This window comes from Chaetodon auriga, chromosome 10 (assembly GCF_051107435.1).
Source record: "Chaetodon auriga isolate fChaAug3 chromosome 10, fChaAug3.hap1, whole genome shotgun sequence".
NCBI classification, from domain to species: domain Eukaryota; kingdom Metazoa; phylum Chordata; class Actinopteri; order Chaetodontiformes; family Chaetodontidae; genus Chaetodon; species Chaetodon auriga.
The window spans coordinates 9,444,059-9,507,371 of NC_135083.1; the positions used below are offsets into that span (position 1 = coordinate 9,444,059).

General features: G+C 40.9%; 8 protein-coding genes across 9 annotated transcripts; all 8 read left to right on the forward strand.

Annotated features, from left to right (window-relative positions):
• Positions 1–11,872: 11,872 nt before the first annotated feature.
• On the forward strand, positions 11,873–14,240 carry LOC143327269 (cytosolic sulfotransferase 3-like). The gene is made up of 8 exons (XM_076741531.1): positions 11,873–12,091; positions 12,320–12,458; positions 12,563–12,691; positions 12,800–12,900; positions 13,051–13,177; positions 13,277–13,374; positions 13,469–13,643; positions 13,742–14,240. The coding sequence occupies exons 1-8, from the start codon at positions 12,071–12,073 to the stop codon at positions 13,852–13,854; spliced, it is 903 nt and encodes a 300-aa protein (XP_076597646.1). The 5' UTR covers positions 11,873–12,070; the 3' UTR covers positions 13,855–14,240.
• A 1,610-nt stretch (positions 14,241–15,850) lies between these two features.
• LOC143327273 (cytosolic sulfotransferase 3-like) lies at positions 15,851–21,073 on the forward strand. 2 transcript variants are annotated; one of them, XM_076741536.1, is made up of 8 exons: positions 15,851–15,941; positions 18,096–18,234; positions 18,369–18,497; positions 18,913–19,013; positions 19,263–19,389; positions 20,054–20,151; positions 20,246–20,420; positions 20,519–21,073. In XM_076741536.1, exons 1-8 carry the CDS (start codon positions 15,921–15,923, stop codon positions 20,629–20,631), a joined length of 903 nt encoding a protein of 300 aa, XP_076597651.1. In that variant the 5' UTR covers positions 15,851–15,920; the 3' UTR covers positions 20,632–21,073. The 2 variants fall into 2 exon arrangements, with proteins under 2 accessions (XP_076597651.1, XP_076597652.1); XM_076741537.1 differs by having other exon boundaries at positions 18,099–18,234.
• A 2,873-nt stretch (positions 21,074–23,946) lies between these two features.
• Positions 23,947–26,247, forward strand: LOC143327271 (cytosolic sulfotransferase 3-like). Its single transcript, XM_076741534.1, has 8 exons — positions 23,947–24,080; positions 24,315–24,453; positions 24,556–24,684; positions 24,793–24,893; positions 25,044–25,170; positions 25,270–25,367; positions 25,462–25,636; positions 25,735–26,247. The coding sequence occupies exons 1-8, from the start codon at positions 24,060–24,062 to the stop codon at positions 25,845–25,847; spliced, it is 903 nt and encodes a 300-aa protein (XP_076597649.1). The 5' UTR covers positions 23,947–24,059; the 3' UTR covers positions 25,848–26,247.
• Positions 26,248–29,794: 3,547 nt separating this feature from the next.
• On the forward strand, positions 29,795–32,770 carry LOC143327270 (cytosolic sulfotransferase 3-like). Its single transcript, XM_076741533.1, has 8 exons — positions 29,795–31,114; positions 31,215–31,353; positions 31,452–31,580; positions 31,689–31,789; positions 31,946–32,072; positions 32,174–32,271; positions 32,366–32,540; positions 32,639–32,770. Exons 1-8 carry the CDS (start codon positions 31,094–31,096, stop codon positions 32,749–32,751), a joined length of 903 nt encoding a protein of 300 aa, XP_076597648.1. The 5' UTR covers positions 29,795–31,093; the 3' UTR covers positions 32,752–32,770.
• Positions 32,771–35,283: 2,513 nt separating this feature from the next.
• LOC143327272 (cytosolic sulfotransferase 1-like) lies at positions 35,284–39,530 on the forward strand. The gene is made up of 9 exons (XM_076741535.1): positions 35,284–35,411; positions 35,730–35,813; positions 36,994–37,132; positions 37,255–37,383; positions 38,271–38,371; positions 38,627–38,753; positions 38,853–38,950; positions 39,049–39,223; positions 39,322–39,530. Exons 2-9 carry the CDS (start codon positions 35,793–35,795, stop codon positions 39,432–39,434), a joined length of 903 nt encoding a protein of 300 aa, XP_076597650.1. The 5' UTR covers positions 35,284–35,411; positions 35,730–35,792; the 3' UTR covers positions 39,435–39,530.
• Positions 39,531–40,153: 623 nt separating this feature from the next.
• On the forward strand, positions 40,154–49,072 carry LOC143327274 (cytosolic sulfotransferase 3-like). Its single transcript, XM_076741538.1, has 8 exons — positions 40,154–40,263; positions 47,182–47,320; positions 47,433–47,561; positions 47,932–48,032; positions 48,270–48,396; positions 48,493–48,590; positions 48,685–48,859; positions 48,960–49,072. The coding sequence occupies exons 1-8, from the start codon at positions 40,243–40,245 to the stop codon at positions 49,070–49,072; spliced, it is 903 nt and encodes a 300-aa protein (XP_076597653.1). The 5' UTR covers positions 40,154–40,242.
• LOC143327275 (cytosolic sulfotransferase 3-like) lies at positions 40,171–45,288 on the forward strand. The gene is made up of 8 exons (XM_076741539.1): positions 40,171–40,263; positions 40,572–40,707; positions 40,813–40,941; positions 43,968–44,068; positions 44,275–44,401; positions 44,501–44,598; positions 44,697–44,871; positions 44,970–45,288. Exons 1-8 carry the CDS (start codon positions 40,243–40,245, stop codon positions 45,080–45,082), a joined length of 900 nt encoding a protein of 299 aa, XP_076597654.1. The 5' UTR covers positions 40,171–40,242; the 3' UTR covers positions 45,083–45,288.
• A 6,889-nt stretch (positions 49,073–55,961) lies between the features above and the next one.
• Positions 55,962–59,627, forward strand: LOC143327276 (cytosolic sulfotransferase 3-like). The gene is made up of 7 exons (XM_076741541.1): positions 55,962–56,100; positions 56,234–56,362; positions 56,933–57,033; positions 57,141–57,267; positions 57,358–57,455; positions 59,209–59,383; positions 59,494–59,627. Exons 1-7 carry the CDS (start codon positions 55,962–55,964, stop codon positions 59,604–59,606), a joined length of 882 nt encoding a protein of 293 aa, XP_076597656.1. The 3' UTR covers positions 59,607–59,627.
• The last annotated feature ends 3,686 nt before the right edge of the window (positions 59,628–63,313 follow it).

Genomic DNA, 63,313 nt, shown 5'->3' on the forward strand with positions numbered 1-63,313 from the left:
CCTCCCATTCATTTCTTATGGGAAATTTATCGCAGTTTTTCGCGACGTAAGTCGCGAAAAACTGCGATAAATTTCCCAAAAATAATAGCACGCCGATCCCGATCGAGACGCACGTTTTGATATAACATTTGCGTGGGTGCTCCCAAAACTGTAGGAGGAGTAGCGGTCCAAAATTTGACACGGAAGAGGAAGAATAATAATAATAACTAGACAATTTCCCTGCGGGAAATTTTGAAAGGGCCACGGGGTCTACTGCCCGACCGCGTACATATACATTACATTATATGCCCATATGTCTGTTTATTTGTGTGTGGGAGCATGAGAGAGAAGTGCTCACAGAGGTACTGAGCCTCAGAGGTTGCCACAGCAACTTCAGAGCCCCTCCCAATCATGCTCTATGAGACACAGCTGCGCACGCACACACACGCCCCCTGTCAGCACTCAGGCACACATGCACTCAGAGAGAGAAAAAGAGACAGAGACAGAAGTGGCCGGGCTTAGAGGCTGCTAATTCAAATTCTGTAAGTCTCACACATTTTTCCAGCACATTGTGAGAGAGAGGACAAGTTTGTCTGCAACTGTGGAAAAAATCATGCCTGTAGTGTGTAAACTGTGGCCGGGAGGAGCCTGGAAAGACAGAAAATCTGGAGGTTTTTTTAGGCTCTCTGCCACTGAGGCTCAGTGGTTGTCACGGCAATTTGGCTTGGTTGCCCATGACGATAGGGGCAGACAGAGAGGGGCGACAGAAAAGCGGAGAAAACGAGCGATTTTCTGCCTCTGCACTCCTCTCACATTTGGGCTTCTCCTGAGAGAACGGAAGCTCCTATCAGAAAAACAAAGACACCGTGAGCGCCTTGAGGACTTCCTGAACGTTTTGGTGTAATTTTGTGTTTCTACAGAATATTTTGTGGACACAGTCGCGAGTTGAAAACAGGGCTCCTTTCTGCTTCTCTCCGAAAATCTTTGTATTGGAGTGCATGGAGAGCAGAGACAGACGTGGCCGCGCTTAGAGGCTGCTAATTCAAATTCTGTTTGTCTCACAGATTTTTCGAGCACATTGTGAGAGAGAGGACAAGTTTGTCTACAACTTTGGAAAAAATCATGCCTGTAGAGTGTAAACTGTGGCCGGGAGGAGCGTGGAAAGAGCAAAAACCTAGTCGTTTTTAATCGGCTCTCTCCCACTCTAGCGATGATGTCACCCACTCTAGCCTCTAACTGTCTGCGCAATACACACCCATTGAAATCTGAGAATTTCTCCAAAAACGCTCATGGTCATTGATGAGGGATTATTCAAAAACTACATGAGTTATCAAAACGTGACTTAATACACTAATAGACAAGACTTGTGTCTACAATTTAAAGTTTAAATGGAGTCTCTAGGTGAAAGTATGCCGGAGCAGTAGCCAGTAGAAAAAGTGGAATGATTTTTACCTCCTCCCATTCATTTCTTATGGGAAATTTATCGCAGTTTTTCGCGACTTACGTCGCGAAAAACTGCGATAAATTTCCCAAAAATAATAGCACGCCGATCCCGATCGAGACGCACGTTTTGATATAACTTTTGCGTGGGTGCTCCCAAAACTGTAGGAGGAGTAGCGAATCGAAATTTGACACGGAAGAGGAAGAATAATAATAATAACTAGACAATTTCCCTGCGGGAAATTTTGAAAGGGCCACGGGGTCTACTGCCCGACCGCGTACATATACATTACATTATATGCCCATATGTCTGTTTATTTCCATGTGGGAGCATGAGAGAGAAGTGCTCACAGAGGTACTGAGCCTCAGAGGTTGCCACAGCAACTTCAGAGCCCCTCCCAATCATGCTCTATGAGACCCAGCTGCGCACGCACACACACGCCCCCTCTCAGCACTCAGGCACACATGCACTCAGAGAGAGAAAAAGAGACAAAGACAGACATGGCCGGGCTTAGAGGCCTCTAATTCAAATTCTGTAAGTCTCACACATTTTTCCAGCACATTGTGAGAGAGAGGACAAGTTTGTCTGCAACTGTGGAAAAAATCATGCCTGTAGTGTGTAAACTGTGGCCGGGAGGAGCGTGGAAAGACAGAAAATCTGGAGTTAAAAAAAGGCTCTCTGCCACTGAGGCTCAGTGGTTGTCATGGCAATTTGGCTTGGTTGCCCATGACGATAGGGGCAGACAGAGAGGGGCGACAGAAAAGCGGAGAAAACGAGCGATTTTCTGCCTCTGCACTCCTCTCACGTTTGGGCTTCTCCTGAGAGAACGGTAGCTCCTATCAGAAAAACAAAAACACCGTGGGCGCCTTGAGGACTTCCTGAACGATTTGGTGTAATTTTGTGTTTCTACAGCAAATATTGTGGACACAGTCGCGAGTTGAAAACGGGGCTCCTTTCTGCTTCTCTCAGAAAATCTTTGTATTGGAGTGCATGGGGAGCAGAGACAGACGTGGCCGCGCTTAGAGGCTGCTAACTCAAATTCTGTAAGTCTCACAGATTTTTCCAGCACATTGTGAGAGAGAGGACAAGTTTGTCTACAACTGTGGAAAAAATCACGCCTGTAGAGCGTAAACTGTGGCCAGGAGGAGCGTGGAAAGAGCAAAAATCTAGGCGTTTTTTTCGGCTCTCTCCCACTCTAGCGATGATGTCACCCACTCTAGCCTCTAACTGTCCGCGCAATACACACCCATTGAAATCTGAGAATTTCTCCAAAAACGCTCATGGTCATTGATGAGGGATTATTCAAAAACTACACGAGTTATCAAAACGTGGCTTAATACAGCAATAGACAAGACTTGTGTCTACAATTTAAAGTTTAAATGGAGTCTCTAGGTGAAAGTATGCCGGAGCAGTAGCCAGTAGAAAAAGTGCGACAATTTTTACCGCCTCCCATTCATTTCTTATGGGAAACGAATACGCGTTTTTCGCGACTTACGTCGCGAAAAACGCGTATTCTATAGAGAAAAATAATAGCACGCCGATCCCGATCGAGACGCACGTTTTGATATAACTTTTGCGTGGGTGCTCCCAAAACTGTAGGAGGAGTAGCGAATCGAAATTTGACACGGAAGAGGAAGAATAACTAGACAATTTCCCTGCGGGAAATTTTGAAAGGGCCACGGGGTCTACTGCCCGACCGCGTACATATACATTACATTATATGCCCATATGTCTGTTTATTTGTGTAAGGGAGCATGAGAGAGAAGTGCTCACAGAGGTACTGAGCCTCAGAGGTTGCCACAGCAACTCCAGAGCCCCTCCCAATCATGCTCTATGAGACACAGCTGCGCACGCACACACACGCCCCCTCTCAGCACTCAGGCACACATGCACTCAGAGAGAGAAAAAGAGACAGTGGCCGGGCTTAGAGGCGTCTAATTCAAATTCTGTAAGTCTCACACATTTTTCCAGCACATTGTGAGAGAGAGGACAAGTTTGTCTACAACTGTGGAAAAAATCATGCCTGTAGTGTGTAAACTGTGGCCGGGAGGAGCCTGGAAAGACAAAAAATCTAGACTTTTTTTCAGGCTCTCTGCCACTGAGGCTCAGTGGTTGTCACGGCAATTTGGCTTGGTTGCCCATGACGATAGGGGCAGACAGAGAGGGGCGACAGAAAAGCGGAGAAAACGAGCGATTTTCTGCCTCTGCACTCCTCTCACATTTGGGCTTCTCCTGAGAGAACGGTAGCTCCTATCAGAAAAACAAAGACACCGTGAGCGCCTTGAGGACTTCCTGAACGATTTGGTGTAATTTTGTGTTTCTACAGAATATTTTGTGGACACAGTCGCGAGTTGAAAACGGGGCTCCTTTCTGCTCTCTCCGAAAATCTTTGTATTGGAGTGCATGGAGAGCAGAGACAGACGTGGCCGCGCTTAGAGGCTGCTAATTCAAATTCTGTTTGTCTCACAGATTTTTCGAGCACATTGTGAGAGAGAGGACAAGTTTGTCTACAACTGTGGAAAAAATCATGCCTGTAGAGTGTAAACTGTGGCCGGGAGGAGCGTGGAAAGAGCAAAAACCTAGTCGTTTTTAATCGGCTCTCTCCCACTCTAGCGATGATGTCACCCACTCTAGCCTCTAACTGTCCGCGCAATACACACCCATTGAAATCTGAGAATTTCTCCAAAAACGCTCATGGTCATTGATGAGGGATTACTCAAAAACTACACGAGTTATTAAAACGTGGCTTAATACACCAATAGACAAGACTTGTGTCTACAATTCAAAGTTTAAATGGAGTCTCTAGGTGAAAGTATGCCGGAGCAGTAGCCAGTAGAAAAAGTGCGACAATTTTTACCACCTCCCATTCATTTCTTATGGGAAATTTATCGCAGTTTTTCGCGACTTACGTCGCGAAAAACTGCGATAAATTTAAGAAAAATAATAGCATAGCGATCCCGATCAAGACGCACGTTTTGATATAACATTTGCGTGGGTGCTCCCAAAACTGTAGGAGGAGTAGCGAATCGAAAAAAGCACGGAAGAGGAAGAATAATAATAATAATAATAAGAAAAAACCCGCAGGATAACAATAGTGCTCGGGGCTTCGCCCCGAGCACTACTGTCTACAGCTTTGCTGTAGGCAGTAGTGCTCGTGGCTTGCCCCGTGGCCCTAATAATAACTAGACAATTTCCCTGCGGGAAATTTTGAAAGGGCCACGGGGTCTACTGCCCGACCGCGTACATATACATTACATTATATGCCCATATGTCTGTTTATTTGTGTGTGGGAGCATGAGAGAGAAGTGCTCACAGAGGTACTGAGCCTCAGAGGTTGCCACAGCAACTTCAGAGCCCCTCCCAATCATGCTCTATGAGACACAGCTGCGCACGCACACACACGCCCCCTGTCAGCACTCAGGCACACATGCACTCAGAGAGAGAAAAAGAGACAGAGACAGAAGTGGCCGGGCTTAGAGGCTGCTAATTCAAATTCTGTAAGTCTCACACATTTTTCCAGCACATTGTGAGAGAGAGGACAAGTTTGTCTGCAACTGTGGAAAAAATCATGCCTGTAGTGTGTAAACTGTGGCCGGGAGGAGCCTGGAAAGACAGAAAATCTGGAGGTTTTTTTAGGCTCTCTGCCACTGAGGCTCAGTGGTTGTCACGGCAATTTGGCTTGGTTGCCCATGACGATAGGGGCAGACAGAGAGGGGCGACAGAAAAGCGGAGAAAACGAGCGATTTTCTGCCTCTGCACTCCTCTCACATTTGGGCTTCTCCTGAGAGAACGGAAGCTCCTATCAGAAAAACAAAGACACCGTGAGCGCCTTGAGGACTTCCTGAACGTTTTGGTGTAATTTTGTGTTTCTACAGAATATTTTGTGGACACAGTCGCGAGTTGAAAACAGGGCTCCTTTCTGCTTCTCTCCGAAAATCTTTGTATTGGAGTGCATGGAGAGCAGAGACAGACGTGGCCGCGCTTAGAGGCTGCTAATTCAAATTCTGTTTGTCTCACAGATTTTTCGAGCACATTGTGAGAGAGAGGACAAGTTTGTCTACAACTTTGGAAAAAATCATGCCTGTAGAGTGTAAACTGTGGCCGGGAGGAGCGTGGAAAGAGCAAAAACCTAGTCGTTTTTAATCGGCTCTCTCCCACTCTAGCGATGATGTCACCCACTCTAGCCTCTAACTGTCTGCGCAATACACACCCATTGAAATCTGAGAATTTCTCCAAAAACGCTCATGGTCATTGATGAGGGATTATTCAAAAACTACATGAGTTATCAAAACGTGACTTAATACACTAATAGACAAGACTTGTGTCTACAATTTAAAGTTTAAATGGAGTCTCTAGGTGAAAGTATGCCGGAGCAGTAGCCAGTAGAAAAAGTGGAATGATTTTTACCTCCTCCCATTCATTTCTTATGGGAAATTTATCGCAGTTTTTCGCGACTTACGTCGCGAAAAACTGCGATAAATTTCCCAAAAATAATAGCACGCCGATCCCGATCGAGACGCACGTTTTGATATAACTTTTGCGTGGGTGCTCCCAAAACTGTAGGAGGAGTAGCGAATCGAAATTTGACACGGAAGAGGAAGAATAATAATAATAATAATAATAATAAGAAGAAAAAACACGCAGGATAACAATAGTGCTCGGGGCTTCGCCCCGAGCACTACTGTCTACAGCTTTGCTGTAGGCAGTAGTGCTCGTGGCTGCCCCGTGGCCCTAATAATAATAATAAGAAGAAGAAAAAACACGCAGGATAACAATAGTGCTCGGGGCTTCGCCCCGAGCACTACTGTCTACAGCTTTGCTGTAGGCAGTAGTGCTCGTGGCTGCCCCGTGGCCCTAATAATAATAATAAGAAGAAAAAACACGCAGGATAACAATAGTGCTCGGGGCTTCGCCCCGAGCACTACTGTCTACAGCTTTGCTGTAGGCAGTAGTGCTCGTGGCTGCCCCGTGGCCCTAATAAGAAAAAACACGCAGGATAACAATAGTGCTCGGGGCTTCGCCCCGAGCACTACTGTCTACAGCTTTGCTGTAGGCAGTAGTGCTCGTGGCTGCCCCGTGGCCCTAATAATAAGAAGAAAAAACACGCAGGATAACAATAGTGCTCGGGGCTTCGCCCCGAGCACTACTGTCTACAGCTTTGCTGTAGGCAGTAGTGCTCGTGGCTTGCCCCGTGGCCCTAATAATAAGAAGAAGAAAAAACACGCAGGATAACAATAGTGCTCGGGGCTTGCCCCGTGGCCCTAATAATAATAATAATAAGAAGAAGAAAAAACACGCAGGATAACAATAGTGCTCGGGGCTTGCCCCGTGGCCCTAATAATAATAATAATAAGAAGAAGAAAAAACACGCAGGATAACAATAGTGCTCGGGGCTTCGCCCCGAGCACTACTGTCTACAGCTTTGCTGTAGGCAGTAGTGCTCGTGGCTTGCCCCGTGGCCCTAATAATCTGGCACAGGAGTCAAACTGGAGCTGGCTTAAGAAGCCGGTTGATTAGCCGATGAAGCGCAGGTGTGTCTAATGAACTCGCACCTGGGGAGATCAGACCCGTCTCTCTCTCGAGCTCCGCCTGCTGACAGAGAGGGAGGAAAGAAAAACACTGTTAGCCCTGGGAGAACAGAGACACCGGAGCCGAATCATGACATGCGGTGTCCTATCTCAGTGGCAGTTTGTCTTTCTACCCTTTGCCAATTATTCCAGCCTTTTTCCTAAGGTCTAGTTTTCCAGGTGCATTTGATCTGTGCTTAGTTTTCCTAGACTTTTGTCTTCTTTGTCAGCCTGATCTGCTGACTGACTCCCTGTGTACCAAACTTTTGCAAGTCAAGATGTTTTTTTTGATCAACAATTCATCTGAGTTGTGCAACTGAGTCCTGTTAGTTATTTGTCTAGTTGTTACAAGGAGACGAGAAAATTACAGCAGCACGCTGTTAGGCTTAGCCTTCAAGGTATTTTCTTTAGGGCTCATAGATGCAGACCAGAGACGAGAGGGACTCAAATTAAAGCGATTTATTTTCACAAGAAATGGGAAATAAAAAGCGCACTCAAAAGGAGTGGAGAAAAAATGAAACATATCTCACTCAAACAGAGTGGAAATGAAATAAACTAAGGGAGCTCTGAAGCATGGGTTGAGGCAACGCACAAACGCAGACGAGGCAGGAAGGCACTGAAACAAAACGCACACGTTCAGTGGCAGTCCAAGCAAAAGAAGTCCAACATTAACAAACAAAAGCACTAGAGGAGGAATGATGGAGGAACGCTCTACTCACACTGGAAATGATCTCGGAAGCACGAAGAAACAACAGTCGTCACAGAGAGCCTTCCTTTTATACTCTGCCCTAATCAGGCTGATGCGTGCCAGGTGCCCTGCTGAATAGGTGGAGTCAGCTGAGTGCAGGGACACTCACAGCTAAGACAGACGACGGAACAGACAGACGGCCAGATAACACGAGGGAAGAGGGAAAAGGAAAACACCAGGACAAGACAGGTAACAGGATCATAACACAAGCAGAATGTCTGTTGATCCGGACAAGGTATGTCTCTAAATTTATCTCCATTTAAACCTGCAGTGTGCTTTACTTTCATATGGGTTTCATTACTTAATAAATATGACATTTTAGTTAATCAGAATGGACAGAGGTATTTTACAAAGCAAGTAAAGGATCTGAATTTGTTCTTGCTTTTCCCTCCTTTAAGATGACTTGAAACTTTTTGAAACAATCTGACAATCTGCCAGACATTATCTGTGCTTTAAAATGTGTAATGCAGCACAATAAATCTTTCTTAAAATAATGTGCAGGTGTCACTCCAAGGTTGTGACATATCCACAGCTCCACAATGCCCTTAGGTCAGTGCCCAGTGGGGGTTTTTGAAAATGGGCCAAGACTCTTGCTTTACACATATCCTCCTGAGACCCAGCCTATTCATTTGTGTCATGTGTAGTGGACATTTGGTTTTGGTCTATATCTTTTGACTCATTTGAGCTACCCTACTAAGTCCTGGTGTGCTCAGTAGAGGACATCCTGGCCTTTCCAATGATATCTCATGTGTTTGGGTGGGATGAGGGGAACTTGTTTGTTTTTTTTTAAAACTATGGTAATCTTATATTTTCTTGTTTATGAACATGTCAGGCTTCATAAATTGGAGAACTTTTTGTTAGGAAAAATAATGGCAATGTTATAAATGTTTAAAAATGTCAATTTTGCTTAGCAGTTCAACAAAAGAAAGTGAACATGTCTGCCATAACAAGAGAATGTATGTGAAGAAAATATTTGACAATGAGCATTTCATTAACCAGAAATCCTTCAATACACGTAGGCTTAGAGTATTATGTCCACTGTATTACTCAAATATTTGTTCATTAATGTGTAATGAAAGAGCAGCTGTACATCATTTATACTGATACTATTAAATGAGACCAAGAGATTAATGTGATCAACAAAATGAATCCAAAGGTTTTCATAGCCATATTTTATATTTTCAATTAAACAATAAGAATTCACTCATATTCATTGTATTCTTGTCTTCCGTGTTTAAGACATTTAAAAACAAATTGATCAGAAAATAGGTAAAAAGTATGAATGGTACATAAAAATATTTTCATACTTTATGAAACCCCTCTCACCACCACTGAGGGGAGGCTGGTCATGGACACAGTCCCCTCCAAAAGTATTGGAATGGCAAGGCCAATTTCTTTGTTTTTGTTGTTCACTAAAGACATTTGTGTTTAAGATCAAAAGATGAGTATGAGACAAGAGTTCAGAATTTCAGCTTTTATTTTCTGGAATTTACATCTAGATGCGTTAAAGAACTCAAGACATACCACCCTTTGTTTGAACCCAACCATTTTTCAAATGAGTAAAACTATTGGAACATGTGACTGACAGGTGTTTCTTGTTGCCCAGGTGTTGCCTTTTAGGTTGATTCATCAAACATTAAATAGCTCTGCATGACTAGTCCAAGTTTTTAGTCTTGGTTTAAACCTATAAAAAGTCCATTTCTTGTTAAAGAGGGTAAACCAACATGAAGACCAGAGAGCTGTCTATTGGAGAAAAGGAAGCAATTTTTAGAAAATTGAAAAGAACCATTGGACAAGCATTAGGCAAAGCAACCACAACAATTTGGAATGTCCTGAAAAAGAAAGAAACCACTGGTGTACTGAGCAACAGACATCAAACAGGTTGGCCAAGGAAAACAACTGCAGTTGATGACAGAAAAATTGTGAGAGCTGTGAAGAAAACACCAAAAACATCAGTAAGTGACAACACCAACAACCTCCAGAGTTCAGGGGTGAAGGTATCCCAATCCACTGTTGGAAGAAGACTCCATGAGAATAAATATAGAGGCCACACCACAAGATGCAAACCACTCATCAGCAGTAAGAATCGGAAGGCCAGATTGGAATTTGCCAAGAAGTACAGAGATGAGCCAAAAAACTTCTGGAACACAATCTTATGGACTGATGAGACCAAGATTAATCTCTACCGAAATGATGGGAAGGCCAAAGGGTGGAGAAAGAAAGCAACTGCTCTTGACCCGAAGCATACAAGCTCATCTGTGAAGCATGGAGGAGGTAATGTCATGGCTTGGGTGTGCATGGCTGCTTCTGGAACAGGCTGATTAATATTTATTGATGATGTAACTGATGATGGTAGCAGCAGAATGAATTCCGAAGTGTACAGAAACATTTTGTCTGCCAATTTACAGAGAAATGCATCCAACCTAATCGGGAGGAGGTTTATCATGCAGCAGGACAATGACCCAAAGCAAACTGCAAACAAAACAAAGGACTACAGGGGCAAAAAGTGGAAAGTTTTAGACTGGCCAAGTCAGTCAGCTGACTTAACCCAAGTGAACATGTATTTCACCTCCTAAAGAGAAGACTGAAGGGAGAAACCCCCCGAAACAAACAAGAACTGAAAGAAGCTGTGGTAAAAGCCTGGAATAGCATCACAAGTGAAGAATGCAACCATTTGGTGATGTCGATGGGTCGCAGGCTTGAGGCAGTTATTGCAAGCAAGGGTTATGCTAACAAATATTAATGTTGTTGTTCCTTTACTTTTGCTCATCTAAAAATGCTGTGGTCTAATACAAACGGTGATGTATCCTGAGTTGTTTAATACATCTACGTGTAAATACCAGCAAATAAAAGCTGAAAGTCTGAACTCTTGTCTCATATTCATCTCTTGACCTTAAATCCAAATGTCTTTAGTGAACTACAGAAACAAAGAAATTGGCCTTGCCGTTCCAATACTTTGGAGGGGACTGTATATGGGGGGACTTTAGTCTACAATTTTCCTCTCTTCCACCAATGTAGACCTCCACTATGCCAGCCGTCTCGTCCACATCAGAGATGTCAGAGTTGCCACTTTCTACCAGCGTTTCAACTGCAGCTACATTCGATTGGCATCACCTCACTGCTCTCACCTCCACCTCAGCTCCATTCCACTGGATCCCTGAGGCAGAATCAGCATTCCTGAATCTCAAGAGTCGCTTCCCCTCTTCCCAGGCCCTCACTCAACTATATTGTGTTGGTCAGTAGGATGTAGAAGGAGGTTTCGAACACAGCCATTGTGTATTCTGCCCAGTTAGTTTCACCTGTGTCACATTGGCCTTCCCTCCCTACTGTATTTAGTGTGTGCGGTGCCCTATCTCAGTGCCAGTTTGTCTTTCTACCCTGTGCCAATTGTTCCAGCCTTTTTCCGAGTGTCTATTTTTCCTGGTGTATTTGATCTGTGCTTAGTTTTCCTGGACCTCAGCTTTTGTCTTCTCTTTGTTGGGTCCTGTTAGTTATTTCTCCAGTTGTTACGAGGAGACGAGAGATGTACAGTAAAGAAACCAGCAGCACTCAGAATGTCTGTTGATCAGGACAAGATATGTCTCTAAATTTATCTCCATTTAAACCTGTAGTGTGCTTTACTTTCAAATGGGTTTCATTACTTAATCAATATGTCATGTTTAGCTCATGAGAATGGACAGAGGTGTTTTACAAAGCAAGTAAAGGATATGAATTTGTCAGTGCCCGGTGAGGGTTTTTGAAAATGTGCCAAGACTCTTTATCAATATATATGGGGGAAACGGGAATTTAGGACACTGCAGAAATACTGCTCTTTAATTTGGCAGAACACAGCTGTTTTTCTTCCCACACAACCTCAAATGAACCTTAAAGAGAAAGAATGCCATATGTTTTGAGTTGAAGCCTTTCACTGTATAGTCAGTTCACAAGTGGCTGACACTGTTTGAAAGTGCTTTCATTATATCCAAGTCCAAAGCTTTTTACACCGTTTAAAGACTACTTTCACTTTTCATTGGTTTAAAATTAAAAAAATCTTCTTAAGGATTATATGAGATTGCATATGGTGAGCCTTGTCTAGATATCATTCTGTTGAAATTCTTGAAAAACATTTTACTCTAAACATGACCATGGTGAATAAAGGGTAAAAATCCAGGATTTTTGTATGGACAGGAAGGGGCTGGACTTTCAACTATCACATCTGTAACTGTGCCTATAATAAGCAGAGAGACAGTGTTATGTAATGAGAGGAGAGAGATATTACTATTGTCTGCGTGCCTGGACAAAAATTACAGCAGGACGAGAGAGCAGAAACACAGCGAGAAACCAGCAGCCATCAGAATGTCAGTTGATCCAGACAAGGTACAGTGCTGTTTGCATTCTTTTCCAGATCCAGTAGCTTCAGTGTGAAGCTACAGTGTGCTTTATTTTGTATTGGGGTTCATTACTTGCAAAACATGCTTTACCGTCTGCAACTGAGAGTGGACTACATTGTTTGTATTCCTTTACGTACAATCACATTGCTGCAGTTTGATCACTCTCACAAAATGATCATGTGTTTTGTATATTTTGACTTTTCTTTTTGAAAAGACGGATATTCCCCCTCGACCAGAACTGCTTGATTTCCATGGAGTCTCAATGACCCACTATTTCACCGACAACTGGGAGAACGTTCAAAACTTTCAGGCCAGGCCAGATGACATACTTATCGCAACATTCCCCAAAGCTGGTCAGTCCACATAAACAGTCAGTGTAAATGCTTTATTGCTCATAAAAGGTGCGTGTATAGAGGAGAGGGGCTGGGATCATTTTATTTTCCTCTCTCTCTTTTAGGAACCACATGGGTCTCCTACATCCTTGACCTGCTGCATTTTGGCCAGATATCCCCAGAGCGTCAGACATCCATCCCAATATATGAAAGAGTGCCTTTCTTGGAGATGATGTTGCCGTCTGTGTATATAGGTTCAACAGATGATCAAACATAACATATTTCACAAACACTGTAAGAGTCAAAAAACTACTGAAGCACTTGACAGGATGTGATTACTCCATCTCTATCTCTTCATATAGGAGTTGACCTGGCGAACAACCTTCCCACTTCTCCACGACTCATTAAAACTCACCTTCAGGTCCAGCTTGTGCCAAAGTCCTTTTGGGAGCAAAACTGCAAGGTCAGTAGTTTGTGTTTTATTTGTATGAAATCAATGTATGGATCAGAAGCCGTAGAATTTGAGGTATTTCTACCTCCTGTTACAACATAAACAATAAGGTACATCATGTCTCATGTAATGTTATAATTTAAGTATTTTCTTCCTCTGTAGGTAGTCTATGTGGCCCGCAATGCCAAAGACAACATGGTCTCTTATTTTCACTTTGAGCGCATGACCCAGGTTCAGCCAGAGCCTGGAGACTGGAGCAGCTACCTCCAAAGATTTATGAAGGGAAAGAGTACGAAATGCATTAATAATATTATTTTTATTGGAACAGACATGCACAGATTTCTACTGAACACTACTGATGTTTTCATGCATTGTTCTGTTGCTTTAGTGGCGTTTGGACCCTGGTATGACCATGTGAACGGCTGGTGGAAGAAGAAACAGGCTTATTCTAACCTCCATTACATGTTCTATGAAGACATGGTTGAGGTACGTCAGAAGTTTTTGTTCTTTCGATGACTTTGCTAAAGGTCTCCTCCAGCTGTAATAATAGAATGACGATATATGGCCATTGCTCTTCCAGGATACTGGACGGGAAATTGACAAACTCTGCTCCTTTCTCGGTTTGTCTCCTTCAGTGGAGGAGAAGAAACAAATTACAGGTGGAGTGCAGTTTGATAATATGAAAAAGAACGACATGACCAACTATTCTACTATCCCACTTATGGATTTCAAAATTTCTCCTTTCATGAGAAAAGGTAATGTGATTGATTCATAACTAAATGTGTGTGACAAGAAAAATATCAGATCTCCACCTTTGGCTGAAATACCTGACTGATTGTTGGTGGTTCTGCAGGGAAGGTCGGTGACTGGAAGAACCATTTCACTGTGGCCCAGAATGAAGAGTTTGATGAAGACTACAAGAAGAAGATGAAGGATCCTTCACTTCAGTTTCGCACTGTAATCTGAACGGGACTGGACTGACTGTATGTGGAGACTGGTCCATTATATTTACCTCTAATGTGACAGCAGAGGTGTGGAGTGTGTCTTCTTGTGATTTTTATCTGAATCAAGGCTGTGAACTACATATCATGAAGCACAATACAAATCAAATGACGAGTCATGTCTGAAGGTGAACACGTCTGTCATAACAAGAGAATGTATGTGAAAAAAAAAAGTGAATATTTTTCAACATGTAGGCTTAGAGTATCAAGTCCACTGTATTACCCATATATTTGTTTGATAATGTGTAATGAAAGAGCAGCTGTACACCATTTCTACTGATACTGATTGTGAGCAATAAAATGAATCCAAAGGTTTTCATTTTATATTTACAATAAAACAGAAAGCACTCATTTTCTTTGTATTCTTGTTTTCCGTTTTTTGAGACATGATATCAACCACTATGTTTGTGGTGCGTTCAGGGACCACTTGGAAGAATGTTTTAGTCTACAATTTTATGTAACTTTCTATGTGGAAGAAAAGCTTGCTTTTTTGCATTTATGAATAACCTTGCAGAGCAGATCAAACAGTCTTGTGGGCCATCTGTGGCCTCTTACATGGACTTTATATTACTGTGAAAATGCTCTCCATGATTTCAGTCTTCACCTATGTATTTCGTCTGTACGGTGTCACGTGTGAGCAGGGAGAGCCTGGACCCAGATGCAGAGTCGTAACAAAAAGAGTTTATTGTAGAACTCAGAATCACCTTTACAGGGAAAAGGACCGACAAGGAAAAAGAAAACTCAAAAACACCACTGCGGGAAAAGTAGCAACTCAGTAAAAAACACAAAAACATCACAAGGGCGAAAAACTCACTCAGGAGGTAGAATAATTAAGGGTGTCTAGGAGCAAACTCACTAGAGAAGATGCACAGCAAAACCACAATCACTGGAGGCACGAAAGAGAGAGAGACAAGAGATAGCAACAGGTGCAGAACTCGTATGGCAAGAGCATAGAGAATAATCTGGCACAGGAGTCAAACTGGAGCTGGCTTAAGAAGTCGGTTGATTAGCCGATGGAGCGCAGGTGTGTCTAATGAACTCACACCTGGGGAGATCAGACCCGTCTCTCTCTCTTTCGAGCTCCGCCTGCTGACAGAGAGGGAGGAAAGAAAAACACTGTTAGCCCTGGGAGAACAGAGACACCGGAGCTGAATCATGACATGCGGTGTCCTATCTCAGTGGCAGTTTGTCTTTCTACCCTTTGCCAATTATGCCAGCCTTTTTCCTAAGGTCTAGTTTTCCAGGTGCATTTGATCTGTGCTTAGTTTTCATGGACTTTTGTCTTCTTTGTCAGCCTGATCTGCTGACTGACTCCGTGTACCAAACTTTTGCAAGTCAAGACGGTTTTTTGATCAACAATTCATCTCAGTTGTGCAATTGAGTCCTGTTATTTCTCTAGTTGTTACAAGGAGACGAGAAAAGTACAGTGAAGAAGCCAGCAGCACGCTGTTAGGCTTAGCCTTCAAGGTATTTTCTTTAGGGCTCATAGATGCAGACCAGAGACGAGAGGGACTCAAATTAAAGCGATTTATTTTCACAAGAAATGGGAAACAAAAAGCGCACTCAAAAGGAGTGAAGAAAAAATGAAACATATCTCACTCAAACAGAGTGGAAATGAAATAAACTAAGGGAGCTCTGAAGCATGGGTTGAGGCAACGCACAAACGCAGACGAAGCAGGAAGGCACTGAAACAAAACGCACACATTCAGTGGCAGTCCAAGCAAACGAAGTCCAACATTAACAAACAAAAGCACTAGAAGAGGAATGATGGAGGAACGCTCTACTCACACTGGAAATGATCTCGGATGCACGAAGAAACAACAGGTGTCACAGAGAGCCTTCCTTTTATACTCTGCTCTAATCAGGCTGATGCGTGCCAGGTGCCCTGCTGAATAGGTGGAGTCAGCTGAGTGCAGGGACACTCACAGCTAAGACAGACGACGGAACAGACAGACGGCCAGATAACACGAGGGAAGAGGGAAAAGGAAAACACTAGGACAAGACAGGTAACAGGATCATAACACAAGCAGAATGTCTGTTGATCCGGACAAGGTATGTCTCTAAATTTATCTCCATTTAAACCTGCAGTGTGCTTTACTTTCATATGGGTTTCATTACTTAGTAAATATGACATTTTAGTTAATCAGAATGGACAGAGGTATTTTACAAAGCAAGTAAAGGATCTGAATTTGTTGTTGCTTTTCCCTCCTTTAAGATGACTTGAAACTTTTTGAAACAATCTGACAATCTGCCAGACATTATCTGTGCTTTAAAATGTGTAATGCAGCACAATAAATCTTTCTTAAAATAATGTGCAGGTGTCACTCCAAGGTTATGACGTATCCACAGCTCCACAATGCCCTTAGGTCAGTACCTAGTGGGGGTTTTTGAAAATGGGCCAAGACTCTTGCTTTACACATATCCTCCTGAGACCCAGCCTATTCATTTGTGTCATGTGTAGTGGACATTTGGTTTTGGTCTATATCTTTTGACTCATTTGAGCTACCCTACTAAGTCCTGGTGTGCTCAGTAGAGGACATCCTGGCCTTTCCAATGATATCTCATGTGTTTGGGTGGGATGAGGGGAACTCTGTTTTCATGCTCAGACAAAATGGAGACTGCAGCAAAATGCAAATGCCAGGAAAAGAGAAAAGATAAGCCAAATATTAAGATATTGTTTTTTTTTAACTATGGTAATCATATATTTTCTTGTTTATGAACATTTCAGGCATCATAAATTGGAGAACTTTTTGTTAGGAAAAATAATAGCAATGTTATGAATGTTTAATAATGTCAATTTTGTTTAGCAGTTCAACAAAAGATGTCCAGTTTCATTTGAAAAATGGATTGACATTTTTGTTTTCTTGTCAGCCTATTATGAGTTTGTTGTGTTATGGTAAAATCATTCTGTTAGTCCATTACAGTGGACTTGTTGTAAAATCTAAACTAAAAATATTTTTGCAAAATTCTAAATCGTGAGTTCTTGTTTTAGCTCCAAACAGGCAGGAAATCACAAAATAAATAAATAAATTGAAAGATACTTTTTTTCCCCCTTGGTTCTCAGGAGGATACGGAGGGAAAGAGGAATTCAGGACACTACAGGAGTACTGCTCTTTAAGTTGGCTGAACACAGCTGTAGATCTAAGAAGAATGCTGCAACAAACAAGCTTGATGTTCTTCCTGTGTAGTATATCCTCAAGAGCACTGTAAAGGGGAACCAGTGACACATGTTTCAACTTGAACCCGTTCACTGTGTAGACAATTCCAGAGTGGCCGACTCAGTGTCAGCGTACACGTGAAATGTTCAAGTCCAAATCCCCTGAAATCATTTAAAGACTGTTTTCTTTTTTAAAAGTTGGAACTAGCTGGGAGCTGGAACGAGTAAAACCCACTTTCAGGGATTATACTGGAATGTTCATGCTCAGTTAATTTCTTGAAATACACACCAGCATGTCTCTCTAAACATTACCATAGTAAATAAAGGGCAAAAGCTCACAAATTCTGAAAGGACAGGGAGGAGTTGGACTTTAATATCTGATCTGGGACTGAGCCTAAAATAACAAGAGAGATGGTGTTATGCAAGAAGAGGCGAGGGGCAGGAAAGAAGTCTGCATGTTTGGGACAAATTCCAGCAGGAGAAGAGAAGTATCAAATATACAGAGAGAAACGAGCAGCAATCAGAATGTCTGTTGATCTGGACAAGATATGCGTCTAAAGTAATCCCTCATTTAACATGCAGTGTGTAGCATTTAGGGTGATCGACTGGCAGAAATGGAATATTTCTGATTAAGCTTTCCAGTGGTGTACGATCACCTGAAAATAAGAATCGTACCTCTTCACCTGAGACTGAGCCCTTTAGATCGACAGAGGGAGCAGGTCCTCTTCCACAGAGTGGAAGCACCGCCATGTTTCGATAGCAGCCCAGAACGCACTTTTGCATTTTTTGTGTCTTTATCAAGGGTATTCAGTTGGTTGCATTCTGCGACCTCACTGCTAGATGTCACAAAATCCTCCACACTGGATCTTTGAAGCTACAGTGTGCTTTATTTTGTATTGGGGTTCATTACTTGCAAAACTTTGCAACCGTCTGCAACTGAGAGTGGACTACATTGTTTGTATTCCTTTACGTACAGTCAAATTGCTGCAGTTTGATTATTCTCACACGATGAACATGGGTTCTGTATGTTTCAATTTTTTGTTTTTTAGAAGCTGGATTTACGCCGAGCAGAACTGTTTGACTTCCATGGAGTTCCAATGACCCACTTTTTCACAGACACCTGGGAGGACGTTCAAAACTTTCAGGCCAGGCCAGATGACATACTTATTGCAACGTACACCAAAGCTGGTCAGTCCACATAAACAGTCAGTGTAAATGTTTTATTGCGCAAAAAAGATGTGTGCGTGTTTGTGTGCGTGTGTGTGCACGGAGGTGAGGGGTTGCAATCCTTTTACTTTCCTTCTTCTGTGTTTTTCTTTTAGGAACCACATGGATCTCCTACATCCTTGACTTGCTGTACTTTGGTCAAACATCCTCAGAGCGTCAGACGTCTACCCCAATATATGAGAGAGTGCCTTTTTTAGAGAAGACCATCCTGCCTGTTGGATCAGGTTGAAGAGACGATGAAACTTCACAAACATGAATCACCAACATACAAGCATTTCAACTTTATTCTTCATTCACATTCCCATTAGCTTCCACAAAGTGGTGCAAAGATACAAAGATCAGACAAGAAGAGAAGTGACGTCACACATGAAACCTACAGTGGAAATAAGAACAAAATTTTCACCAACAGACCAAAAAATAACAAATAAGATTCCACAAACAGCAAACTTCAGCATACAATGTGATTATTTTCTACCTTTTACTTCAATAAACTTTACCTGCTATTGTATCTGAAAGGTTCATTTGCCTTTTATTAGTATTCCGTTTCTAACAAGGCACTGCATTTACCACACTGAAACAGTAAAAACTACTGAAGCACTTGACAGGATGTGATTACTCCATCTCTCTCTCTTCATATAGGAGTTGACCAGGCAAACAACCTTCCCACTTCTCCACGACTCATTAAAACACATCTTCCGGTTCAGCTTGTGCCAAAGTCCTTTTGGGAGCAAAACTGCAGGGTCAGTAGTTTGTGTGTTATTTATACGAAATCAATGTATGATCACAAGATGCTGAAATAGAGGACAAAGTAACTTTAGCAGCATTAAAGTCTCATGTTTCATTTAAATGCTGAATGATGACAAAGAGAAGCAGTAGAATTTGAGGTTTTTCTACCTCCAGTTACAACACAAACACTCAGATGTGTGAAAGAATATCATGTCTCCTGTGATGTGATTCTCAGGTAATTTAAGTGTTTTCTTCCTCTGTAGGTAGTCTACGTGGCCCGCAATGCCAAAGACAACGTGGTCTCTTATTTTCACTTTGATCGCATGACCATGACCCAGCCAGAGCCTGGAGACTGGAGCAGCTACCTCCAAAGATTCATGAAGGGAAAGAGTACGAAATACATTAATGATTGTTATGACTAGTAGTCTAGAGTTTTTTTGATTGGACCCAAAAAAGGCTGAAACAAACAGCACTGGAACAAAAGGAGCGGTTGACAAATTTATTACAATCCACAAAACTACAAATACAACCAAAACAATCCCAAAGTATAAACCAAACACAAATTCAGCCCTAAACTAAACTATCGACTACACCATGGCGAGCGGGCAGGAAAACAGACAAACCCTAAGGATAAACTAACTAAGGTAGGAAACACTAAGGGAACTGTGCAAGAAAACCAAAAGCTACAAAGAAAACAAAAACCTGCACAAGGCAACCAGAACAAGAACAAGAGATCTAAGGATGCTAGGAAGACAAGAAATGGCTGGAAAGTCAGGAAAGAACCGTAGACAATCTGGCAGCGAGGCAAAGCCGCCATGCTGCATAAGTGCAGGTGTAAATTAGTGGGATGCCCACAGCACCACCAGGCCACACCTCCACTGCTGACACAGGACAAAAATAACAAAACAAAACAAAAAAAGTGAGCACAAAGCAGCAAACAACCACACCACAATAATCAACTCATAACAATAATATTGTTTTTATTGAAACAGACATGCACAGATTTCTACTGAACACTACTGATATGTTTTCATGTGTTGTTCTGTTGCTTTAGTGGTGTTTGGATCCTGGTATGACCATGTGAACGGCTGGTGGAAGAAGAAACAGGCTTATTCTAACCTCCATTACATGTTCTATGAAGACATGGTTGAGGTACGTCAGAAGTTTTTGTTCTTTCGATGACTTTGCTAAAGGTCTCCTCCAGCTGTAATAAAACAATGACGATATATGACCATTGCTCTTCCAGGATACTGGACGGGAAATTGACAAACTCTGCTCCTTTCTTGGTTTGTCTCCTTCAGTGGAGGAGAAGAAACAAATTACAGATGGAGTGCAGTTTGATAATATGAAAAAGAACGACATGGTCAACTATTCTACATCCACAGCTATGAATTTCAAAATTTCTCCTTTCATGAGAAAAGGTAATGTGATTGATTCATAACTAAATGTGTGTGACAAGAAAAATATCAGATCTCCACCTTTAACTAAAATGCCTGACTGATTGTCTGTGGTTCTGCAGGGAAGGTCGGTGACTGGAAGAACCATTTCACTGTGGCCCAGAATGAAGAGTTTGATGAAGACTACAAGAAGAAGATGAAGGATCCTTCACTTCAGTTTCGCACTGTAATCTGAACAGGACTGGACTGACTGTGTATATGTGGAGACTGGTCCATTATATTTACCTCCAATGTGACAGCAGAGGTGTGGAGTGTGTCTTCTTGTGATTTTTATCTGAATCAAGGCTGTGAACTACATATCATGAAGCACAATACAAATCAAATGACAAGTCATGTCTGAAAGTGAACGTCTGCCATAACAAGAGAATGTATGTGAAGAAAATATTTGACAATGAGCATTTCATTAACCTAAAATCCTTCAATACACATAGGCTTAGAGTATTATGTCCACTGTAATACTCAAATATTTGTTTGTTAATGTGTAATGAAAGAGCAGCTGTACACCATTTCTACTGATACTATTAAATGAGACCAAGAGATTAGTGTGATCAACAAAATGAATCCAAAGGTTTTCATAGCCATATTTTATATTTTCAATTAAACAATAAGAATTCACTCATATTCATTGTATTCTTGTCTTCCGTGTTTAAGACATTTAAAAACAAATTGATCAGAAAATAGGTAAAAAGTATGAATGGTACATAAAAATATTTTTATACTTTATGAAATCCTTCTCACCACCACTGAGGGGAGGCTGGTCATGGACACAGTCCCCTCCGAAAGTATTGGAATGGCAAGGCGAATTTCTTTGTTTTTGTTGTTCACTAAAGACATTTGTGTTTAAGATCAAAAGATGAGTATGAGACAAGAGTTCAGAATTTCAGCTTTTATTTTCTGGAATTTACATCTAGATGCGTTAAAGAACTCAAGACATACCACCCTTTGTTTGAACCCAACCATTTTTCAAATGAGTAAAACTATTGGAACATGTGACTGACAGGTGTTTCTTGTTGCCCAGGTGTTGCCTTTTAGGTTGATTCATCAAACATTAAATAGCTCTGCATGACCAGTCCAAGTTTTTAGTCTTGGTTTAAACCTATAAAAAGTCCATTTCTTGTTAAAGAGGGTAAACCAACATGAAGACCAGAGAGCTGTCTATTGGAGAAAAGGAAGCCATTTTTAGAAAATTGAAAAGAACCATTGGACAAGCATTAGGCAAAGCAACCACAACAATTTGGAATGTCCTGAAAAAGAAAGAAACCACTGGTGTACTGAGCAACAGACATCAAACAGGTTGGCCAAGGAAAACAACTGCAGTTGATGACAGAAAAATTGTGAGAGCTGTGAAGAAAACACCAAAAACATCAGTAAGTGACATCACCAACAACCTCCAGAGTTCAGGGGTGAAGGTATCCCAATCCACTGTTGGAAGAAGACTCCATGAGAATAAATATAGAGGCCACACCACAAGATGCAAACCACTCATCAGCAGTAAGAATCGGAAGGCCAGATTGGAATTTGCCAAGAAGTACAGAGATGAGCCAAAAAACTTCTGGAACACAATCTTATGGACTGATGAGACCAAGATTAATCTCTACCGAAATGATGGGAAGGCCAAAGGGTGGAGAAAGAAAGCAACTGCTCTTGACCCGAAGCATACAAGCTCATCTGTGAAGCATGGAGGAGGTAATGTCATGGCTAGGGTGTGCATGGCTGCTTCTGGAACAGGCTGATTAATATTTATTGATGATGTAACTGATAATGGTAGCAGCAGAATGAATTCCGAAGTGTACAGAAACATTTTGTCTGCCAATTTACAGAGAAATGCATCCAACCTAATCGGGAGGAGGTTTATCATGCAGCAGGACAATGACCCAAAGCAAACTGCAAACAAAACAAAGGACTACAGGGGCAAAAAGTGGAAAGTTTTAGACTGGCCAAGTCAGTCAGCTGACCTTAACCCAAGTGAACATGTATTTCACCTCCTAAAGAGAAGACTGAAGGGAGAAACCCCCCGAAACAAACAAGAACTGAAAGAAGCTGTGGTAAAAGCCTGGAATAGCATCACAAATGAAGAATGCAACCATTTGGTGATGTCGATGGGTCGCAGGCTTGAGGCAGTTATTGCAAGCAAGGGTTATGCTAACAAATATTAATGTTTTTGTTCCTTTACTTTTGCTCATCTAAAAATGCTGTGGTCTAATACAAACGGTGATGTATCCTGAGTTGTTTAATACACCTATATGTAAATACCATCAAATAAAAGCTGAAAGTCTGAACTCTTGTCTCATATTCATCTCTTGACCTTAAACGCAAATGTCTTTAGTGAACTACAGAAACAAAGAAATTGGCCTTGCCGTTCAAATTCCTTTGGAGGGGACTGTATATGGGGGGACTTAAGTCTACAATTTTCCTCTCCTCCACCAATGTAGACCTCCGCTCTGCCGGCCATCTCGTCCACATCAGAGATGTCAGAGATGCCACTTTCTACCATCGTTTCAACTGCAGCTACATTCGATTGGCATCACCTCACTGCTCTCACCTCCACCTCAGCTCCATTCCACTGGACCCCTGAGGCAGAATCAGCATTCCTGAATCTCAAGAGTCGCTTCCCCTCTTCCCAGGCCCTCACTCAACCACATTGTTTTTGTCAGTAGGATGTAGAAGGTGGTTTCGAACACAGCCATTGTGTATTCCGCCCAATTAGTTTCACCTGTGTCACATTGGTCTTCCCTCCCTACTGTATTTAGTGTGTGCGGTGTCCTATCTCAGTGCCAGTTTGTCTTTCTACCCTGTGCCAATTGTTCCAGCCTTTTTCCGAGTGTCTGTTGTTCATGGTGTATTTGATCTGTGCTTAGTTTTCCTGGACCTCAGCTTTTGTCTTCTCTTTGTTGGGTCCTGTTAGTTATTTCTCCAGTTGTTACGAGGAGACGAGAGATGTACAGTAAAGAAACCAGCAGCACTCAGAATGTCTGTTGATCAGGACAAGATACGTCTCTAAATTTATCTCCATTTAAACCTGCAGTGTGCTTTACTTTCAAATGGGTTTCATTACTTAATAAACATGTCATGTTTAGCTCATGAGAATGGACAGAGGTGTTTTACAAAGCAAGTAAAGGATATAAATATGTCAGTGCCCGGTGAGGGTTTTTGAAAATGTGCCAAGACTCTTTATCTATATATATGGAGGAAAGGGGAATTTAGGACACTGCAGAAATACTGCTCTTTAATTTGGCAAAATACAGCTGTAGATCTAAGAAGAACGCTGCAAAAAAAATGTTTTTCTTCCTACACAACCTCAAATGAACCTTAAAGAGAAAGAATGCCATATGTTTTGAGTTGAAGCCTTTCACTGTGTAGTCAGTTCACAACAGTACTCTAAACATGACCATGGTGAATAAAGGGTAAAAATCCAGGATTTTTGTATGGACAGGGAGGGGCTGGACTTTCAACTATCAACTATCTGTAACTGCACCTATAATAAGCAGAGAGACAGTGTTATGTAATGAGAGGAGAGAGATATGCCTATTGTCTGCGTGCCTGGACAAAAATTACAGCAAGACGAGAGAGCAGAAACACAGCGAGAAACCAGCAGCCATCAGAATGTCAGTTGATCCAGACAAGGTACAGTGCTGTTTGCATTCTTTTCCAGATCCAGTAGCTTCACTGGATCTTTGAAGCTACAGTGTGCTTTATTTTGTATTGGGGTTCATTACTTGCAAAACATGCTTTACCGTCTGCAACTGAGAGTGGACTACATTGTTTGTATTCCTTTACGTACAATCACATTGCTGCAGTTTGATCACTCTCACAAAATGATCATGTGTTTTGTATATTTTGACTTTTCTTTTTGAAAAGACGGATATTCCCCCTCGACCAGAACTGTTTGATTTCCATGGAGTCTCAATGACCCACTATTTCACAGACAACTGGGAGAACGTTCAAAACTTTCAGGCCAGGCCAGATGACATACTTATCGCAACATTCCCCAAGGCTGGTCAGTCCACATAAACAGTCAGTGTAAATGCTGTATTGCTCATAATGTGTGCATAGAGGAGAGGGGCCGGGATCATTTTATTTTCCTCTCTCTCTCTTTTAGGAACCACATGGGTCTCCTACATCCTTGACCTGCTGCATTTTGGCCAGATATCCCCAGAGCGTCAGACATCCATCCCAATTAATGAAAGAGTGCCTTTCTTGGAGATGATGTTGCCATCTGTGTATATAGGTTCAACAGATGATCAAACATAAGATATTTCACAAACACTGTAAGAGTCAAAAAACTACTTAAGCACTTGACAGGATGTGATTACTCCATCTCTATCTCTTCATATAGGAGTTGACCTGGCAAACAACCTTGCCACTTCTCCACGACTCATTAAAACTCACCTTCCGGTCCAGCTTGTGCCAAAGTCCTTTTGGGAGCAAAACTGCAAGGTCAGTAGTTTGTGTGTTATTTGTATGAAATCAATGTATGGATCAGAAGCCGCAGAATTTGAGGTATTTCTACCTCCTGTTACAACATAAACAATAAGGTACATCATGTCTCATGTAATGTTATAATTTAAGTGTTTTCTTCCTCTGTAGGTAGTCTATGTGGCACGCAATGCCAAAGACAACGTGGTCTCTTATTTTCACTTTGAGCGCATGACCCAGGTTCAGCCAGAGCCTGGAGACTGGAGCAGCTACCTCCAAAGATTCATGAAGGGAAAGAGTATGAAATACATTAATAATATTGTTTTTATTGGAACAGAATTGCACAGATTTCTACTGAACACTACTGATGTTTTCATGCATTGTTCTGTTCCTTTAGTGGCGTTTGGATCCTGGTATGACCATGTGAACGGCTGGTGGAAGAAGAAACAGACTTACTCAAAAATCCATTACATGTTCTTTGAAGACATGGTTGAGGTACGTCAGAAGTTTTTGTTCTTTCGATGACTTTGCTAAAGGTCTCCTCCAGCTGTAATAATAGAATGACGATATATGACCACTGCTCTTCCAGGATACTGGACGGGAAATAGACAAACTCTGCTCCTTTCTTGGTTTGTCTCCTTCAGTGGAGGAGAAGAAACAAATTACAGGTGGAGTGCAGTTTGATAATATGAAAAAGAACGACATGACCAACTATTCTACTATCCCACTTATGGATTTCAAAATTTCTCCTTTCATGAGAAAAGGTAATGTGATTGATTCATAACTAAATGTGTGTGACAAGAAAAATATCAGATCTCCACCTTTAGCTGAAATGCCTGACTGATTGTCTGTGGTTCTGCAGGGAAGGTCGGTGACTGGAAGAACCATTTCACTGTGGCCCAGAATGAAGAGTTTGATGAAGACTACAAGAAGAAGATGAAGGATCATTCGCTTCAGTTTCGCACTGTAATCTGAACAGGACTGGACTGACTGTGTATATGTGGAGACTGGTCCATTATATTTACCTCTAATGTGACAGCAGAGGTGTGGAGTGTGTCTTCTTGTGATTTTTATCTGAATCGAGGCTGTGAACTACATATCATGAAGCACAATACAAATCAAATGACGAGTCATGTCTGAAGGTGAACACGTCTGTCATAACAAGAGAATGTATGTGAAAAAAAAAAAGTGAATATTTTTCAACATGTAGGCTTAGAGTATCAAGTCCACTGTATTACCCATATATTTGTTTGATAATGTGTAATGAAAGAGCAGCTGTACACCATTTCTACTGATACTGATTGTGAGCAATAAAATTAATCCAAAGGTTTCCATTTTATATTTACAATAAAACAGAAAGCACTCATTTTCTTTGTATTCTTGTTTTCCGTTTTTTGAGACATGATATCAACCATTATGTTTGTGGTGCGTTCAGGGACCACTTGGAAGAATGTTTTAGTCTACAATTTTATGTAACTTTCTATGTGGAAGAAAAGCTTGCTTTTCTGCATTTATGAATTGCCTTGCAGAGCAGATCAAACGGTCTTGTGGGCCATCTGTGGCCACTTACATGGACTTTATATTACTGTGAAAATGCTCTCCATGATTTCAGTCTTCACCTATGTATTTAGTCTGTACGGTGTCACGTGTGAGCAGCAGCCTGGACCCAGATGCAGAGTCGTAACAAAAAGAGTTTATTGTAGAACTCAGAATCACCTTTACAGGGAAAAGGACCGACAAGGAAAAAGAAAACTCAAAAACACCACTGCGGGAAAAGTAGCAACTCAGGAAAAAACAGAAAAACACCACAAGGGCGAAAAACTCACTCAGGAGGTAGAATTATTAAGGGTGTCTAGGAGCAAACTCACTAGAGAAGCTGTACAGCAAAACCACAATCACTGGAGGCACGAGAGAGAGAGAGAGACAAGAGATAGCAACAGGCGCAGAACTCGTATGGCAAGAGCATAGAGAATAATCTGGCACAGGAGTCAAACTGGAGCTGGCTTAAGAAGCCGGTTGATTAGCCGATGAGGCGCAGGTGTGTCTAATGAACTCGCACCTGGGGAGATCAGACCCGTCTCTCTCTCTCGAGCTCCGCCTGCTGACAGAGAGGGAGGAAAGAAAAACACTGTTAGCCCTGGGAGAACAGAGACACCGGAGCCGAATCATGACATGCGGTGTCCTATCTCAGTGGCAGTTTGTCTTTCTACCCTTTGCCAATTATTCCAGCCTTTTTCCTAATGTCTAGTTTTCCAGGTGCATTTGATCTGTGCTTAGTTTTCATGGACTTTTGTCTTCTTTGTCAGCCTGATCTGCTGACTGACTCCCTGTGTACCAAACTTTTGCAAGTCATGAAGGTTTTTTGATCAACAATTCATCTGAGTTGTGCAACTGAGTCCTGTTAGTTATTTCTCCAGTTGTTACAAGGAGACGAGAAAATTACAGCAGCACGCTGTTAGGCTTAGCCTTCAAGGTATTTTCTTTAGGGCTCAAAGATGCAGACCAGAGACGAGACTCAAATTCAAGCGATTTATTTTCACAAGAAATGAGAAACAAAAAGCGCACTCAAAAGGAGTGGAGAAAAAATTAAACATATCTCACCCAAACAGAGTGGAAATGAAATAAACTAAGGGAGCTCTGAAGCATGGGTTGAGGCAACGCACAAACGCAGACGAGGCAGGAAGGCACTGAAACAAAACGCACACGTTCAGTGGCAGTCCAAGCAAAAGAAGTCCAACATTAACAAACAAAAGCACTAGAGGAGGAATGACGGAGGAACGCTCTACTCACACTGGAAATGATCTCGGAAGCACAAAGAAACAACAGGTGTCACAGAGAGCCTTCCTTTTATACTCTGCTCTAATCAGGCTGATGCGTGCCAGGTGTCCTGCTGAATAGGTGGAGTCAGCTGAGTGCAGGGACACTCACAGCTAAGACAGACGATGGAACAGACAGACGGCCAGATAACACGAGGGAAAAGGGAAAGGGAAAACACCAGGACAAGACAGGTAACAGGATCATAACACAAGCAGAATGTCTGTTGATCCGGACAAGGTATGTCTCTAAATTTATCTCCATTTAAACCTGCAGTGTGCTTTACTTTCATATGGGTTTCATTACTTAATAAATATGACATTTTAGTTAATCAGAATGGACAGAGGTATTTTACAAAGCAAGTAAAGGATCTGAATTTGTTGTTGCTTTTCCCTCCTTTAAGATGACTTGAAACTTTTTGAAACAATCTGACAATCTGCCAGACAATATCTGTGCTTTAAAATGTGTAATGCAGCACAATAAATCTTTCTTAAAATAATGTGCAGGTGTCACTCCAAGGTTGTGACGTATCCACAGCTCCACAATGCCCTTAGGTCAGTGCCCAGTGGGGGTTTTTGAAAGTGGGCCAAGACTCTTGCTTTACACATATCCTTCTGAGACCCAGCCTATTCATTTGTGTCATGTGTAGTGGACATTTGGTTTTGGTCTATATCTTTTGACTCATTTGAGCTACCCTACTAAGTCCTGGTGTGCTCAGTAGAGGACATCCTGGCCTTTCCAATGATATCTCATGTGTTTGGGTGGGATGAGGGGAACTTTGTTTTCATGCTGAGAAAAAATGCAGACTGCAGCAAAATGCAAATGCCAGGAAAACAGAAAAGATAAGCCAAATATTGTTAAGATATTGTTTTTTTAAACTATGGTAATCATGTATTGTCTTGTTTATGAACATTTCAGGCATCCTAAATTGGAGAACATTTTGTTAGGAAAAATAATAGCAATGTTATGAATGTTTAATAATGTCAATTTTGTTTAGCAGTTCAACAAAAGATGTTCAGTTTCATTTGAAAAATGGATTGACATTTTTGTTTTCTTGTCAGCCTATTATGAGTTTGTTGTGTTATGGTAAAATCGTTCTGTTAGTCCATTACAATGGACAAAATTCTAAATCGTGAGTTGTTGTTTTAGCTCCAAACAGGCAGGAAATCACAAAATAAATAAATAAATTGAAAGATACTTTTTTCCCCCTTGGTTCTCAGGAGGATATGGAGGGAAAGTGGAATTCAGGACACTACAGGAGTACTGCTCTTTAAGTTGGCTGAACACAGCTGTAGATCTAAGAAGAATGCTGCAACAAACAAGCTTGATGTTCTTCCTGTTGTTACGGCTGCCACCGTTCTTGGTGTGTGTTTGTATGTGTGCTTGTGTGTTGTATGTGTGTGACTGGTTGCAGGTAAAGGGGTGTGGGAACTGGACTCCTCCTCCTCACCAACCGCTGCCCAATCGCCTGCAAGCTGCCATTACCTGCCGGCTACAAGAGTCATCCCAGCCTGGCAGTCTGTGGCTGGAATCTTTTGAGACCAGTCCTCGGCACAGGAGAGACCCCTCATTTGTTGTGACAGAGTTGTCAGAGTTGATTTTTGGTATTGTTTGGCTGCCAGACTCGAACTGAGCTAGGGTTAGACGGGGACTGATTCACACTTTCACATAGGCATATCTTTGTTAGTTACACCAGGATTAGGGGTGCTATTTCATTTTGTATTTTGGTTCTTGTTCTTTTTCTTCAGAAACTGTAGGCCTCATTTAGGAGGGTTTTATTTCCATTTTGTTTTGAGTGTGGTTTAGGCAAGCTCTTCCTTTTGAAGAGTTCTCTTTTGGTTAAGCATTAATTAAGCTCTTCCTTTTGAAGAGTTCGCCTTTAGTTAGCTTTACTCAAGCTCTCAGTTTTGGAGACTTCTCTTTTGGTTTTGATTATTTCGTTAATTTGAAAAGCACCCAAACTGCTCTTTTCGTTGTCTTGGCCTTTTTGTATTAAAACAGTTTGGAGCACTTTGATTTAAATAAATAATTACTTTTCAACCCCTTCCATCGGTTGATTCTTTTTGTTACTTCCCTACCCCCTAGTGAGCTGGGTTGTAACACTGTGTAGTATATCCTCAAGAGCACTGTAAAGGGGAACCAGTGACACATGTTTCAACTTGAACCCGTTCACTGTGTAGACAATTCCAGAGTGGCCGACTCAGTGAAATGTTCAAGTCCAAATCATCTGAAATCACTTAAAGACTGTTTTCATTTTTAAAAGTTAAATATAATAAGTCAAAGGCTGGAACTAGTAAAACCCACTTTCAGGGATTATATTGGAATGTTCATGCTCAGTTAATTTCTTGAAATACACACCAGCATGTCTCTCTAAACATTACCATAGTAAATGAAGGGCAAAAGCTCACAAAATCTGAAAGGACAGGGAGGAGTTGGACTTTAATATCTGATCTGGGCCTGAGCCGAAAATAACAAGAGAGATGGTGTTATGCAAGAAGAGGCGAGGGGCAGGAAAGAAGTCTGCATGTTTGGGAAAAATTCCAGCAGGAGAAGAGAAGTATCAAATATACAGAGAGAAACGAGCAGCAATCAGAATGTCTGTTGATCTGGACAAGATATGTCTCTAAATTTATCTCCATTTAAACCTGCAGTGTGCTTTACTTTCAAATGGGTTTCATTACTTAATAAACATGTCATGTTTAGCTCATGAGAATGGACAGAGGTGTTTTACAAAGCAAGTAAAGGATATGAATATGTCAGTGCCCGGTGAGGGTTTTTGAAAATGTGCCAAGACTCTTTATCTATATATATGGGGGAAAGGGGAATTTAGGACACTGCAGAAATACTGCTCTTTAATTTGGCAGAACACAGCTGTAGATCTAAGAAGAACGCTGCAAAAAAAATGTTTTTCTTCCCACACAACCTCAAATGAACCTTAAAGAGAAAGAATGCCATATGTTTTGAGTTGAAGCCTTTCACTGTGTAGTCAGTTCACAAGTGGCTGACACTGTTTGAATGTGCTTCCAGTATGTCCAAGTCCAAAGCTTTTTACACTGTTTAAAGACTATTTTCACTTTTCATTGGTTTAAAATTAAATAAAATCTTTTTAAGGATTGTATGAGATTGTGTATCGTGAGTCTTGTCTAGATATCTTTCTGTTGAAATTCTTGAAAAACATTTTACTCTAAACATGACCATGGTGAATAAAGGGTAAAAATCCAGGATTTTTGTATGGACAGGGAGGGGCTGGACTTTCAACTATCACATCTGTAACTGTGCCTATAATAAGCAGAGAGACAGTGTTATGTAATGAGAGGAGAGAGATATTACTATTGTCTGCGTGCCTGGACAAACATTACAGTAGGACGAGAGAGCAGAAACACAGCGAGAAACCAGCAGCCATCAGAATGTCAGTTGATCCAGACAAGGTACAGTGCTGTTTGCATTCCCACACAATCACATTGCTGCAGTTTGATCACTCTCACAAAATGATCACGTTTTGTATATTTTGACTTTGTTTTTGAAAAGACGGATATTCCCCCTCGACAAGAACTGTTTGATTTCCATGGAGTCTCAATGACCCACTTTTTCACAGACAACTGGGAGAACGTTCAAAACTTTCAGGCCAGGCCAGATGACATACTTATTGCAACATACCCCAAAGCTGGTCAGTCCACATAAACATTCAGTGTAAATGCTGTATCGCTCATAATGTGTGCATAGAGGAGAGGGGCTGGGATCATTTTATTTTCCTCTCTCTTTTAGGAACCACATGGGTCTCCTACATCCTTGACCTGCTGCATTTTGGCCAGATATCCCCAGAGCGTCAGACATCCATCTCAATATATGACAGAGTGCCTATGTTGGAGATGATGTTGCCGTCTGTGTCAATAGGTTCAACAGATGATCAAACATAAGATATTTCACAAACACTGTAAGAGTCAAAAAACTCCTTAAGCACTTGACAGGATGTGATTACTCCATCTCTATCTCTTCATATAGGAGTTGACCTGGCAAACAACCTTGCTACTTCTCCACGACTCATTAAAACTCACCTTCCGGTCCAGCTTGTGCCAAAGTCCTTTTGGGAGCAAAACTGCAGGGTCAGTAGTTTGTGTGTTATTTGTATGAAATCAATGTATGATCACAAGAAGGCTGAATCAGAATTTGAGGTATTTCTACCTCCTGTAACAACATAAACAATAAGGTACATCATGTCTCATGTAATGTTATAATTTAAGTGTTTTCTTCCTCTGTAGGTAGTCTATGTGGCCCGCAATGCCAAAGACAACGTGGTCTCTTTTTTTCACTTTGATCGCATGACCCTGGTTCAGCCAGAGCCTGGAGACTGGAGCAGCTACCTCCAAAGATTCATGAAGGGAAAGAGTATGAAATGCATTAATAATATTGTTTTTATTGGAACAGACATGCACAGATGTCTACTGAACACTACTGATATGGTTTCATGTATTGTTCTGTTCCTTTAGTGTTGTTTGGATCCTGGTATGACCATGTGAACGGCTGGTGGAAGAAGAAACAGGCTTATTCTAACCTCCATTACATGTTCTATGAAGACATGGTTGAGGTACGTCAGAAGTTTTTGTTCTTTCGATGACTTTGCTAAAGGTCTCCTCCAGCTGTAATAAAACAATGACGATATATGACCACTGTGCTTCCAGGATATTGGACGGGAAATAGACAAACTCTGCTCCTTTGTCAGTTTGTCTCCTTCAGTGGAGGAGAAGAAACAAATTACAGATGGAGTGCAGTTTGATAATATGAAAAAGAACGACATGGTCAACCATTCTACTATCCCAGTTATGGATTTCAAAATATCTCCTTTCATGAGAAAAGGTAATGTGATTGATTCATAACTAAATGTGTGTGACAAGAAAAATATCAGATCTCCACCTTTGGCTGAAATACCTGACTGATTGTCTGTGGTTCTGCAGGGAAGGTCGGTGACTGGAAGAACCATTTCACTGTGGCCCAGAATGAAGAGTTTGATGAAGACTACAAGAAGAAGATGAAGGATCCTTCACTTCAGTTTCGCACTGTAATCTGAACAGGACTGGACTGACTGTGTATATGTGGAGACTGGTCCATTATATTTACCTCTAATGTGACAGCAGAGGTGTGGAGTGTGTCTTCTTGTGGTTTTTATCTGAATCAAGGCTGTGAACTACATATCATGAAGCACAATACAAATCAAATGACGAGTCATGTCTGAAAGTGAACATGTCTGCCACAACAAGAGAATGTATGTGAAGAAAATATTTGACAAGGAGCATTTCATTAACCTAAAATCCTTCATTACATGTTGGTTTAGAGTATTATGTCCACTCTATTACTCAAATATTTGTTCGTTAATGTGTAATGAAAGAGCAGCTGTACACCATTTATACTGATACTATTAAATGAGACCAAGAGATCGATGTGATCAACAAAATGAATCCAAAGGTTTTCCAAAAGCTATCCATAATTATATTTACAATAAAACAAAAATCACTCATATTCTTTGTATTCCTATCTTGTTTGAGACATTTAAAAACAAATTGATCAGAAAATAGGTAAAAAGTATGTATGGTACATAATGGTATTTTTATACCCGATGTGACCCCTCTCTCCACCACCGAGTGGAGGCTGATCATGGATATATGGGGGGCCTTTGGTCGGAAATGCATGTTATGATGCACAGTCCCAAGTTGGTGTGCTCAGTTTTCTATTTCATGATCTTTAGTTAAATTTGCTGTCAACAAATCCCATGAAAAGTCCAAAACCAGGAATTACATGATACTACTGCAGTTGCAGTTGTATGTATCTGCATGTGTGTGTGTATGTTGGTGATTTCCTGCAGGTGCACCAGAGTCAGGGCAGAGCCATCAGCTGCATCTCATCACTATAATCAAGCCTATTCAAGTATTTCAACAAAGAAAGAATTGTTTGTCCATTTCTCTTGGAAAATGAGACACATTCACATGTGCTTTTGTCTTGTTGACAGGCAGCATGATGTGATATCAACCGCTATGTCTGTGGTGCATTCAGGGACCACTTGGAGGAATGTTTAGTCTATAATTTTATGTAACCTTCTATATGAAAAAAGCTTGCTGTTTTGTATTTATCAATTGCCTTGCAGAACAAGCTTTTTTCATATAGAAAGTAACATTTTGAATTGCTTTGCAGAGCAGATCAAATCGTCTTGTGGGCCGCCTGTGGCCACTTTCGTGGACTTAATATTACTTTGAAAATTAAATACCCCTTACCACCCACTATCATTTCAGCTTCTGTAGCCCTCCATGGTTCCACGGTCTTCATCAATGTAGACCTCTGGTATGCCGGCCATCTCGTCCGCATCAGAGATGTCAGAGATGCCAATTTCTACCAGCGTTTCATCTACAAATACATTTGACTGGCATCACCTCTCACCTCTCGCCTCCACCTCAACTCCATTGCACTGGATCCCTGAGGCAAAATAAGCATTCCTGGAATTCCAGAGTCGCTTCCCCTCTTCCCAGGCCTCTCCCTCTGTTAGGCTGTGGATGGGATTCGGCTGGGATTCAAAGCAATTCAAAGCAATTCAAAGCAATTCAAAGCTAGGAAACCACGAGGGAATCAGGACAATCTGGCAACAGGTAGAGCCGAGAGTTTTCTTTAAATACTCGGCCATAATCAGGCTGATGCACACCGGGTGTGCTGTGGTCAGAGACAATGTCAGAAGGGATGCCATGGAGCCTAATGACATGTTGGGTTGGTGGTTCAGAGGTTTCAAGAGCAGACGGAAGTTTAAGCAAGGGAATGAAAGTTGCTTCCTCCAAAAAAATAAACAAAAAAAAACGGTCTACTATGACAAGTATGACAGTTTTACCTCTGGAGGGTGGTAAGCCAGCAACGAAATCCACTGCTATATGGGACCATGGTTTCTGGCATTCAGGTTGACTTTCCCTGCTTCAGACTCAGGAGTCTGCTGGAGGCATTACCGGAGTGACTGGGATGATTGAACACCAGTTTGAGCCTCTTCTTGAATTCCAAAAATGTTAGTGTGCTTAAGTTAAGGTTGGAAATCAGTGCCTCAGCCCACGTCAACGGCTTGCTTCGTAGTAAGCCTAGAGCAAAATGCACCTCAGCTTGGTCCAACAAATAAGAGCAGGGTCTCTGTTTTAAAGATGATACTGTACTGCAAAAGGAACCCCCTACATTTGTCGTGAGTTCCGTTGAACGGTTCAGAATCGCTTATGTGAGCCTCTTTTACAAACTGAGAATTGATGGACGCGGCCTGAGGCTGGAGGTGGTGATGAAGCGTTCCAGTCAGGTGTGACATGTAACGTGTGAGCACGGACACTTTGGACGCCATGTGCTGGCTGGAATCACATAGCACCCGAAGTAATTGTTTGTGCTGCTGAGAAGAACGCCCTGACTAGCTATCGCTTTCTACAAAGGGGCACCGTAGAACGAGTGTGTAAACATTCTGTCATAATCAGACTAATGCGTGCCATGTGCACGGCTGACTAGGCGGAGCTGGCTGAGTGCAGGGACACACCCAGTTTAGACAGACAGGGGAACAGGCAGGCAGCCAAATAACATGAGGAAAAAGGGAAAAGAACAACAAGACAGGTTAATGAATCCTAACACATTCAACCTGACTGTGAGGTCCAGTTCATTTTAGAAGTGGATACTGAAGTATGTGATTTACTATGTCAACATTCCCCCTGACCGCTGACTGTGCTGGTAAGCAGATCAAATTGGTCAGTGAAACTTCCTGTTGCTGTTAGAATATGAAGTGTGTAGTACATGCATATTGTGTTTGTCAGTAGGATGCAGAAGGCGGTTCCGAACACAGCTATTGTGTATTCCGCCCAATTAGTTTCACCTGTGTCACACTGGCCTTCCCTCCCCACTGCATTTAGTGTGTGCGGTGCCCTATCTCAGTGCCAGTTTGCCTTTCTACCCTGTGCCAATTGTTCCAGCCTTTTTCCTAGTGTATTTGATCTGTTCTTAGTTTTCCTGGACCTCAGCCTTTGTCTTCTCTTTCTTGGATCCTGTTAGTTATTTCTCCAGTTGTTACGAGGAGACGAGAGAAGTACAGTGAAGAAACCAGCAGCACTCAGAATGTCTGTTGATCCGGACAAGGTATGTCTCTAAATTTATCTCCATTTAAACCTGCAGTGTGCTTTACTTTCAAATGGGTTTCATTACTCAATCAATATGTCATGTTTAGCTAATCAGAATGGACAGAGGTGTTTTACAAAGCAAGTAAAGGATCTGAATTTGTTGTTGCTTTTCCCTCCTTTAAGATGACTTGAAACTTTTTGAAACAATCTGACAATCTGCCAGACATTATCTGTGCTTTAAAATGTGTCATGCAACATGATAAATCTTTCTCAAAATAATGTGAAGGTATCACTCAAAGGTTATAACGTATCCACTCCAAGCTCCAGCTCCAAAATGCCCTTGGGTCAGTGCCCAGTGAGGGTTTTTGAAAATGGGCCAAGACTTTTTATCTACACATACGGAGGGAAAGAGGAATTCAGGACACTACAAGAGTACTGCTCTTTAAGTTGGCTGAACACAGCTGTAGATCTAAGAAGAATGCTGCAACAAACAAGCTTGATGTTCTTCCTGTGTAGTATATCCTCAAGAGCACTGTAAAGGGGAACCAGTGACACATGTTTCAACTTGAACCCGTTCACTGTGTAGACAATTCCAGAGTGGCCGACTCAGTGTCAGCGTACACGTGAAATGTTCAAGTCCAAATCATCTGAAATCATTCAAAGACTGTTTTCATTCTTAAAAGTTAAATATAACAAATCAAAGGTTGGAACTAGTAAAACCCACTTTCAGGGATTATATTGGAATGTTCATGCTCAGTTAATTTCTTGAAACACACACCAGCATGTCTCTTTAAACATTACCATAGTAAATGAAGGGCAAAAGCTCACAAAATCTGAAAGGACAGGGAGGAGTTGGACTTTGATATCTGATCTGGGACTGAGTCTAAAATAACAAGAGAGATGGTGTTATGCAAGAAGAGGCGAGGGGCAGGAAAGAAGTCTGCATGTTTGGGAAAAATTCCAGCAGGAGAAGAGAAGTATCAAATATACAGAGAGAAACGAGCAGCAATCACAATGTCTGTTGATCAGGACAAGATATGCGTCTAAAGTAATCCCTCATTAAACATGCAGTGTGTAGCATTTAGGGTGATCGACTGGCAGAAATGGAATATTTCTACGTACAATCAAATTGCTGCTGTTTGATTATTCTCACATGATGAACATGGGTTCTGTATGTTTCAATTCTTTTGTTTTTTTAGAAGCCGGAATTACGCCGAGCAGAACTGTTTGACTTCCATGGAGTCTCAATGACCAACTTTTTCACAGACAACTGGGAGAACGTTCAGAACTTTCAGGCCAGGCCAGATGACATACTTATTGCAACGTACCCCAAAGCTGGTCAGTCCACATAAACAGTCAGTGTAAATGTATTATCGCACATAAAAGATGTGTGCGTGTGTGTGCACGGAGGTGAGGGGTTGCAATCCTTTTACTTTCCTTCTTCTGTGTTTTTCTTTTAGGAACCACATGGATCTCCTACATCCTTGACTTGCTGTACTTTGGTCAAACATCCTCAGAGCGTCAGACATCTACCCCAATATATGACAGAGTGCCTTTCTTGGAGTTGATATTCCCGTCTGTTGGATCAGGTTGAACAGACAATGAAACATACTCATCATATTTCACAAACATTTCGTCTTTATTCTTTATTCACATCCCTGTTAGCTTCCGCAAAGTTGTTGCTAGTCTACCTGGGGTCCACACAAAACAAAAAAACAATTAAAAAAAAAACAGTTAAAGCTGCAGTAGGTAAGATGGAGAAGAGAGCAGACTTAGCCTGAACCAACACAAGTTCCACGTCAGTCCCCCTCCCTCTCTGCTGCACTCATGCCCTGCTTCCAAGCCCCTCCTCCCTGCGGCATCTGCGCCGCTGCTGTGACAACCAGTAACGTTAGCCTTAGCATCAGAAACAAGCTAACTCTGCCCAGCCGCTACATCACAGTTGCTAACATACTGTACGCACTGCAGAGTGTGACTGTACCAATCACCATATTAGCTTTATGGTTATTTGTTGTCTTAGCCGTATATGCTGTTGTTAGCAGCGGCTTTCTGGGCAGTTTCTCCTTCGCGGGTAGCTGTTGCTCCATAGCTTTCACTAGCCTCCTGACGCTGCTCACAGAGCAGCATGAGCGGAGGGAGGGGGCGGTTCGCAGCGTGTGTGAGCAGTGATTGACAGATGTCAGACACTCCCTCAGATGCTCCTCTGGCTCTGATTTGTTGTTTTGTATCGGGCACGGTTGATTCTTGCAAATCACCGTGGGAGCAGTAGGTGGGACCAATGGAGCCATTTTTTTTTTTTTCACAGATTACGTGTTTCATGTACTGTTGTCTGAGCATAGGGACAGTTTTAGCAAATATGACAAAACATTATTTTTATACAAGTTACCTACTGCAGCTTTAAAATCAACAAAAAGCCAAATACGAAGATGAAGCACTTGACAGGATGTGATTACTACATCTCTCTCTCTTCATATAGGAGTTGACCAGGCAAACAACCTTACTACTTCTCCACGGCTCATTAAAACTCATCTTCCTATCCAGTTTGTGCCAAAGTCCTTTTGGGAGCAAAACTGCAGGGTCAGTAGTTTGTGTGTTATTTGTATGAAATCAATGTATGGTCACGAGATGCTGAAATAGAGGACAAGTCACAAGTAACTTCAGCAGCATTAAAGGCTCATGTTTCATTTAAATGCTGAATGATGACAAAGAGAAGCAGTAGAATTTGAGGTATTTCTAACTCCAGTTGCAACATAAACACTCAGATGTGTGGAAGAATATCATGTCTCCTGTGATGTGATTCTCAGGTAATTTAAGTACTTTCTTCCTCTGTAGATGGTCTACGTGGCCCGCAATGCCAAAGACAACATGGTCTCTTTTTTTCACTTTGATCGCATGACCCTGACCCAGCCAGAGCCTGGAGACTGGAGCAGCTACCTCCAAAGATTCATGAAGGGAAAGAGTACGAAATGCATTAATAATATTGCTTTTATTGGAACAGAATTGCACAGATTTCTACTGAACACTACTGATGTTTTCATGTGTTGTTCTGTTCCTTTAGTGCTGTTTGGATCCTGGTATGACCATGTGAACGGCTGGTGGAAGAAGAAACAGACTTATTCTAACCTCCATTACATGTTCTTTGAAGACATGGTTGAGGTACGTCAGAAGTTTTTGTGAGTTCTTTTGACGACTTTGCTAAAGGTCTCCTCCAGCTGTAATAAAACAATGACGATATATGACCATTGCTCTTCCAGGATACTGGACGGGAAATCGACAAACTCTGCTCCTTTCTCGGTTTGTCTCCTTCAGTGGAGGAGAAGAAACAAATTACAGGTGGAGTGCAGTTTGATAATATGAAAAAGAACGACATGGCCAACTATTCAACGTTTCCAGTTATGGATTTCAAAATATCTCCTTTCATGAGAAAAGGTAATGTGATTGATTCATAACTAAATGTGTGTGACAAGAAAAATATCAGATCTCCACCTTTAACTAAAATGCCTGACTGATTGTCTGTGGTTCTGCAGGGAAGGTCGGTGACTGGAAGAACCATTTCACTGTGGCCCAGAATGAAGAGTTTGATGAAGACTACAAGAAGAAGATGAAGGATCCTTCACTTCAGTTTCGCACTGAAATCTGAACAGGACTGGACAGGTTGTGTGTATGTGGAGACTGGTCCATGACTGACTGGAAGTGCGTCTTGTGATTTTTATCCAAATCAAAGCTGTGAACTACATATGACAGTGACAATTGAAAAATTTACCAATGATTTCATTCACCAAAAATCATTAAATAAAGAAATAAATGTTGGTTTTGAGTATCATGTCTTACTTTTAGAATTACACAAATATCTGTCTGATGTCTTTCAAATGAGACCAAGAAATTAGAGTGATCAGTCAGATTAATCCATATGTTTTCATTCCTATTTTATATTTACAATAATAACAAAACGATCAGAAAATAGGTAAAAAGTATGATGGGTATGTAATGTCACTTTTGGACTTGATATGACCCCTCTCACCACCACTGAGTGGAGGCTGATCATGTATATATGGGGGGCTTCAGTCAGAAATGCAGGATACAATGCACAGTTCCAATTTGGTGAGCTCAGTTTTGTGTTCTGCAATTAAATTTATTGTTAGTTTATTATGCTTTAACTGCTCCTCTTTGCCTGTTTCTGTTAGTTAAATCATCTATATTTTCCTTATTGGCAGCAAATCCCATGAAAAGACCCAAACCAGCAATGCATTGATCCTTCTAACAAGCATTGTCTGTGTAGCACAAGAGGGGAGAGTGGGAAGTGGGTGGACTTTCATAACCTGGGGCTGTGCCAAAGCAGTTAGGGTTACGCAACAAGAAGGCAGTGGCAGGAAAGCAGTTTGCTTGCTCAGGAAAATTTACGACAGAGGACAAAAGAAGTATTGCGGAAGAAATCAGTGGCAATCAGAATGTCTTTTGATCCAGACAAGGTATGTCTCTGAATCAATTCATCTCTTGTTGAAGCCACAGTGTGCTTTACTTTGAAGTTTGCTTCACTCGTAATGCTGAGCTAGTGAGAATGGATGAAAAGCAAATGACAACGGAAGTACTTTCAAATACATACAAAAGCTGTGAATTTGTTGTTTCTGTACTTTTAAGACAACCTGCAGAAATTACTTCTTAAAACAGTCTGACTTTGCATTCAGCATTCTTTTCCGCACAAACTGCTGCAGTTCGATTGCTCTCACACAATGATCATGTGTTTTGTATGTCTCGATTGGTGTCTCTTTGTTTAAAGATGAATTCGTCTCGACCAGAACTGTTTGACTTCCATGGAGTCTCAATGACCCACTATTTCACAGACAACTGGGAGAACGTTCAAAACTTTCAGGCCAGGCCAGATGACATACTTATTGCAACATACCCCAAAGCTGGTCAGTCCACATAAGAAGTCAGTGTAAATGCTTTATTGCTCATAAAAGGTGCGCGTACAGAGGTGAAGGGTTTCGGGTCATTTTATTTTCCTCTCTCTCTTTTAGGAACCACATGGGTCTCCTACATCCTTGACCTCCTGCATTTCGGTCAAACATCCCCGGAGCGCCAGACATCCATCCCAATCTATGACAGAGTGCCTTTCTTGGAGATTGTCATCCCGTCTGTGCATTCAGGTTGAACAGATGAGCAAACATACTCACTATATTTCACAAACAGGCTAACTATAAGCAATTGAAATTTAAAAAAAACATTTTATAGGTACCACACGAATTTGTGTGCAGTATTTGCAGTATTTGCACATCAAAACCCACAATGGAGACTGAGAGTATTGTCAGTGTATTACCCAGCTTGCAAAATTTGATTCCTAAAGAAGTCTGGGAACATTATTTTTGGTTGTGGGAATGTTTTCTCAAGTGTCCTACTGTAACGGAGGTACCAGGATCCAAATGCAGCGCTGACTGAATGGAGAAGCATGTGAGTCTCACAGATACTATGGTCTAGCAGGAGCAAGGCGATAATCGTTGTCAGGGTCACAGAACAGAGGTCTTTACCGGGGTGTAGGAGAGCAGACGAGTTCAAAGGCAGGCTGGATCGAAAACTGGGAATCTGTCCAAAAGTGATTGCTGGAGAGTCTTGCGTAAGGGCTAGGAACAATCTGGCCAGGTATGGTAGTGGAAGAGGGATTTAAGTATTGCACTGAACAGGTGATGAATTCCAGGTGTGCGTTCAATGATTGAACAAGTAGGCGTGGAAGGCTGGTGAAGGTTGCAGGCTGAGCAGGTGAGCAGATGAAACAGAGTGGCAGCAGAAAAAGAATTGACTGACACCTACACAACATTCTCTGGATGTTAAAATGTTTTTTGTGACATAGATATAACATTATTGTTATGTTTCCAGAATGTTCTGGGAAGGTTAGTTTAATGTTCCAAGAAGGTTACTTGAACGTTTCCACTTAAAATTCTCTAGATGTTGAAAGGAGAGTTTTTTTCAACATAGAATTTACATGAGGCTACATTCTCAGAAAACTCTGGGAAGGTTAACTGAATGTTCAGGAAAGTTTTGTATGCCTCAATCAGACTCCACGATTTTTTTGCTTTTAACAATGTTCACCATGTCAGATTTAATGATCACAGTGACATGAACTCTTGTTGTGTTGGTCGGATGACTGGCAAAACTGCACGTATGACCCTGACTAATCCCTGCAGGTCTTATTTCATGATCATGCACGAGTTCAGATGTCATTGGTGAAGCGATTTAAGCAACTGTCAATCAAACTGACATAAGTACTGAGAGGACTGATTGGATAATTGAGAACGGGTGATGATAAAACTGGTGGGAAACTGCACAATGACAGAAAGTAAAACATATGGAAATGCAAAAGGAAAGTTACTACAAAATAAAACAGGAGATGCAGTTAACTAGAACCCATGCATGTCATCACACGGCCAGGCTAGCATTTCCCCCTCTTTCTGGTATTCATGTTATACTGAACTAACTGACTGCTGACTGTAGCTTCTTATTTACTCTACAGACATGAGAGTGGCATTGACTGTCTAATCTAAGTCTTGGTGAGAAAGCATATTCGTATATTTTCTAAATTGTTCAACTTTTTCTTTTAGACAGTGTGATATATCATAAAAATCAGTGAAGGTATCTGTTGATTGAAGTCTGTCTAAAATTACTTGCTGTGCATCAAAAATAAAATAAAAAATATTGGTAATCCCATTTGACTTAAAGAAAAATTGTGTACAGCCCTAATTTTTCAAGTCTATCTGCTCATTTATACTTTCAGACAGAAACTCTACCCAACCCTAAAAATATTCCACATTTTTTGGACATTATGGGATTGACTCAACTTTTCAGTCCCATTCATGCTAATTAGACCCTTTCCCAAATTTCCAGCTACGTCTGCTACGTCTTCATGCAACATTAAGGCAGCTGTGCAGTTTAGCTCCCATCTCCAAGCTTACACTGTTTCTTCATCCATCACTAATCATACTCTTTTCAACTCTCATCTGCTCACTTATACCTTAAGCCAGAAATTCAGATATCCCATGTCTTTCATACATCAGCAGTGCAGTTTGGTGTGTGTGTGTGTGTGTGTGTGTGTGTGTGTGTGTGTGTGTGTGTGTGTTGGGAGATGCGGGTCTACCCTGCAGTATACAGTGTGGTGATTTTTCACCTTTTGCTTTAATTTCAATAAACTTTTCTTTCATCCAGTCCTATCTGAAAGGTTCATATGCTTTTTATTAGTATCCCGTTTCTAAGAAGGCACTGTAGTTACCACACTGTAACAACCAAAAATATCTACTAACTTGACAGGATGTGTTTATTGGTCAGCTTCTGGCCAGTCCTCTGTTCTACTATTGCTTGATCGGCTGCCTTTGACACGGTATACCACCAAATCCTCCTCCCCACACTCGCTGAGCTTGGCTTCTCAGGATCTGCTCTCCGCTGGTTTGAGTCCTACCTCTCAGGGAGATCCTCTGCAGTATCTTGGAGGGGAGAAGTGTCTAAATCCCACTGCTTGTCCACGGTTGTACATCAAGATTCAGTGCTTGGACCTCTTCTCTTTTCAATGTACACCACCGCTCTTGGTGCAGTTATCTGCTCGCATGGCTTCTCATACCATTCATATGCTGACGATACCAAGCTCCTCCTTTCGTTCCCGCCAGACGACCCCATGGTCCCAGCACGGATATCGGCATGCCTCACCGATATCTCGCCATGGTTGAAGGAGCACCACCTTTAGCTTAACCTGTCAAAGACTGAGCTCCTTGTCATCCTGGCCAGTTCCTCTATACAACAACAGATCAGAATCCAGCTTGACTCAGCTCTGCTCACTCCCGCAAAATCTGCGAGTAACTTGGATGTCATGATTAATGACCAACTAACTTAAAGAGCATGTGGCCTCTGTTGCTCGGTCATGCCGATACCTTCTTTCTTGAAAAACAACAACAACAACAAAGAACTCTCTATTCACTCTATACACTCTATGCATTACTTCATAGCACTGCCTCGTAGTACCTATGTCCAATTGGGCCAGAAATTTGCATTAGGGCATTTACTCTTGTTGTTCTCTCCTGTCCAGAACCTTGCTTGTGGTGTATGAAAATCTCACATGTATGTTACTTTGGATAAAAGCATCTGCCAAATGACAAATTGTAATTGATTACTCCATCTCTATCTCTTCATATAGGAGTTGACCAGGTGAACAACCTTCCCACTTCTCCACGGCTCATTAAAACTCATTTTCCGGTCCAGTTTGTGCCAAAGTCCTTTTGGGAGCAAAACTGCAGGGTCAGTAGTTTGTGTGTTACATATAAGAAATCAATGTATGATCACAAGATGCTGAAATAGAGGATAAAATAACTTCAGCAGCATTAAAGACTTATGTTTCATTTAAATGCTGAATGATGACAACATAAACACTCAGATGTGTGGAAGAATATCATGTCTCCTGTGATGTGATTCTCAGGTAATTTAAGTGTTTTCTTCTTCTGTAGGTAGTCTACGTGGCCCGCAATGCCAAAGACAACGCAGTCTCTTATTTTCACTTTGATTGCATGAACATGGTGGAGCCAGACCCTGGAGACTGGAGCAGCTACCTCCAAAGATTCATGAAGGGAAAGAGTACGAAATACATTAATAATATTGTTTTTATTGGAACAGAATTGCACAGATTTCTACTGAACACTACTGATGTTTTCATGTGTTGTTCTGTTGCTTCAGTGGTGTTTGGACCCTGGTATGACCATGTGAACGGCTGGTGGAAGAAGAAACAGACTTACTCAAAAATCCATTACATGTTCTTTGAAGACATGGTTGAGGTACGTCAGAAGTTTTTGTGAGTTCTTTTGACGACTTTGCTAAAGGTCTCCTCCAGCTGTAATAAGACAATGACGATATTTGACCATTGTGCTTCCAGGATACTGGACGGGAAATCGACAAACTCTGCTCCTTTCTTGGTTTGTCTCCTTCAGCGGAGGAGAAGAAACAAATTACAGGTGGAGTGCAGTTTGATAATATGAAAAAGAACGACATGACCAACTATTCCACAGCCCCAGTTATGGATTTCAAAATTTCTCCTTTCATGAGAAAAGGTAATGTGATTGTTTCATAACTAAATGTGTGTGACAAGAAAAATATCAGATCTCCACCTTTGGCTGAAATACCTGACTGATTGTCTGTGGTTCTGCAGGGAAGGTTGGTGACTGGAAGAACCATTTCACTGTGGCCCAGAGTGAAGAGTTTGATGAAGACTACAAGAAGAAGATGAAGGATCCTACACTGCAGTTTCGCACTGTTATCTGAACAGGATTGCCTTTAATGTGACAGCAGAGGTGCGACTCTTCTCAAGAATGAGATGTAATGTAAAATGAACGAGCAGCTGTATGACACCATTTATACTGATGAGATCAAGAGATTTATGTGACCAATCAAATTAATCCAATGGATTTCACTGATATTCATATACATATTTCATATTCAAGATTTGCAATAAAACAATGAGAACTCATTCATTATTGTATGTATTCTTGTCTTCTGTTCGTTTGCTTATTCCTGTCATTCCTCCATCCAACCCGTTCTTGGTCAGGACCCCTTGGCGTCACTTTTAAGTCACTGTGCATGCCTTTAGTATAATTTTTCAATGAGCAGAGTAGTCTGATAAACTTCTATAGGCAGCCCAACGAATCAAATCACAGAAAACACAGTGAGTGAGAAAATACTAACATGGAGGAGGTTGGGGCTGTTAGATGGATCAAGCACAGGACTTTCACCCAAGAGACCGGGATGTCTGTCCCATGTGAAACTAGAAGTGATAGATAATCTTTTTTGTGCTTAATGTATGGAACTAACACACTACTTTTAAGCCAAAACTTGGTCTTTTCCTGAACCTAACTGATTAGTTTTGTTGCCTAAACCTCTCCAAATAGTCTCGGTGTCTAAATCTAACCTAAATATGACCTTTACTCAACATTAGCGTGTGTTTATTGTATGCTTTATTTGAAAATCGAATCAGATGTCGCTAACTGAACATTACATATTAATCATTTCTAACTTGACCCTGCACTTTGACTTGTGATGCCCAGTGCCTTAAAAAGTGATTGCATGGGGTCATATGTGACGAGTCAGGAGTGAGAAAGTCATTTCCTTCATCTGAATCTAAAAATGTGCATCATGCCTCTGTGTTAAGACATTAATGAGTCATGAATCTGCAAAGAAGTATGAATTTTGACACAAATTGTGGTCATATGGCACTAATGGTCTCCATGAGTTCCGTGTCACAGCTTCCTTTGCTGTTGCTGACTGTGTTGGTAAACAGGCCAAATCAGTGGGTGAAACATCCTGTTGATGGTAGAACACTGTGTGCACCTGTCCCTTTCACCTCACCCAGTATCTTTGCCTCATGTCTCCCTCTCATTCTGAAAACCTCAGGGTGCCATTGACCTCCATTGTTGTCCAACTACCATTAAAACACAATCAATTAGGAATATTGTTGCACTGGGTCCCTGTTTCCTTCATAACAACGAACATGGGCGCTGCAGTTTAGTTGAATTATACAGTGGCCACTGAAAATTCTCAATTTTGATTGGCCAGAAGGTTCACTTTTTGTAACATATGATGCAGGTGGCTGTTTGCAATTCTAAATTAATGCACCAGTATTAAACTGTACACAATATTCAAGCCCAAAGCTTTTGAAAACATTGAAAGACTATTTTCATGATGCTGTGTTTAGATAGAACAAATAAAGCTATGGAAGTAGCAAAACCTGTTATAAGATTATTCAGGGACTGCTGATGCTGAGTCTTATCTAGACATGCTTACTGTTCACGTCCTTAAAGCACACACCTGTGTGTCACTGCAAACATGAGCACACTGAGTTGAACATAGGGGGAATAAAGGCTTTACGCCTATGAAAGCTGCAAGAAATGTGGAAGGATTGGGTGGCAGTGTTGGGTTGGGAACTTTCATATTGCCTCTGGCACTAAACTAATTGAGACAGTGTTACACGAAAAAAGATGAGGTGGGAAAGCAGTTTGCATGCCTCGGAGCAACCACAGCAGAAGATAAAAGAAATACCGTGGGGAAATGAGCAGCAATCAGATGGTCTGCTGATCCAGACAAAGGTATGTCTCTAATTTAATCTCTCTTCTAATCCACAAGTGGGGTTCACTTGTAATGCTGAGCCAATGAGAATGGACTGAAGTACTTTTAAATACATACAAAAGCTATGGATTTATTGTTTCTGTACTTTTAAGATGACCTATAGAAGTTACTTTTTAACAATCTCATTTCATTGTCTGTAACTGACAGTGAACAGTGTTTTTCACACATATTGCTGCACATTGATCACTCTCACACAAGGATCGTGCGTTTTGTATGTCTCGATTGGTTTCTCTTTTTTAAAGATGAATTCAACGTTTCGAGGAGAACTGTTTGATTTCCATGGAGTCTCAATGATCCACATTTTCACAGACAACTGGGAGAATGTTCAAAACTTTCAGGCCAGGCCAGATGACATACTTATTGCAACGTACCCCAAAGCTGGTCAGTCCACATAAACAGTCAGTGTAAATGCTCTATTGCTCATAAAAGATGCATGTATAGAGGTGAAGCGTTTGGATCCTTTCATTTTCCTCTCTCTGTGGTTTTCTTTTAGGAACCACATGGGTCTCCTACATTCTTGACCTCCTGCATTTCGGTCAACAATCTCCAGAGCGTCAGACATCCATCCCAATCTATGAAAGAGTGCCTTTCTTGGAGATGACCATTCCGTCTTTAAATTTAGGTTGAACAGATGATCAGACATACTTGAAATATTTCCTGAACATGTGTCACAAAAATACAGGTTATGATAATCCTTCTTGACTCCCCCCCAAAAAGGAGCAAGAATCGCAATTTTAATGATATAAGTATATAACATAGGAATAAGAGTACAGTTACTGTTACTTTTACTGTTTTTACTATTACTGGCAGAAGCAGTGCACATAGAGTACATACATACAGTGAGCTCTAATAACTATAATAACATGCATTGGTTACCATGAATTGGTGTGCAATATTTGCAAAGCATGTTCTTCAAAGGCCATGCAGGTCAAAAAACTACTTAAGTTACACTTGACAGGATGTGATTACTACATCTCTAGCTCTTCATTTAGGAGTTGACCAGGCAAACAACCTTCCCACTTCTCCACGACTCATTAAAACTCATCTTCCGGTCCAGTTTGTGCCAAAGTCCTTTTGGGAGCAAAACTGCAGGGTCAGTAGTTTATGTGTTATTTGCATGAAATCAATGTTTGATCACAAGATGCTGCAATAGAGGACAAGTCACAAGTAACTTCAGCAGCATTAAAGGCTCATGTTTCATTTAAAGGCTGAATGATGACAAAAAGAAGCAGTAAAATTTGAGGTATTTCTACCTCCAGTTGCAACATAAACACTAAGGCACATCACGCCTCATGTAATGTTATAATTTATGTGTTCTCTTCTTCTGTAGGTAGTCTACGTGGCCCGCAATGCCAAAGACAACGTGGTCTCTTATTTTCACTTTGATCACATGGCCCAGTTTCAGCCAGAGCCTGGAGACTGGAGCAGCTACCTCCAAAGATTCATGAAGGGAAAGAGTATGAAATGCATTAATAATAGAGTCGTTTTTATTGGAGAAGACAGATTTCTACTGAACACTACTGATGCTTTCATGTGTTGTTCTGTTGCTTTAGTGGTGTTTGGATCCTGGTATGACCATGTGAACGGCTGGTGGAAGAAGAAACAGGCTTATTCTAACCTCCATTACATGTTCTTTGAAGACATGGTTGAGGTACGTCAGAAGTTTTTGTTCTATCAACGACTTTGCTAAAGGTCTCCTCCAGCTGTAATAAAACAATGACAATATATGACCATTGTGCCTCCAGGATATTGGACGGGAAATCGACAAACTCTGCTCCTTTCTTGGTTTGTCTCCTTCAGTGGAGGAGAAGAAACAAATTACAGGTGGAGTGCAGTTTGATAGTATGAAAATGAACGACATGGTCAACCATTCTACAGCCACAGTTATGGATTTCAAAATCTCTCCTTTCATGAGAAAAGGTAACCTGACAACAAAAAAAATTTATAGTGTGTGACATGAAACAAAATCAGGTCTCCACCTTTAGCTGAAATACCTGACTGATTGTCTGTGGTTCTGCAGGGAAGGTCGGTGACTGGAAGAACCATTTCACTGTGGCCCAGAGTGAAGAGTTTGATGAAGACTACAAGAAGAAGATGAAGGATCCTTCACTTCAGTTCCACACTGAAATCTGAACATGACTGGACTGACTGTGTGTATGTGGAGACTGGTCCATGACTCACAGGACATGCGGCATTTGTGTGAAAAAAATCTGGTTATGACAGCGGAGAGGTGTGTGTATCATCTGTTCATTAAGTTATTTCATTCAATCCTGAAAAAAAGTCAGCATTCAATTTTGTTGATGTTTAAGCTTTAAATCAGGAAAATGACCGTATGTCTTCCTGTTTTTTGTCTTGAAATGGGTAATCGAATAAACAACAAAACAAAAAAGAAGTCTTATCATTGTTTTTCATTATTTAGTTTTGTACTGTTTCTCTGCAGTGCACATGCACAGTCTGATCCACAGTATGAAGCTCTGAAAACGAAGGGACCTTTTAAGGACATTGAAAAAAACGGTCAAAAACTTTCCTCACTGGTAATCACAAACAGTGCACCACCTATGTGAAACTTCAGTTAAAGCCTTGTTTGAATGTGATTTCTAATGCAGGGCGGAGTTTGTGCATTAATGTTCCAGGGATGCTCCAGCTGAAATAATTCCAATGCAGGCATTAGTTACAACTTCAGTCTTACACGTAGCCCTTAGTAGGTGTAAAGTCTTCTGTAAAATGACGGTTGGTGTGGAGCTTTGTCCTCAATGGTCGGAAAACTTGGAGGATGAGAAGGAATGAACTATATGGGCTTTTTTGTGTCAGCAAGGCTTTCTCTGTTGTATTACCCTATGTTGTATTTGATGTCAAGATGTCCCTGTTGTTAATTTGCCCTTGCTGTAGATTCAGGTTGTATAGTTATGAACTAATCATAATGCTTTGTTCAAGTTTACATAGCTTTTTTTACTGCCAACATATCAATAATCAAAAATGAGCTCAGTCCCTGGAGGAGATATCTGCCATACATTTTCCTGTTCTTCCCATCTAGAAAGTAGAGTGCCGATCCATTTCCCAGTCTCCCATCAGTCATCAGTCTCCCATTACTTTCCACTCATTCATGTGGCCCACTGACAGTGCAATGAGAAGTGCTGCCCTGGGAGCAGTTTCCTCTCTGTTTCACCTCATCTCAGAGGCATTTCTCTCGTGGTCCACCAAATGTGTGTTTTCCTCCTTTGCAGGACTGCATTGAAGCGCCAACGAATTCCTGATAAAAATTTAATTATCACATATCATCTGTTATAATAAACAATTAACTTTACTTCATTCACTTGTCTCTCCTGATTTAAATGACTTGATGCAACTTTTTTCACATACGCAGCAGGACCCTTAACTCCTAAATGAGTAAAATCCCTCATTCTTTCATCCCTCCTTTCATTCCCACATACTTTCTTCATCATCCCTGCTCTCTTTCACCTCAAGACACATTAAACGATTGTAAATTTGCATCTCTGTGGTGTGATCTTTGTGAGTGAAAAGATACCTTAAAGCCATTCAGTCCACAAATATGAACAGGGAGTTTGTCTAGTAGTGTTTGATTTAGGGTGTGACAGGTGTGTAGATACTTCTGAACTTCTTGAATAGTGGAACGTGTGTCAAGGGCTGGTGTGAGAGTAAACATTTCAAACACTGTTGAAACCTGGAACTAGGCTCGGAGCTCTGCTTATTTAGCATTACTTTATGTCAATACACATAAGATAAATGCTATCAATACAAGAGCATGTGAAACTCAGATATAGAATTGAATTTCAAATGATGCAAATATGATTAATATGTATCCAGAATGACCCCACCTTTAAGATGCACAATAACTCTACAATGCACAATTCAGGCTAGACTTATTTTAATTAAGCCTGGTAGGGAATAAAATACAAAAGGAAAACCTATTGTTTCCTCTCCCATCCCAAAATTCCACTTGGTACAGTGCACATCATTGTCACCTGGGGCCCAGGCAAAGTGTTGTGAGTTGGCCTAACGGGTCTTGGCTCACCCACTGCCACATCCTAAATGACTTGGAGAACATGTATTTTCTGAACTTTTATTTTTACTTGTCTTAAAATTAACATGAAAATACACAAAAACTTTTTTCTGTTCTAAAAATGTAAAAGACATTTATTAGGCTGCCATCATGTGTGAAATGTGGACCAATCACAACATTTGATGTCGGCTTCCCATTGAGACAAGGGATGCAGTTGAATAGTCCAAAGGTCTTTTCCTTGACCTCGATGGAAAACAGGAGGTCAAAGACAGATGTGAAGGAGAATTCATTAGAAAAATCTACTGCATTGCTAAAGAGAGTGTGACTGCACTCATACTAGGCTACAAGCAGATATTATTGACTACAGTGGTGGAACTACAATCCTAAAAACTGAGGATGGACTAATGAAAGCGCATGTCTGATACTTCACCCCGACACAAACGTACAAAACTCTCTCATGAATTTCTGCTTTGCTTAAGTCAGAAACACAAATATGCCTTCTCTGAATGTCTTGTTTCTATTCAGGCACAACACTGTAGGATTCACTGACATGTAAACTCCGTTAATAAATAACACACAGGATCAGGGCCATTCTCAGCCACTCATAAGGACAGGAAAGGACAGAAATAGGGGACAACCTCATCACCTCTCCTGGATTAATGTTTCAGTCCACTTTATGTTAAACTGGCTAAATGGCATGGTATGTTTAATAATTACACCATCAGGCTAACATTGCTGAAAATAGTCAATCACGCCATGTTTTTATTCTTTAAACTTTTACTTAGACAGGGAAGCTTTACTGTTACTGATACAGATATTTACATACATACACAGATATTTGTTAGAGGTATAGTGCAGTTTGATCAGATGGAAAGGAACAACATGGTCCACTATTCAGCATTCCCAAGGATGGATTTCCTCTGCAAAGAACAGTAAAGGGTTACGCGTGTTTGTAGCCAAAGGTATCGTACTATGATCTCTACGACACTGGGGTTTATGAGTAACTACTTTTTATGTGTGCAACAAAATAATATAGAACTCTGCCAACCTGAATCATTCACCCTGTTTGTTATTCACTGTGTGTCCAAAGGTCAAACCATATAGATAAACAAATGCAGTTTTCATATTGTGGAACACCTACACCTTTGATAACGTCTGTCCTGATTTCACCCGACTTTGTTTGGACGTTGAATATACTGAACCTCTGACCTGATAACAGTGGTTCACATGCTTTATCAGTCTGATAAAATGATGCATGCTACAGTATTTAAACACATAGATTCATTTCAGAAATGTGTCATGTCACAGTGAGTATTAACAAACTGACTTCTTTAGTGTGGATGATTCAGACACTTTTCCTTAGTTGTTGTATCTCAGGTTCATGTTTGCCCCTGTTTTTATACATTTTGTTTTTTATTGTACTGCCTGGTTTGACAGTACAATAAAAAACCATAACAACTAGTGACCTGGGAAACACCTGCTCAGGAGGATCAATGTGCATTTGGCTACTTTGAATCAAGAGTAAACCCACTTAACCACTTAACTTTATTTTGAAAAGTTCTGTATAAATAAAGTTTATGATTTATATTAATACCACCTACAGTAGCAGTTTGGAAAACTAATCTGAATGGTGTGAGAACTTTCTATTACATACAAACACACTCACGCAAAAACAACAAAATTACCTCAATCATATCTTCATACAAAATATAATGGATTTTTGAATAAGTATATCTTTTCTTCCACCAGTCACTCAACTCCACGGAGACCATAAAACAATAGGTGAACCTGTGGAGGCAGCCGCTCCGGTCGACAGGCTCTGGCTGGACTATGGTCATGTGTTCAAACTGACAAAAAGACACCGTGCTGTCTGTGGTATTGCGGATAAATGCACATAAATGAGCCACACAAGAAAAAACCCTTGAATTGTTTGAAGTGAGGTAGCACATGATACATGATATCAATTTGTGTACAAGAATGATTGATAATAAATCATTTGTATCAGTAACAGCAATGCTTCCCTGTCTATATAATGGTTTAAAGTTGGTGAGCCATGGGCAGAAATAGGGCTAGCATATGCACTGACAGGGTGATTGGGGAATGAGATGAGCAGGAGGATATGGGAGTCAGGTCGCCAAGATTGATGATGAACGTCTGAGGACAACTGGTGGACATGAGGAGAATTGCAGTAAAGCTTGATAAAGTTGCACGGGCCTGTGGAAGTGGGACCATGGCTGAAAGTACAGACAGAGGCAGGAGAAATACAGCTCAGATGTGGTGACACTGTCTTTTTTTTTTTTTTTTTTACAACGTTTCAATACACTCTGACTTACATATTTCACTTAATATTGTATGTGCATGGCAGGACTTGGCTATGAACATTCCTGTCATCTGATATTCATCTGCCAATACATCTGCCCCTCAATTTACCCAATTGACCAATGCTTTATTTGCAAGGGAACTTACTCTAATTAGAATTGTAACTATTCTAAATATCTATTAACTCCCACTAATCTATTCATTCATTTCTATCTGCAGAATGTCTCATTCCGGTTTCATTCCTTCATGGCGAATAACAGGTATTATACTATCTGTGCCATCTGTGCTGTGACACATTGGCAAAGTATGGACTGCTCATAGATTTCTCACGAAGCAGGTATGTTTGTGTTTGTGGATAGCAATAGCCTTAGAAAGAGAATCCTATACGAAAGAGAACGCCAGTTACACACTGTAACTCCAGATTCTGTGACTATAGGCGCAGCCATCTAAGCTGTGGGTCTCACTCGTTGCTTTAACCAGCTGAAGAAAAAGCTTTTGTGGGAACCAGTTTTTACCTAGGTGAGACTGAGATGGCGCCTGTGCAGTACATGGCGGGATGCTAAAAGTCTCAGTAGTGCAAGAAAAAGAGATGAACCAATTAGTGATAGCCTTAAGCCACCAAGCAAGCCAAGCAATCCAGTCCACTTCAGTTCATTACAAATGATTTTCGTGTTTTGACAGATGTTGTGAATGGTACCGACAGAACAATTCCATTTCTTCATGTTTTGTCATTACCCCTTTGTAGCAAGTGTGTGGTTGAGTGTGAGCAGTAAAAAGTGACAATGAATGTGAGTGGACCAGAGGAAAAGGCAATCAACAAGCTGTAGATCTGGCAGTAAATGTACGATAAAGGTTAAAATGTGCCAGTCAATAAATGCAACTTCTCAAGACCTAGAAAAGCCTCATCTGGTGTTTCCCAGCTGCTGTAAAAGTGCAACCCAGCCTATGTTTAAGAGCTACATTTTAGAGTACTATCTGCAGAGTAAATGCAAAACAGCTCTAGGGTTTAGGCACAGGTAGGTTAAGGTAAGGGTTTCAAGAGTACTGTATGAAAATGTTTGGTGGAAACATGGCTTTAAAGGTTTGCACTTATACTCATAGAATCTGAAGTTACAATATGTAATTAGTGTTCACACCTATTCATTTTGAAAGAGCAACAGCCAATGAGGAAACTCCGCCATTCGACTGAACAGTGGTGTAACGTCATCACTCAGTCCATCAGTAAATCACAGACTTTGCATTTAAAGTGCTGACGCCGGCTTTGCTGCAATCCATCCAAAAATTAAGTTCCTGTTGCCTCTGTTGTGGCTGCTGAAGTATAGTGTATGTACACAACCTGTTTGCTAATGCTATCTAATTGGCATACCTGCAATGGAGTGCAAAGTAAATCAAGTGACTAATAATGTTTGAAGTACATTATTTCTGTTAAAATAAGAGTGGTATCGATTTTCTCATCTAAGTTTCCAAAAATGTTGTACTATCCCTTTAACAAGTATATTGTTGCTGCTGTCTGACTGTAAAATGACTTTTATTTGATGCAGCTGAAGGACAATAAAGGATAATTTGGGTTTGACACTGGGGTTTATGTGGTGCTACTTTTTATGTGTGCAACAAAATGATATAGACCTGAAACATCTGAATCATTCACCCTGGTTACTGTTTAATTCTCTGTCTGCTGACAAACAAACAAAGAGAAAGTCTTTGTTGTTGTGTTGTCTTACATCTTTGATAAACTTACATGTCCTGACTTAACCTGACTTCGGACATCAATTATACTGTACCTCTGAATACTGATAAGAGTGGTTCACATGGTTTATCAGTCAGACTCAAAATGACAAAATGACAAAATGACGTACATACATGGTGCAGTATTTCAACGCCTACATTCTTTTCAGGAAGTTGTGCAGCATGTCACAGTGAGTATTACACAACAAACTGACTTCTTTACTGTGGATGATCCAGACACAACCACTGACTTTTGGAAGTCCCTACTCAGCAGGGTGAGTGTGTGGTTTGGCTCCTTTGAAGTTGAATATTCATAAAAAGAAACATGGTTGAAAGTTATTTGGCCGATTAGTAACTGACCACATGAATGTCATTTGGCGTAATGCTTCTAAAGTCGCCGATAATAAACCACAGATATTTTTCCAAGCCACTTTAGCTGTTTAATACCTGATTGTGTACCTGCTGGGATGAATGGTTAAAAGGTGGAGGTAAGTTTTTCATTTATAATGTAAAGAATATTTAGGATGACAGGAAGGAACCAGAAAGGTAAAGAAGCCTGTTAACTAGATCTTTTCAACAACTGATCTACCATGTTTTAAGGAAAAACTATAACAAAGGTTAAAGGGCTATGATTTGCAGTAGGCTATTATTGTTCCTTTGTGCATTTCAGTGTGTATTATTTTTGGTTTCAGTGGGGAAGACTTAACTGAAAAGGAAATGTAATTTTTGAGTTTCTCTGTATTAGTAAGTGTAGGTTTTTACTGCTAGTATGACTATTTACAAATCAGTATTGTACTGTTTACTCATTATTACACACATCACTTCCAATTTAATAATTTCTGTTTTCTTATTTATTTTTGTTTTGTCAGTCCTGGCAGCATGGACAATATTCAAAATGTCAAACAGATTTTTTTTTATTTAAATTTCATTTAAATTCAAATTAAAGTTGCTTTGCAGATGGAGCAGCCACCTCGACCAACACTGTTTGACTTCCATGGAGTCTCCATGACCAAACACTTTACTGACAACTGGGACAACGTTCAGAAATTCGAAGCCAGACCAGATGACATCCTTATAGCTACTTATCCTAAAGCCGGTGGGTTTGTGTTTTTAAGAGTATGGGACTTCTGGCATCATAGTTAAACTTTTAAACATAATGTCGAATGCCTTCAGTTTTTATATTTCCTACGTTCAGACCACTGATCAGAATGTACTCTGTGTAATCTCAGGGACCACATGGGTCTCATACATCCTGGATCTTCTGTATTTTGGGCAGACATGTCCAGAGCGTCAGGCATCCCTTCCTCTTTATGAGAGAGTGCCATTTCTGGAGATCAGCACACCGTCTTTTCCCCCAGGTTGAAGCACATGGTCACAATAAGTCAGATATCTTTCCATTATATTGCAAAAGAAAGCTCTAAATACAGATTTCACTCGGTTGTTGCAGTTTAATCTCTTCATTCTGATTGTTGTGTGCCAATTACCACAGTGAGTCAACCAGTCTGCCTCAGATCAGTTTTGTTGCATGCATGCATTAAGTCGTGTGTTATATGATGAAAAGGCTGTTAGATGTGTAAATAGGCCATTTGGAGGTAGCAGAAACAAGTTGTGAACATAACACTTGCATTTGACGAACAGCTAACAACTGTTTACTTAGAAATCCAGCAGTTAGAGACTGAAAGCAGCTGTTTTCTGTGGTTGTGAATGAGGCTATGAGAGTGGTGAGAGTGAACCAAAACAGTAAAGCTCCAGGCTGGACAGCTGAACAGTAAGCTGAATCCCGCTATACATCTCCATGGTCATTAAGGGGGGCTTTCACATTTTTACATTGATTTCACACTGATATTCGATGCATCGTTAGTTATGGTATGCAAACAAATCCATTGATGCATGTAATCAGTCAGTGACTAATGCTTCTCTCCACAAAGGCAAAGACTTGGCAGACCAGCTTCCCACCACTCCTCGTCTCATTAAAACTCATCTACCAGTTCAGTTCATACCCATGTCCTTCTGGGAGCAGAACAGCAGGGTAAAATTCACACACATACAATATTTAGCCTGTGAAATATGTGAGTAATGAACCCCACTTAATTATAATGCAGATAAATAGTAATTTAGTGGTTTCTTCTTGTATAGATAGTCTATGTGGCTCGTAACGCAAAGGACAATGCAGTGTCCTATTTCCACTTTGGCCGCATGAACAATATCCAGCCAGAAACAGGGGACTGGAGCACCTTTCTGAAGGATTTCATGGAGGCAAAGAGTGAGCTCTGAGAACTTTTACTGTAAAGAAGGCACATTATCAACTCATTTCCTTGACGTTCCCCTCATAAATATCATTCTGTGGCTTCAGTGGTGTTTGGATCATGGTATGACCATGTGACCGGCTGGTGGGAGAAGAAACAGACTTGTCCAAAACTTCACTACATGTTTTATGAAGATCTGGTTGAGGTGAGCTTCGGTGTGTTTGAGCGTGCGTTGTTTTCAGCAGCATTTGACTGTGTTACATAATCAGTTTTGGCCTCATTAAAAAACAATCATTGGAAATGCTTTATATTTTATATTCATGAAAAGAAAATGTCTTTTGTCTGACCTCAGCTGGTAGTGTTACCACTCCCATGTTTGTACAGTAAATATGAAACTTCAGTTAGAAGATGGTTATCTTATCTTTGCATAAGGATTGGAAAAAGGGGAAAACAGCCAGCCTGGGTTTTCCTGGAGTTTCATAGTCACAGCACTGGAGACTCCAGAAAGTCACGGTGTTAGGCTTGGCCCAAATATAAGTTACTGGACTCAATGTACAGACCAGCAGGCATGAGTAGAAAAACAAACCAAATTTACTTACAATAAAGCAAACACAAAACACACTCATAAGGAGTGGAGGAAACTAACTAAAGGTGCACTCAAAAGGAGTGGAGATGACAAAAGACAGAAAGCGCACTCAACGAGTGGAGAAAGAAAGAAAAGGCGCACTCGATGAGTGGAACAAACAATTTCCCCACGTGGGAGGCTGAGGCTGGGCAAAGGCTGAACGTGGCTGGTGGGCACTGCGAACAGACAAAGCACAGGTGAGGCAAGGGAAAATAGATCTACCAGATCCTCACACACGGTGCTGCGCCGAAAAATAGGAGAAGCTGTTGCAAAATTGCTGACCTCCGATCACTCATTCGTCTCTGCTCTTCGATATAATAGAGCAGCTGTATTTGCAAATGCAGATATACGAAAAGTGTTTGCACCAACATAAATGCGACTGCTACTCTGAATGCATCCATGATCATCATAGCCAAATGAAAATGTAAACATAGATCGCACTTTTGACGCAGGTGCAAGTTCTGGCGAATAATGTGACGTCGGCTACCTAAAACTCTGTTTTTTTCTCTTTTTTTTTCTCAGTTTACATGCAAACGTGCAACTGAAGTTTTCCAAAATCTCCACTCTGGCCGGAGTTTTTAGAATGCATTGTTTTCAGAGGCGAATTCTCCGTTTGCGTGTAAACAAAGGGCACAAATGAAGGGAAATGTCTCCGTTTTTCAAATAAACCATGTACGTGTAAACAGGGCCTGAGGGACAGGTATGTTGGCAGATAAAGTTCACATGATGGGAAAAGGCGGGAAAGTCTGAGGCCTTCTGGTAGAAAGTTGTGAACAGCAGAGTGGAAAGTTTCCTAAGAAAAGCAGGTGCCAGTACTTCCCTTTTCACATTTTTCTCAGAATAAAAAAATCACTGACTGTGTGTGTGTGGTGCAGCTAAGTCATTGGGCCAGTATGCCCTTAGTTCCTTGTACTACTGGTGAAATCTCTTGAAGCTGTCCCGTCTCTGAGCTTTTAGTGGGTGACGCAAATGAAGCACCTCAAAAACCAGCAGAGAAAAGCAGGCAGGTCATGGTACACCAAAGAGTGAAACGTAGAATTTCCTTTAGAGGTGCTAATAGGCAAAGTCTTTTTAATTGTGGACACAGCCAGGCTAGCTTTTTCCTCCTGTTTCCAGTCTTTATGCTAAGATAAGCTAAACTAAGATAAGCTAAGATAAGCTAAGCTAAGTGCCTCTTGGCTCCAGTTTCCAAATTTCCTATTTTCTTTCCTTAACTGTTCTTTTAACATAGACCATTGTTGTGTAGAGATATGTCTTTAAGAATAATATAGCCTTTTTAAGAATGGATGTTGGTTTGAAAGATAACCACTCCACGTGTTACTATTTCTTGCAGGACTCTGGACGAGAGATAGACCAACTCTGTTCCTTCCTTGGTTTGTCTCCTTCAGCTGAGGAGAAGCAAAGAGTCACAACTGGGTCGAAGTTTGACAACATGAAACAAAACAAAATGACGAACTATTCCACCGTCGAAGTTATGAATCACACAGTGTCACCATTCATGAGAAAAGGTTCAGTGAAAAATGCCTACAGGGAAAGAAGTTTTTTTTCCTGTGAGCACCAAAATGTGCTCAAACACAACTGATTTTATTTAACTGAATGATTCTCTCTGCTTCTCCAGGGAAAGTCGGTGACTGGAAGAACCATTTCACTGTGGCGCAGAATGAAGCGTTTGATGAGGATTACAAGCACAAAATGAAGAATCCTACACTGCAGTTTCGCACTGAACTTTAGAGGTCCAGCCCAGCTGCGCATAATGAAGAGCCCTGAAGTGTCATTAATTTGAGAGGAATCGTGATGTTACTGAGTCAAATGTTAAAGTTGATTGACAAGGATATTTTCCAATCAGTGCAAGACATTTCCCACAGTAATGATGTTGACTGATGTTATAAAATCATCAAAAAATTATTAAAGAAATTACCAAAAATCAAAGCTTGATGAATGTTGAAACTTGAACTTGACTTGAATTATTTACAGTTAAGAATAATAAAATATGCTACGTTATGCTGCATATGCTGTCCGGCATTTGTATGCAAGTTAGGAATAATACAGTAAATATGCTGCATTATGCTACATTTGTATATATTTCACAGTCCTGGCAAATACTGCATGTATTGCACGGCGTGCAGATGGAGAGGGAGAGAAGAACAGAGGAGCTCAGTGTACCATTGGAAGCCCCCAGTCTAATCCTATAGCAGCGTAACTAAGGACTGGTCTGAGGCAAGCTTGAGCCAGCCCTTACTATAAGCTTGATCAAAAAGGAAAGTTTTAATCCTACTCTTAAATGTAGAGATGGTGTTGGACAAAGACTGAGAGATGGTTCCACAGGAGAGGAGCTTGATAGCTGAAGGAACCATAAGTAAGCCTGCATTCTGGGAATGCAGAAGAAGAAGAAGAAGAAGAATCGTGGGGAGACATTCCCCTTTATTTGTCACACACACATGGTCGGAAACACGGCACACGGAGGTGAAATTTGCCTTCCGCTTTTGACCCATCCTGATCGTCCCTCCTCCGCGGCAGACCAGGAGCGGTGGGCAGCCAGACCGGCGCCCGGGGACCCATTCTGTTGCGTCACCATTGGTCAGGTGGTGATCTTCTTGCAGTGTTCTAGTGGGGTAATAATGTACTGTGAGCTCATTAAGATGGTGCCTGAATATTTATGGCTTTGTAAGGTTTTTGTCTGAACATGTGCTGCAGCGTTCTGGAGCAACTGGAGAATATTTAGCAATGAATTTGGGGTTGCAATAATCCAAACTGGAAGTTACGAATGCATGGACTAGTTTTTCTGCAATATTGAACAGTCCTTGGAATTTGTTTTACATGTCCATTATAAGTTCATTATTTCAGAATTTGTCCAGGGTGTGAACTTGGCTGGCAGCCAAAACTAATATTGCTTCATGAAAACTAACACTGGTGTTCCTGGATAAGGGGTATGGACAGGTGATCACCAGCTTCATACCCCCTGTATGAAGCTGGTGATCACCTGTCTTTGTCAATGCAGGGTTTCCATGAGCAGAAGAGGTGGGTTGCTAACCGCTACGTTACCACCCGAATGACCAGCAGACATTTACAGTGTCAAAGCAGGTGTGAAATAAAAACAAAAAACTGGTAAGTGACGAATAACTAAATACAGAAAAATGTAGACTTGCTGTTAAAATATTAATACAAGTAAATGAGAACTGCAAACACTGTACCATTTAAAAAAAATGAATGAATTTTGTTCTTTATGATTTATGAACTTTGTTCTTAACTTTGTTCTGTATGAATGAACATGAACTGTTTCTTGAGCAGACCTGGAAACTAAAAATAATCCATCTGAGGCAGAATAAAGATTTCTGGAAACTCTCCCACTGTCACTGGCTGAGAGAGTAAATGCTGTCGAGATGATTTTTATATCTCCCACTATTTCTCTAGGCTATTATCTCTTTCTGTCCATCCTGTCATGCATATTTTACCTGTTGAAATTGGAATCACACAAGAAACATAACTAGATTTGGGGATTTTTGTATTTCTCGACTACTCTCGCGATGCATAAATCAGAGTTAACTTGTTAACAGAGTAGTGAGTATATCTCAATATACGCACTACATTCTATCCTGCAGCAGGCCATCAATCCTACATAACACTACACATTGCAGATAAAACATTTTCAGTACCATACACACACATGAAATCCTCTTGGCATACATCTTTTCATAATTTCAAACAGAAATAGCATTAAGCATAACTACCCATTTGGAATGGGACAAAGGAAACATCTGAGTAGTGCAATATATTATTATATATTATTATATAATATATTATATGCATTATATTCTCTGGCACAACTCCCAGTTTGGAGATACTAGAAAGAGTACAGTGCCATCTAGTGACTCAGAAACTCAAAAACTTTAGATGTTACTGCTGGGCTGCCCATTTACAATCCTGATTCCAAAAAAAGTTGTGATGCTGTGTGTAAATGAAAACATCTGCAACAATTTTACAAAGTGTTCCTGAGCCCATGTAGTAATATCCTTTGTACAGTCATGTGTTCACAAAGTGATGAACCTCGCTCCATCCTTGCTTGTGAATGACTGAGCCTTTCCAGGATGCCCCTTTCATACCCAGTCACGATACTGTCACCCGTTAGCAATGAACCTGTTTACCTGTGAAATGTTCCAAACAGGTGTTTTTGGAGCATTCCACAATTTTCCCAGATACTTATGTTTTACACAGCTTTTTTTGGAATTAGGGCTATAAACACGCTGGCTTTCTGGAGAAGTAATTTCACAGAGTGCATGCCGGAGGAGACCTTGGCCTTGCTTTCTATAGAGCAATTATCTCTTCTATTATCTCACAGTGCTGTTTGGTTCCTGGTACAAACATCTGAGAGACTGGTTGGAATGTATATGTATTTTATGTATTATTAAATTACTTTTATTTATTGTAGTTATGATCATTTTACATTATGAGTCAAATTAAAAAAAGTCATACGTGCCTTTCCCTGTGGTTTCTTATAAAAGCTGCAGGATGAACTCAGGTAGCCTATGTGCCTGCACACACACAGCACTGGAGGAGATGAAGATTACAGTTTACAGCGTGTTGCTGAAGTGGTTCACATCAATTGATCTTTCAAATATGTGAAATTTGCAAGAGAGGTGGCTGGTACCTGCTAAAGTTAGAAGCAAATGCCTCGATACAGTTATGTAGCCTTCTGGCTCAGTAGCTTATCAAGACCTCGCAAATCATTGAATTCAATTTGATATTTCCTGGTAAAGATGCAGAGGAAAATCTTCTCAGCCCTGTAAGGAGGTTTGTTGTGCAAGAGGTATGTTATCTTATGTGAGATTTATAGTGATCATTTGATCACTGATCATTTCAGGCCAATGGTTTAATGATGATTCTCATAACAACAACAACAACAACAACAACAACAACATGATAATAATAATGATAGCTAATGGAGCCTGAGACTGCTATGTGATTTTAGCACAGTCTCATCTGCACTCATGCTTCCTGTGCATTATGTTTGAAAATTCAGCTTTTTCCATATTTGCGGGGTCTTTATGATATGAATTTTGAATTTGATTTGCATTGTGGATACAGTCTTTTTATGTGAGTTCATGCACCTTAAAATTGTTGGGCGAAGCAAACAAGATTTAGATCCTCATCCAGAGAAGTGGCAGCAGTGTAGAAGTTAGTGTAGTGAGTCATTTTCAATAACCAGAACAAGGCAAATAATTGACATGAAAACCTCTGAACAAATTTGCAGTATTTACTGTAATATAAAGTGGGAGATTAGAAAAACTGGTTTAGTCAGATTCTTTGAAGATAATGTCAAATTGCAGACAACTGTGACATTATTTTCTTTTTTTTCTGCACCTCTTACATACCCACCAAATGAGAGAAAACATACCTCAAAGCCCATTGCACACATTTCACACATTTCAAGGAAACATACT

Coding starts and splice junctions, on each gene's coding strand:
- LOC143327269 (XM_076741531.1), top strand. CDS start 12,071: ATGTCAGTTGATCCAGACAAG. Junction 12,092..12,319: donor TGTCAGTTGATCCAGACAAG/GTACAGTGCTGT, acceptor CTTTTTGAAAAG/ACGGATATTCCCCCTCGACC. Junction 13,178..13,276: donor AAGATTTATGAAGGGAAAGA/GTACGAAATGCA, acceptor CTGTTGCTTTAG/TGGCGTTTGGACCCTGGTAT.
- LOC143327273 (XM_076741536.1), top strand. CDS start 15,921: ATGTCTGTTGATCCGGACAAG. Junction 18,498..18,912: donor CATCCTGCCTGTTGGATCAG/GTTGAAGAGACG, acceptor CTCTTCATATAG/GAGTTGACCAGGCAAACAAC. Junction 19,390..20,053: donor AAGATTCATGAAGGGAAAGA/GTACGAAATACA, acceptor CTGTTGCTTTAG/TGGTGTTTGGATCCTGGTAT.
- LOC143327271 (XM_076741534.1), top strand. CDS start 24,060: ATGTCAGTTGATCCAGACAAG. Junction 24,894..25,043: donor TTTGGGAGCAAAACTGCAAG/GTCAGTAGTTTG, acceptor CTTCCTCTGTAG/GTAGTCTATGTGGCACGCAA. Junction 25,637..25,734: donor TTCTCCTTTCATGAGAAAAG/GTAATGTGATTG, acceptor GTGGTTCTGCAG/GGAAGGTCGGTGACTGGAAG.
- LOC143327270 (XM_076741533.1), top strand. CDS start 31,094: ATGTCAGTTGATCCAGACAAG. Junction 31,115..31,214: donor TGTCAGTTGATCCAGACAAG/GTACAGTGCTGT, acceptor GTTTTTGAAAAG/ACGGATATTCCCCCTCGACA. Junction 31,581..31,688: donor GTTGCCGTCTGTGTCAATAG/GTTCAACAGATG, acceptor CTCTTCATATAG/GAGTTGACCTGGCAAACAAC.
- LOC143327272 (XM_076741535.1), top strand. CDS start 35,793: ATGTCTGTTGATCCGGACAAG. Junction 37,384..38,270: donor ATTCCCGTCTGTTGGATCAG/GTTGAACAGACA, acceptor CTCTTCATATAG/GAGTTGACCAGGCAAACAAC. Junction 38,951..39,048: donor TCTTTGAAGACATGGTTGAG/GTACGTCAGAAG, acceptor TTGCTCTTCCAG/GATACTGGACGGGAAATCGA.
- LOC143327274 (XM_076741538.1), top strand. CDS start 40,243: ATGTCTTTTGATCCAGACAAG. Junction 48,591..48,684: donor TCTTTGAAGACATGGTTGAG/GTACGTCAGAAG, acceptor TTGTGCCTCCAG/GATATTGGACGGGAAATCGA. Junction 48,860..48,959: donor CTCTCCTTTCATGAGAAAAG/GTAACCTGACAA, acceptor GTGGTTCTGCAG/GGAAGGTCGGTGACTGGAAG.
- LOC143327275 (XM_076741539.1), top strand. CDS start 40,243: ATGTCTTTTGATCCAGACAAG. Junction 40,942..43,967: donor CATCCCGTCTGTGCATTCAG/GTTGAACAGATG, acceptor CTCTTCATATAG/GAGTTGACCAGGTGAACAAC. Junction 44,402..44,500: donor AAGATTCATGAAGGGAAAGA/GTACGAAATACA, acceptor CTGTTGCTTCAG/TGGTGTTTGGACCCTGGTAT.
- LOC143327276 (XM_076741541.1), top strand. CDS start 55,962: ATGGAGCAGCCACCTCGACCAACACTGTTTGACTTCCATGGAGTCTCC. Junction 57,268..57,357: donor GGATTTCATGGAGGCAAAGA/GTGAGCTCTGAG, acceptor CTGTGGCTTCAG/TGGTGTTTGGATCATGGTAT. Junction 57,456..59,208: donor TTTATGAAGATCTGGTTGAG/GTGAGCTTCGGT, acceptor TATTTCTTGCAG/GACTCTGGACGAGAGATAGA.